Below are 71,472 nucleotides of genomic sequence, written 5' to 3' on the forward strand. Positions count from 1 at the left end.
AAGTATTGAAAATATCAGCATTACACAGATTATATTTCATATACGGAGTTTAAAGTTTCAGAGCATAGTAGAACAGAGAAAACTTCTCTATAGTACAGTTAGCTGGTATGTTTTGTTCCAGTAGTGCATTAAGATTATGCACTACTTTAAATGAAAGAATGTCCTTCAGCGAGTGTCAGCAGAGGAAGGCTAAAGAAAACTGATTTTTTGTGGTGAGAAAGTTCCATCTTAAAATGTGGATAAAAATATATTTCTAGAACTAATTAAGGACTGTGAAGCACTATTGTAATTGTTAGAAACTGAGTAGCATAACTTGTTTCATGATTGTTTATTGGTTTTTGGGTTTTTTGCCTTGTTCAAAAATAGTTTTATTTACATGCAGTCCAATGAGCAAAGCAGTAAATCGCTTTTACTGCTGCTGAAGTCTAGCATTCTGAATCAATTCATGATTGTAATAGTGATTCTTAATATCCCATAAATCTAATGGCTCACACAGAGCTGTCTCTTCTGTTGCTCTGTAGCAAAAAAAAAAAACAACAAAAAACAACAAAAAAAAAAACAACTGTTGCTGTAACTTCCATAGGAGTTGTATTGTACCTTTTCTACCTGATGGTGAAGTTGTACATCTGATAGAAAGCAAGTGAGAAAATGGTTTGTTATTCGTGTTTCATTCATTTCTCTCATGAAATCCTGTTTCCTGTCTTGTCCAAAACTGAATTCCATTCCCAAATTGTTTAAAAGTTTCACCTATTAACTGTTTCAGTTACTTTTTTTTTTTTTTCCAGCGTGGTTTAGAAGACGTTTGTTTTAAATGTGGGATGCCCAGGTGAAAGAGAAAAGCTGTTTGCATTTGAACATTCTGTCTGCTTTACAGCTGTGAAGCAAGGAGGGCTCTGTGCAGCAGCACTGCCACTGGAGGGGAGGAAGCTGTGGTAGTGCTCTGCTCTGTGTATGTTGCATTGGTTCACAGCTGCTTGCAGCTTGCAGGCAGTAACGTAGATCAGATCACTCCCAATTCCAAAACGACTTGCAGACCATCAGGCCAGGGGATGTGAAAATTAAAACTTGGTTGGATTTGGGGTTTAGTTATGGGGAGATTTTTTATTTTTATTTTTATTTTTTTACTGCAGGGAGGCTTCTCCCTGTTCTCATTAATCTGACTTAAGGAAACAGGTCTCTGTATGTATGTGAGTATTATCTCATCTTAAATGAGACCTTCATGTGGAATGTTTGAAGACTGGTAGTGGAACATTGACAAAATTCTAAAAATGAAGGGTTTTTCCTGAGGCTTTTCTGGTTTTCAAAATAACATGTAGCATTATCATCTATGTTATTTAACACATACACATAGTTGACATTTAAGTCTTGCACAGAGGACAGTGGCATGCAACTGAAAGCATTAAACCACTTTATTGAAAGCAATGCAGCTCAAGGTGGTATGCTTTCAAGACAGGAGTAATTGTCATGCCCACTGTTTTGTTTAACCACAAACCCACTGTTACAATTTGGGGCCAAATCTGAACTGTGGGATACTGAAATGAAGTGTTTCAATGGCCTTCAGATTTTTCTGTTAACCTGGCAAAATGCAATGGTCACCACTGGAGGGCAATGTAAGTATATCACTGCCATAAGGGAACTGCAGCTGGACTGAACAGTAAGCTGAAGCATGGCAGCTTTCTCCCAGCATCACCAGCATGCCATATGTTTGTCACCAGCACGATCTGAATCTTCAAGAGCTCAGTTTCTTGAACTGTTTCCATAACAATTCCCTCTTAAATCCAGCATTTCACGTCATCCTAGGACCCTCATTCTGATCGTTCATTGTGCAGCTAAACTCATGGAAAAGCCATTTGGCATCAGAATTCAGACCCATTTCTAAGCCTCTCTTGCTGTGTTCCTGGGCCTAGTTCCTTTCCTTCTTCCATCTCCTCTCTCTGCACTGACAATGCTCATCTTTGCAGGTGCTTAGAGGAGGTTCCCCAAGCACAGTCTGTAGATTCCTCTCCATCCCTTGGTCACACCCAGCTTGTGGCAGCCAGCAGCTGCTGGGTGCAGTCCGTCCAGGGCTAGGATCCTGGCTTTGGGTGCACAGCAGTGACTCAGCTGTGTCAGATCTGGGTGGGTTTTTCCAGGAAGATGATTATGCAGAGCTATGAAACAACATTTTTGTTTCTCTACAAACTGACCCTTTCTGCTACAAATGTGTTTCTCCTATGCTTAGAAAAACTGCTACCTTTCAGATTGATGTTTTCTGACTATGTCCTGCAGGGGGAAGATGCATTGTAGCTTGAGCAGTTCCAGCCTGAGCAATCCAATCTGACAAAAGCACAAGCAATCAAAAGCAAGGTTTCAAATGGATCTGACCAGTCTTGGTAATATGCAGGCTTGCTAGTTTTCTTTGCACTACCAAGGTGCGTGGCCTATACATGCTAAACTGACTGGCTCCAGAGTCAGTCCAGGCAGTATTTGTTTGGGCTAAAGCTGTGAAGAAGAGACTCTGGGCTCCACTGTCTTCTGTTGTATAAGGCACATTTGCTCCCTTTTCATAGATGCCACATGTTGCATAAGCAGCTGCAAATCCCTTACACAGTTCAGATGGACAGGGAACAACCAACCTTGAGCCATTTTACCATTAAAATGGTATTAAAAATTAAAGAACAAGCTGGGAAAACTTCCCTCCTCCATCATAACCATGCCAAGCACCGTTAAAAATTGCTATTATACAGGCTGTGGCTATTGCAACTCCTGAACTTGTACCATCATCCCAGGAGTGATGATTCAGTTGGGAGGAACTAGCCCTGTTTGTCCTCTCTGCATAGAAGTACCTCTCCATTTCACATCTTGGAGAGCTTCCCAGGAGCTCTCTGCCAGGGAACATTTCTCACTGTGTTAAAGAGTCAATTAAATGGACTGACAGCATTTGCTTTGTAAACAAGTCCTCTCTGTGATACAACAGAGACAGTTTGCTAAACTCAGATGATAGGAGGGTAATGTTTTAGTACGTTCTCTGCAAGACACTGAACCTGTTGTACATGTGCTAGAATCTGCATCTTTATGGTGTTTCTCCCTAGGTTATTTAGGACCAGTCTCAGTGCTACAGTGAGGCTCCTGGTGTTTAGTACTGAACAGCAGCAGCACAGGCACTGAAAGGAATCCTGGCATCTGCCTGCTCCCTGAATGTGGGACACCACTTCTGGGGCTCTGACAGCACTCTCCTTGCCTCTTTCCCACAGTTTGAATACTTGTGCAGGAAGCATGGATGTGTCATCTTCAATTAGAATGCCATCAAAAGTGTGGAGTGGGAGATGCCTCTCTTTTTCCCCCAGGAGCTGCATTTAAGCCCAGGCCCAGTCCCTTGCTCCTCTCCTGAGCTACCTTTTATCTGTGTCTGTTCCTTGACCCCAGTGCTGCTTTGATTGAGTGACTTGCACTTGCCTTGTTGTGAAGGGCTTACCTGATGAACTGGGCTCTTGGCTGACCCTGGTCACCATCTCTGGATGCCCTGCTTTTCCTGCTTGTCCCCCTTGCCTATGAGCTGTCCCTGCCTGCCCTGCTGTCACCCTCAGTCCTTGGCCCACCTTTTCCTGTGGAGCAGCCTGCTCCTGCTGCATCTTGACAATGGCCCCACGTCACATCCACAGGGAGCACTCGCTCTTCCTGGTGTCTCTTGGGAGAGAATGAACTTTTAATGCCATACATGAGTGGCAGGGGTTGAAAGGAAACAAAGGCCTGCCTCAAATGACTCAAGGAGAGACAGTGGGGCAGGCAGGCACGTGTACACTCTCATTTTCTGAGGTGGGCAGTTGAGAGACCCAAAGAGAGAAACGGAAGAGGAGACAAGAAATAGAAAAAAACAGGCTGCTCAGGGAGGTGTTGGAGTCATCATCCCTGGGGTGTTCAGGAGCTGTGTGGGTATGGCACTGAGGGACATGGCTAGTTGGTATGATAGGGATGGGCTGATGGTTCGACTGGCTGATCTTACAGGTCTTTTTCAACCTTAATGATTCATGGATGTGAATGGGCAAATGTAATAGAACTCATTAGTGTGATTTCATAGTATAATAAGCCAAAAAATAAATGCACACAAAATATTTAAATGTTTGGTTGGAGCTTAGATTTCATGATCTCTGATACGGCATAGTGTCTTTTTATACCATGAGAAGAAAACTGCTGGTTTCTGTAAAATTCATACGTAACTAAGTTAGATCCTCAAAAAACAACATTTGTCCCTTCCTCCAGTGCAGGAGAGTGGTATCCCTGCTAGCACAGACAGGGCCCATGTACACAGGGACTATCCAGTGTCACCTCAGCTGCTCCAGCCTGAGGGCATCAGGGCCACAGATTGTCTCAGTTTCAAGAAGCTGCCTTGATTTATGTGCCTTATGTCACCTAGTTCTCAGTGCATCGTAAAAAACCCGTCCAGCATGAGAACTGCTGAGTTCCCACTCTCTAACTGGACTGTCTGGTGGTGAGCCTCTCTGCCAGCTGCTCCTATTCATCACTCACTGGCCATTCCCATCACCCAGGCCGCAGGTGCAAAGCCCTCTGCAATCTCCTGACCTTTCTCCCACACATACATCGCCGCTTTCTCTGCTGCTCATTGCCAGGTCTGTCTCTCCAACTGGGGGCAGGAGCTGATGGCCCTCACCCTCAGCTGGGTTTCGCAGTGAACCTAACCCTCCTCTAAGGACCCTTCAAGCAGCAATCTAAGCTGACATTAGCTGGTTTCTTATTTTTCACATTCAGCTACTGTGCTGGCTGGCATTTTGCTAGTGCCTTGACTAGGTGATTAGATATGAGGTCTTCTCATTAACACGTCTCTAGTAAGTGGAAAAAGGCCAAAGGCCAGGAAAGGCAAGTCTCCAGCATTGCTTTTGAATTAAGGGCAGTGCCAAAAGTTAAGTGATTACAAGAGGTAGTGACTGGCAAGGTAGTCCAGAGAGATGGAAGGTGATGTGTGTAGAGGGTTGGCAAAGCAGGCATATCTGAAAAAGATCTTTCCTGCTTAGGAAAGATCCCCTGCTGCATAGATTTGGCACAGGCTTGCACTGGAACATCATCTTAATGCTGGTTGTGCTGCCTTGCTTTTCAGCTATGGTGACTCAGTCTCTAAGAAAAGCTACTGCTACAAATCTCACGGGAGCTCCATTTCTGACTCCTCAGGATCTCTGACAGGATCTTTCTCTTGTTCCCTTCATTTTGGGATCATGCAAGTTTATAGGAGAAGAACAAATCAGAGCTGCCTTGTCCCATCTTCCTTGACAGTGGAAAGTTGCAGCAACTTTTCTGGTAATGCAAAAAGCACATAACTACCTAGCTCCTGGTTGCTTAGGAAGAGCAGAGAACCTAAACAGAGGCATCCACTCTCAAAACTGAGCACTGAGCATTATTTTTGAGTACAAGTGCAGAAGCTAATGGCTAACGCAGTTCAGCAGATACTAGTAGTGCTAGCTTGATTTGAAGTGTTAGCTTCAATTTCCATCTGAAACTGAGCATGGGAGGAACTTGGTCCTAGCGGGAGAAGCTCGCAGCAGTGAAAAGCAGGTTGTGTTACTAAATCCTGAGCCAATGTGGATTGCTGAGATGGGAGCTAGTGGGTATGAGTGTCTGGGTTCTTGGCTCACTCCCAGCACTGGAGGCTTAGCTGCTGAAACACAGCAGTACGAGCATCCAAAGGACTGAGAAATGGTCATGAGAATTCCTGCAGTGAAACACCCCCTAGAGGTACCTGCGAAAAACAGGATACCATTTAGAAACAAAGCAGGGAGGAAGAATTGCTCTGTTGATGAGGCAGGATGGGGACAGACCAGCTCCTTCGAGGTTTCAAGATGGGCTAGCTCCTATACGGATTTAAGTAGGGGTGATAAGATGATAATAGATGCCTTTTCAAGCCCACGCAGAAAGAAATTTAGCAGCTCTGGTGTCTCAGCTGCCCAGATCATAGCCCTGGTCCTGGTAGTTCAGGGTCTGTATGTCAGAATTTCTGTGGAAGGCAGAAGATGAGTGACAGGCAGCGGCACGCACACAGGTTGTGTGTGTGATACATGTGATCTGTCCAAGTCACAAATACAAATAAAGACAGTGAAGCTAACTAAGGCTAATGAGGGAGATCTGCAAGGCAATGGCTCTGTGAATCAGCATGAACATTTCTGCCAGCATCCTGAGAGATCCTGAGATAAAGGGAAAAGCTGGAAAAGGGAGTGGAACACTATCCTTCCTAAAGTGACCCTGTCTCGGAAAAAATGTCTGCTTTTCTGCTTGGTAAGCAAAGGTCCCTGGCCTCCAGCAAAGCATTCCCATTACTCTTTCTTCTTTGCTATCTCTGATTATCTATGTAAGAACAGCAATTTCCCCGTACAATTGTTCCCAGACCTTAAGAACAAGAAGAAAGTTTAGAGGCAGGGCTGTGAAATCCATCCTGAGTGTTCATCCTGACCTGCTGCCCTTCCTTACACAATTCTAACCTGCAAACACTCCTGCTTTAGCCATCCTATCGGCAGCAAGCTGAAAAGAGTCCAAAGAGCCACTAAAGAGAAACAAAACCTGTATCAGAGCTTAGCATAAGTATTCATACCAAATATTTGGAACACAAGAAACAATAGTACATGAAGCCATGCAGAAATTGCTCTTGCTTTCCCTAGCATTAGGAATTCATGGCCTATAGGTTGGTGGTGAGGCATATGCTTAACACAGCTGATATAAGATCCAAACAGTATGACTATAGGCAGCTCTGTTTTAAACAAGGCAAATTAAACAAGTCATTACGCTACCTGGAAAGGAACTACTAGAGCTGGTCAGAGGAAATTTGTTTGACCACGCAGAGAGATACTGCTTTCAGAGCCTTTTGCCAGAACACAACTCCAGCAATTAAAGTCCTCAAACATTTTCCTTCTGTAGGAATTCTTTGTGGGATTGTGTAGAAAGACGTATGTCTGTGCCAATCAGCCCTTTATTCTTCAGCTACAGCAAAATTGTATTGTTTATGAATGATACCATGTCATTATTTCTAGTCATTTGGTGTGTAGCAAGAGCTGTGCAATTTAAGCTACAAGTGTCAAACTCCAGTTCGTCCAAAGGTTAAACCTACTGTGTAGCTGGGTGGCAGGTCTCTGCCTTTATCCACATTTAGCACACACAAGACATTAATTCCCTTGACGGACGAGCAATGACAGGAAGTTCTATGCAAACATGAAGAAAAGCTTATTTACTCTCAGAGTGACTGACAGAGCACACGTTGCCCAGAGAGGCTGTGGAGTCTCCGCTAGAGATATTTAAAACACAGCTGGAAGCTTTCCTGTGCAACCTATTGTAGGAAACCTGCTTTAAGCGGGGAGGTTGGACTAGATGATTTCCAGATGTCTTTTCCAACCCCTAAAATTCTATGATTCTGTAACTGACTGAACTCCTATCCACATTCACAACTGTTTAATTGCAGCAGGAGCATTCAAACGTGTGCTTTGGAATTCTATGGAGATTCCTCCCAGGCAGTTCCTGTTGTGCCCAAACCAATTCTTTTGTTTCAGCATGTAAATTAAATGAGTGGAGAATCTGACCACTTCACAGACTAATGTGGAAACTGAGCACTCACCAAGTTATACGTAAGTAATTAGGGTTAGGGTTTGTTTCTAATTGTTTCTATTTGTTTCAGCAGATGAAGGAATGGGTGAACAGAACAGTCTTTTGTAGATAGTTCAGATAATCAGGAGATGTATTTGTTTAAGAAAAGTAATAGCAATAGACTATGCATATGTTAGCGACGATACATAGGACTGTGGTCCAGCTGGATATAAGAATTTAGCAAAACAACAGTTCATGAAGTCTAGCTTAATTCATTTGGAGACTCCATTGTGAAGATCCTTGGAAGGGCTCCAATCTGCATCATGACAGCAATCAACTGTCCTGTGCAAGCATGTTCAGATCTATGCTATTAAATAAAATTTGTCTTCTTTTCTTGTTTTGTTCAGCAAAGCTTCAAGACCTTGAATAATTCTCACAGTTCTTTTCTAAATATATTTCTACAGACTTCTGTGGGTACGTCTGGTGACCTCCCTATTGAAAAACACATTCCTGTCACTGATCTGTTTAGCCCCAGTCTTAGGCATTCGTACTTCCCTGGCTTAGCTCAATCTTATGCTGTTAATGTGTCAAAGTCTCCTTTCAAAGAATACAGTCCCAAGATGAAGTCCAGTGAGTGGGGGTTAATGGCAATGGAAAGGAAGTGGTGGAAAGGAAAATTGAGACTCAGGGTTAGGACTTCTGGTTCTTTGCCCAGCTCTGGGAATATAGTAACATATCTGCCAGTTAAGGAGTTCTGAAGTCAGAATTACTGAATATTGTTCCCCAGTCCCATCTTCTGGGTGACCTAATTTACATCTCAGTGTCCAAACTTCTAATCAGTGAGATTTCACCAACTGAACCAAACCAATCTTGGTGGTGGGTGGCCAAATATGCAAAGGCTGTAGAATTTGACAATGACATCCATTTACCCTGCTGCAGCAACAATACTTTCCCTTTTGATGTCTCAACATTCCTATGACCACCTGGCAGCCCCTACACACCACGTGCCATAAACCCAGTGATGGAAGGAGAGAAAAGGACAGGGGCATCCTGTTACAGCCCAGTCTCTGCCAGCCCTATCCAATTCCTGACATGCCGTTGTGCAGCCAAAGACTAGTGGGAGGATTGCAGGCTGCTCAGGGGCTGGTCAGAATTGCTGCCTATCACAGCTCGCCTTAATCCCAGATTTCCATTATGAAGCAGTCCAGAAGATGCCAACCAGTTCAGCAGTTCCTGGAGGTAGCCCAGCAACAGTAAACTCAAACAGAGATTGGCAATGGCTACCTTCAAAGCCATGCAGAAAGTTGCCAGGAGCCCCAGCATCCCCTTGCCCTAAACTCTTCCAGTACTGGGAATAGAAGGTACCCATCCTACCCAAACAGCAGCTGCTCCTCTGGCAAGTGTGCTTATATGTTTCCAGCTGAGTGATGGGCAGTCCTAGTGGGATAAAGGTGCTGCAGTCTTCTCTGATGTGCTATGAGCAGTGTGAGTATGAAGGAGGGCAAGCCTGAGGACATAAGTTTCCAGAGTCCAGGGACCAAGCAACATGAGCAGATGTTGAACTTCCATGCCTTTGGACTAGTCAATATGGAATGAATGCAGCAGTTTTGCACTGTACAGCTAATTTATGCAATAGATCCAACCATTGATGACACAAGACTGTCCTAGCCCAAGACTCCTAGCAGCACTGCATTTCTATGCAATGATCCACACAGATCATGGAAACATCGAAGCTGTGCTATACCCAAGGGACCATCTGGGTGGTGAGAATATTTCCATGCATGTGGGGCCTGGATGGCATTGCAATGCTCATGCTGCTATGGACTAACATTCCTTACACTGAAGAAAGACACTTACTAACGACTTCTCTCCTTCATGACCTGAGGAGCTTTCAGAGATCTTCCTTATGTGCTGTTGTTTCTTCTCTTTCCCTTTCTTGGTCTCTGCTCCACATGTCTGTCTCTTCAGCCCTGTCCCCGCATCTCTTGTCCACAACCATGAACCTCAGAGCATTGACCTGTAGCAGCACATCATAACAGTGCAGGCCATTAAGCATATTCCTACCAATAAGGCTGAGCAGCCATGAATTTTTCATTAGATTCTGAGAGGGATGCTAGCAAAGAGGCTCTGCAGAAGGAATTGCCAGGAGTTAAGCCTGCCCAACATGCTCCTGGGAATGCTGATTATGTTAGCCCTGTGTTCAGCAATCTCTTCAAAATTTACTGTCCTTAATAAGATGAAACAATTTCTCAAGAGAAAGTGTCAATAGCAACAACTGTCAACAGAAGGACAAGGGGATGTGAAAGCTGTCACTGTTTCCTACTTGGCTTTGGAAAGCGCAAATTCAGCAGAGCCAAGCAATGTCAGCACATGGCTGTCCTTGCTGTACCTCTGTCTCCCACTCCATCAGTGGAAGACAGTCATCTGAGGCAGGCAAGGATCATGGCTGGGGACAAGGACATGGGGCTGAGAGATGCCTGTTCAAGGGACTGTTTGCAGCCTGTAACCAGTGACCAGTAACCGGTAGCTGCACATCAGCGATAAGCTGAAAAGCAGACTGTATTAATCCCTTACAGTAAATTTTATCAGGAAAGTTCTGGCAGAGGTTGACCTTGGTCAGAGTTAACACTCAAAAGGTACTGCCAGGGCCCCAAGCGAGGGCAGGAAGATTGTGTTGTTCCATCCTGAAGCATCGGGGTCAGCCAGAGACACAACTCCTTGGTGGGGGGCAGCTTGTAAACAGCAAAGACGCGTTACAAGTGCAATTAGTCTGCGTGACAACTGTGACCGCCTTCTGTCACCACCCTAGGCCCAGCCAAATATCCCTTCCTCCCTCTCTTGCACAGACCTGAGCTGAGGGATAGGGCTTACACACATGACCAACTGCCTGTCAGCCTCAGGGAAAAACAGAAACACAGCCACGGCAACGGACAGGCCTGTATATGGGTAGGCCTGTATATGGACAGGCCCAGACTATTGGTTGGCAGAGCTTGGCTGTGAGAGCTATGAGCAGGGAAATCTAGGATTCAGAGAACAGTTATGGGAGTTAGTAGTAGTCAGTTGTCATCTTGTGGTCAACACTGACACTGACAGCCCATCAGAGCACAAGGAGACTTAATGTTATTCTATGGGCAGTGAGGTACAGTGCAACCCAAGGTATGGGATGAGGGAAATATGGAACCTGTTCCTTTGATCTCTGCCTAAGCCATTTTTCTCTTGTTCACATATCTCCACTCAAGGATGTAAGATTCAGTAATAAAAAATTTAATTAAAGATTTATGGCTGGCACTCCATGAACCATCTCATATTTTCCAGTCAAGGAAGGGAAGAGCTCTAGAAATTCTAGAAGAAAGCAACTGGGCTGCAGTTGTGGCCAGACTGCCCACGTCAGTAAGGATGAAAGGTAACAAATCCTCACTGTCTCTATCCTCCAGTTATTGTCTCTTTCCACTCCTGTGCTCAGAAGGATGCTTGTTCAGAGCAGAGTCTTATTTTTTGTTTTGTTTGTTTGATTAATTGTGCTTATCAAAGCTCTGGCCCATTCTGCCTTTGAGGTGAATGTCAAAAGTCAAGAAAAAGCAATGAAGGAGGAGGCAGCAATGGCAGTATGTAGTCTCAGATCTGCCCTGTTACATTCCGTAGCTTGCTATGCTTTCCTGCACCCATTTTTGGGTTGCTCAGTTCTTCGAAACTCTTAACACCTGATATCACAGGAGTGTAAAGCAGGAGCCTTGTTCAGAAGACAGCGCTACAAGGCAAGTCTGAGGAATACAAAGGATTAGTTCTTCTCTAACTTTCCTAATAAACCTAAGGCACAGTCCTGAGAATGATTCAAGCGGGAAGAGATGGAAGTAACTGAGTGCCAGGCTTGAAACTGCAGATGGTAGAAGGAAGGTTATATGTTGCAAGCTTCTAGAAATGAGCACAGAAGCTTAACTATAGAGATCCTGAAAGCTGGACCTGTTTTCTGTCTATTGTTACAGGGTGAGCCAGTCTAACAGTGTGACTTTCCTCTGTCTATCTACAGAAGGGTGAGATGGCACTGCCCACAACATCCAACTGTATAGACCACATGTTCTCCAGAGCCATGGGATGCATGCACTAGGGCATCAGGAGCTGTGTTCACACTTCTTGTTCTGCAGTTGCTGCATCCAAAATTCACACAGTGCAATGAGCTCTGTAATTGACCGATTTACCTCTTCATTCCATCTCAGAGAGGAGTGAAGTACCAGGTCTTTCCCTTCCCTTTGCAGTCACCTGATGCCTCTTTGGGGACGACACCAGATCCACCCCATACCTTGTGCCTACATTAACTGAAGTCTTGCCCTTTTACTGCACCAGGCACTCAGCCAGCCTACTTGCAGAAAGCAGCAGAGCGTGCAAAGGGCCAGCGTGTTTGCACGCAGCTCCGTTCCATTCGGCCTCTCCCAGCAGCTGCTGTGGGGGTGATGGGGACAAGTAGATCTTCTTTCAGACCCCCTGTGGATAGGCTTCAACAGGTCCCTTATTCATTGATTTAAGAAATCCAGCTGCAATTATGGGTGAGCCACTGATAAAAGAGCCCAGGCTGGGCACTTGGATCCAGGCACGTCTTTGGCCACAGTGCTGGCTGCTGCTCTTGCTTCATTGTAACACTGTCTGAACCAACATCAAGAGCTTGGTGCAGTCACAGTGCTGATTTCATCACTAAGTTGTCTAGTGCACAACTTCCTGGCAGCAGAAACACCTTCCACCAAAATTTCAGGACTGGACTGTAACAGTGCCTTCTTACAGCTTCAAGCAATGGGTTCAAGCACTAGGGTTCGTTGTTAAATTGTCTCCTATTTCTACTTTGCATGTAAATGGTACCATCTCCAGAATTTCCTTCCACAGTATCAAAGCCTGATTGTAGGCTCCTACTTCCTGCGCTCCTGTTTAGGCCAGCAGGAATCTTGCTAGCTATCTCTGCTGGAGATTTGACCACCTTGCGTGTCTGCACTCCATTCAGCCCTGCAAGGGATCCATCAGTGTTTTTGGCAGAATACCACAATGAGAACTCACACAATCTTATGTTTCCTCTAGGTATTGCAAAGATTTTTGTGTGCTTTTCAGGAACCCTTGTACAAGCACGATTTTTATTCCTATGTGCTCCTACCTGAAGACATTTCTTCTATCTGCAAGATAATGCATTTTGTTTGAATACACCCATCTAACCAAGTTATACAGAACTCTTTGAGTGGTCTGTTTATCAGTCTATTCAGTTTTGTGTTATCTGTGGATTTTTATTTGAACTGGTTTTGTATGTAACTTCAAATCACTGGTTCAAGTATTGATAGTTTTCATTCTACTACTGCTCCCTGCAGAAACCAACCAAAATAATCAAAGACCATTCCCAATTATTTCTTCTCTAAATTGCAAGTTCTCAATTCTCTTAATATACTTTAATGACTTTGCATAGTGTATTGTTTTAACCAATACAATGTACTATAATTTTATTTATATCAATAAGTCATGCCTTACAAAATTTTGCACCATAAGGCTATGGATTTACTTTATCAATCACAACTTTATCAAACACAATTTTCAGGTAGAACACTGAGGGTTGCAGTCCACAAAATGATGTTTCTGATCTTTAGTTCTCTTTCAATAAGCACCTCTATTAGATTCTGCATTATTTTTTCACTGGATAGGCATTAGCTACCTGGCCTGTAGATCCCTTGGTCTTAGAAAGGATGGGATGCTAGGTAACACATTTTTAAAAGTTATATAATCACTGAAAATGAAAACTGAGCTGAAGACATTTCCAACAGCATTGTGATTTGAGCTGGAAAGGATTACCAAGAGCAGTTGCCTGAGGAAAATGGTAGGAAATTAAGAAGAGCGTCTAATTCCTAATTCTCTCCTTGTTAACTTTTTTCAAGATTAAAATGTATACCTACAGAGATCAGGATTAGGAGAGGGTTGTTGATGGGGATGGGGTGTGGTTGGAGAGATTATAAGAAATGGGAGAAGGAAGGTCTTCTAGAGGGAAAGGCAGGAATCAAAAGATAGGCAATGTTGTCTTAGGACCTGGAAGCTGAACAAGAGAGGTATTCTTGGGCTGCCACTGGAAGTTCTTCCTTGGGTCTGAAGGACTCAGGTCAGGAGGAAGGATGAAGTGGTAGTAGATGCTCGTACAGAAGGGGCCTGGCTTTGTGAGGAGAGAGTGGTCCAAGTGAAGGAGGGTTAGGATTGAAGGCAAGACAACAGTGTAAAACTGTTGGGAGGTATCTTCATAATTGTTTTAATGGATAAATTAATGTGCCCTGCCTGTGACTATAGCTCCTCTGTTATCCTTTCCCAGCAAAACCCAGACAAACCATCCTCACAGCACTACTGTTTTCTCAGCTGAATCACAAATCAAGATGTTCATGGCAGTGAGCTTCCCTTTCAAATTGTGCTTTGGCCACTCATGGAGAGAGAGGGCTGAATTGTGCTTCATCAAGGATGACAGTGTTTGCTAAAGGATCTTTTCCTGAATAAAAGGAACTAGATGAGGAGACTCATGAACTAAAACTGTAACTTCAGCTGTTAATAACCCATTGTCATCTGCTCCTCAACAGAAGGAAATGGGAAGAAATATATAAAGACATCACCTGTGGTTCCTTGTATCTCCTTCCTGTTCACAAGGGAGACCTTTCAGAGGGAAAATCCTACAGAGCAACCTATGTGTTTGGTATTAAGAAACTTTACAAGAAGAAAATAAAGTAGAAAAGAGAATTCCAACCAGTAGCAATCACCGTAGAATTAACAGGACAAATGTCTTCAGAGACAGTGAGAGGAGTAGACAGCAAAGAAACAGATATAAAATGTATGTCTAACTCTGTTGATGGGAAAATCTCTGAAAAGTTAATGCAAGAATACATGATAGAGGCAAGGCACAGATCTGTACTGCTACAGTTCTCACTCACATCTAGCTCCTACCCACCCTTTTCCTCTGCTCATTTCCTTGCAGCATCTTGTGAACATTCTTCTATGTCTACTTCTTACTAACAGTCCTTCCTCCAACACCCCGCCACACTGGCTCCCACCATCTTCTCAGCATCATCATCAGTCCTCAGATAACATCTGCAGTGACATGCTGAGGGTTCCCACCACCTCCACCTCACATACCTGAAGCCACCCCTCAAGGGCCCTGGTGGAGACATATGGCCCCTGCTTCTGGCAGTTTGTCCTTAGATGGCCACTGGCATTGTCATACCTATGCTCTCCCACAGCAAACAGATCCCCTGCAGACATTTTATTACAAGAGAAGAAGAGCCACACGTGGAAACAAAGAAGTAGATATCTGCTCTATTTCAAAGGTAATGCAGGTGCTGCATCCCCAGAAACCACCTCAGAGTGTCCAGTGGCAGGATACAAATTGATGCTTCACACATGAAGCATCATGTGTGAACATTTCTCATCTGTGTGAGAAAGGAGATATTTTCAAGTCCCAAGGAAGGAGGTGGCAATGGACAACGATGAGCTTAGAGTGAGGACCATCTTGGGGAAGGAGCTTGATTCCATGATGGTAGGGATAGTGCTGTGGAGAAGTTGATCTCTGGGTTACCATGGCATCTCACAGCCACACTGCTGGAGGCCCACTATGATGCCCTCAGCCCCACACCTCATTGCAAGGTGACTTCCCTCTCCTGTGGGGAGCAGGCTCTAGGGCTTCACAGCAGCGTCCCCACTGTGCCCCTCATCTTGACGCCAAGGGCAATTGACATAGCGCAGAGCCCCACCAACAGGACAACGCTTGGCAGGATCCAGTGCCAGCAGGCTCCGCAACATGAGAGCAGCCTCAGCTGTCAGGCGCTTCCAGTGGCGAGGCAAGTTCTCTTCCAGGCCTGTTTCCTGCCACAGCATGAAATCCTCAAAGAAAGGGTCTTTGGGCAGGCTTTGCTCCCAAGGGAAATAGCCAGTCAGCAAGCAGAACAGCAGCACACCGAAGGCCCATGCATCCATGCTGGCATCTATGGGCACCCCTTGGGCATCAGTGGTATTGCTTAGTTCAGGGGCGGTGTAGGGGATTACTCCAGCCACCAGTTTGAGCTTGGTACCCTTGGGCCGTGTAAGCCCAAAATCAGTCAGTTTGATGCGCCGGCATTCAGGGTCAAAAAGCAGCACATTCTCAGGCTTGACATCACGATACACAAGCCCCCGGCTGTGGATGAACTCCAGAGCACTCACAAGCTGCTTGGCACAATGCTTGGCAGCTGGTTCAGGGATCCCATCCTGCAGAGGGAGAAAGATAAACAATGTTGCACTTGCTCAGCATCTAGTCAGTCCTATCGAGGTGGGGGGCTTTCATTTTTGCTCTCTGTTAGGGAATGTCTTCAAGTTTCTGTTCTTGCAAGCTCAAATCTTGTTCAAAGCTGTAGATCTCAGAAGTGGAAGACCCATATCCCACTGACTTTCTCCCTCTGCCCCAGCCAGTCTGTGGAGGCCAAACACTGCCATCCCAATTCCCATGCCTTTGTCTCAGCACTCACCCTGGGTTTGATGATTGATATGAGGTCTTTGTGCATTGCTGGTTCATAGAGGAAACCATAATATTGACTGGATTCGATTGCAATTCCAAACATGCCAATGATAGCAGGGTGGGTGGCAAGGGAGAGTGCCACACAGTACTCATACAGGAAGGTGTGCAGCTTGGTACTGGCTTTGGGCAGCAGCTTGAGAGCCATAGGAGTTCCTGGGGATGGGAAGAATGAGTTAGATCTCCCCTGAAAGTCACTCACACCAAAACCAGACAGAGAGAGCACTGAGCAGAAATGGGTCTAGAAACTCATTAGGGGCCACAGGGGTCTCTGGCCAAAAGTTTTATACGGAGGTATGTCATATTGGGACCAGATAAGAAAACAAATACTGCTGCTCATGTGAGTTTTGAGCTATTCAGTTCACGCCATGGGAACACTGGGTAGTGGAAGAGAAATTCAGGCTACATGAGTTCATCAGTTCAACCTGGAGATGAGTACTCTCAATGCTCTGAGGGCATTCATAGGCCTTAATGTCCTTGGCCAGTTCCACCTTAGACCTTCAGCCACACCATGGTGATCCATGGGCCCAGAAGAACAACTTAAGCCCAGTGCTTCACTCCCTGCCTATGCTGTGTTGTTGGGGTGCTGGTTTCTAGCTGTATGATATCCATGCCTATGCATGGCCCTGAGACCTGATGGTCCAGATCGGTGGACTGGCTTCCCAGCTTGACCTTGGACCTACCTCATCATCACAGTCCTGCCTGTTGCTCTGGGCTGTTCCCCCGTCATTACCTTCCCACTAGCTGTGTGCAATGGGAAGGTGCCTGTCTGGAAGGCCCCTGCCCTGTTGGTTCCCTTGGGAATCTCCTGACACTCCTGGCACCAAACACCCAAGACCCCATCAGCCCATGCATGTGGGCAAGTGGAGAGGAGACCGAGCACAACAGCTCACAGGGTGCAGCCAGTTCCTTACCTCTCTGCCTGTGGGTCACTAGCATCACATGGCCGTACTTGCCCCTGCCCAGCTCCCGAATAACCTCATAGTGCTCAGCCACTTCAGTGCGCACCAGGCTCTGAGCCGTGATCTCCAGGAGCTCCTCTAGCATGGTTGGTGCTGCTGTTGGTGCCACTGCCACAGATGAGTTCTCAGCCATTGCTGAGCTCTGCAGAAACACCAAAGCCTGAGTCAGAAACAGAACAACATGCACAGAGCAAAAATGGATCAGATACGCCACAAACTGTACCATGGCAAGGGATATTTCTGCTACATGGATTCTGAGTACTCTCTTGGCTGCCCTAGGGTTGAGTTGGTGTTTTTTTTAGAGTGCATTTCTAGGCAAAGGCTGTCACTATATGGAAGGCCCATGTACTGAAGGAACTTCTAATCCTTTCTGGCCTCCAGTCAAATGCTCATCTCTCTCTAATTGTAGGCCTGAGGCCTCTCATTTCAAATAATTGAACTGTCTTGCTGTATCTGTACTGGATACTGGCTTTCCAGGCCTCTTTTTATTCTACGCTCTGATGTTCATCAATAAGTAAAACATCAACAGCGTTCCAGATTGTGAAGCAAGACCCAACTCTCCTGCCCTCGTCAGCCTACTGCAGACACCTCATCTGTGTCCTTCTACACAGAGCCCCAGCCCTTGTGCTTACTGAAGAAAAAATTTAAGGTAGCAGCACAAATGGACTTGCCTTAGACTGAGGCACAGCTAGCCCATGACAAAAAGGCAATGAGCAGATGTGGTATGCACTGAGTAGGCAAAGGGATATCAGTAACTCATGTGTCTTCTGACATTTCTGACCCAAACTCATCTGTGCAGCCAAGAAACTTAAGCAGGAAGGAAACTTGGAAAATCAGTGCCATTTTGTGCCAGAACCAAATGATTCAGACTCATTTCAGATAAATATTTTTTGTTGCTGCTGTTTTTTGTTTGTTTGTTTGTTTTCAGTGCCCCTAGCATACTACAAGGGAACTTTTTAAAGTATCAACATTCTCCCACAGTCTATATTTTACTCTGAAAATAGAGACTCTGCCATCCTGGTCCTGGGAAACCCTCCAAGTTTCAGTTTCAGGACAAGGTCACAGAACCACAGAAACACAGGATGTCTGAGGTCAGAAGGGACCTCTGGAGATCACTGAGTGCAAACTTCTGCTCAGGGCAAGGTCAATAAGAGCAGGTTCATCAGGGCTGCGATCAAGTGGGTTTTGAATATCTCCGAAGATGGAGATACCCTAACTGCTCTGGGCAGCTTGTTCCAGTGTTTAATCACTTTTATGGTTAAAAAGCTTCTCCTTATGCCTATATAGGAATTCTGAGTTTGTCTGTGCCCACTGCTTCTTGTCCTGTCACACAGTACCACTGATAAGACTCTAGACGTATCTTTTTTATACCCTTCCATCAGGTAAGAAGATCCCTTCAAAGATAAATCATTCCAGCTCCCTGAATGTCTCTTTGTATGAGAGATGCTCCAGTTCCTTAATAATCCTGACAGCCCTCTGACAGACTTTCTCCATTACATCCATGTCCCTTTTTTGCTGGGGAGCCCAGAACCGGACCTAACCTGCTGATGTGGCCTCACCAGTGCTGCACAGAGGGGAATCATAGAATCATAGAATTGCTCAGGTTGGAAAAGACCTTAAAGATCATCAACCACAACCTAACCATACAACTCTAACAACCCTTTGCTAAATCATGTCCCTGAGTACCACATCCAGTTTTTAAACACATCCAGGGATGGTGACTCAACCACCTCCCTGGGGAGCCTACTCCAGTGTTTAACAACCCTTTCAGTAAAGAAGTTTTTCCTGATATCCAACTTAACCTCCCCTGGGAAGGATCACCCCTCTGGAGCTGCTGGTTACTGCCTACTGCAGTCCAGAGTGCAACACAAAGCCTGAAGGTTGAACTTTTACTGTGCAGTGAGACAGAGATGCAGTGTAAAACCATAAACTCAAAATCTCTTTCCATGTAACATTCTGACCTTTAAGGAAGGGAGTAGGATCTCAAGTTGTTATAAAGGCTGATGGCATCCTAGGAATATGAGTGGGAGTAAGAGTGAAAGAAAGAATGCAGCATTTTCTCTTAAGTTTTACATTGCTCTACCTGCAACAAGAGCTTATTGCAGTTCCTTCAATTTCTAGCCCCGGTGTTGCAAAATCTGTAGAGTCCAGTAATGTAGAAACAGAATTATTTAAGAGAAAAGGCTAGATTTCTACAGGAGCATAGGACTGCCTGTGGAACATTCCCCTTCATTTTGCTTCCCTTCTCACCTAGACTGTATTGTTAAATGTGTAACTACCAAGTGATTGGCCCTACATTTCTGAACAAGCTTTGGCTTGGTGAGAGAGCCAACAGCAACCAAAGTTAGCACAGTCCATGGGGTATTCAACATTGAACAAGTGTGTGCAGGGGAGGGGATAAATGAAGGGTGGGGAGGCACAGTAAAGTCATTCTGGAAAGTATTTTAGGGATTTTGTTTTGATGTCCTCCTGTTTGCTGTTCAGCCACCACAGCCTGCGAAACTGCATAGCAGCAAAGGCATTGCAGAACCTGTCCATGCATCCACCTTGATGCTGACGCTTCCAAACTGATTTTGTCATATTTAGACATTAAAAGGAATATCTGAGAAAGCCTTTAAAAGAGTCCTATCTAGGAATATAGAGAAAAAAGATTTAAATGTAATAGACCTTTAAAGCACATAGTCCTCTCTGTGATATTAGATAGGCTAATGTCACACTAACTAGGGAATGGAGTAAAGGAAAGATATCAGCTTGCCTTGTTAGATTTATACTTCTGATAAAGCATAAAAAGATTTCTTCTGATGACAGTATTTCTCCTATATCAAATTCATGGTCTTATACAATTTCTTGTCAGCAAATGGTTCACAATCTTCTCAGATAACTTAATTTCTCAACTTGACTTAGATAAAATTTCTCCCACTGTAGGCTGGCCACCTGTTAGCACTATCTAATCCAAAGACTGGAATCTTATCATTGCATCCACTTAATGAGTCATTCAATAGTGATATAATTTTCAAGCACCTATATATTAATTTATCAGTTTTTATTATCATCAATTATTTAACACATGATTCAACTATTCTGTTAATTATATAATTTTCTCATATTCACTATACCATATCTTGCTCTTGTAAGTGAGAGGATATGCTTCTCTGTATATTCTTGGTTCTCACTCCAGCTCTCAAAGTCAACATATTTCAGTTTGTAAACTCTTCAGACACAAAGCAAAGAATCAGTGAAATAGCCAGCATGGAAAAGCAGATCAGCCACATAAAATGGCTAAAATTGTCTTTAGGGACAATGGCAAACCCATATTTCTGATCAGGATTCCTTAGAAATCAACTGCATTCACTGTACAACATTTTGCAGGATTTGGCCATTGCTATCCTTGAGGTAATGCTGATGTGAGTTTGACATTTCACTAGGAAGTTAAGTGTGGGCTACATTTGGGCCACCAATGAGTACAGTGTGCTTGGGTGCTTTGCATATACCACTGTTACCTTCTAGAGTGCTGTTTGCCCTTTGCTGAGTGACCAGATTTGGACAGGAGGCCTTCAAGGCACTGGCCAAGATACACTCACCATTTGGCTGGGGTATACTGAAGGCAGCAGGCAGATCCCTTTTCAGAACTGTGCTTTCCTCCATATCCTTTCCGTGCTTCAAATCTGTTTTACCTCGTACAAGTGGAATTCCTTGTTTTAATTTGTGTACATCTTCTCTTGTACTGAAAGTGGGATCTCCTGATGAAAAGATCCTGGATCCATCTTCATCACTGCCTCCCATTAGGTATCTGTATAACTCTGAGACTTCTCTTCTCTGACCAGAAGAGTCTCAGCTTTCTCCATTTCTCCTCATAGAAAAAATTCTCCATTATAAATGTCCCTGAGCATCTGGCACATTGGGATCATTTTCTAGTCCAACCTTCTACAGAGCATTAATACAAACCAAATAAACAGCATTTAGGGCATCTCCATCGTGCACGCTTGATCCGAAGGCAAACTGTGATTGAGTGCATTATGTATTTATATGACTTCCTAATTTGAATTTACCTGCCCGATGCTGCTATCTAAAGAAAAGTTTTCTAATGTCCTTCCTTCTGACCACTGCAGGGTTTAGAGACATTGTGCTCAGAGATATGGCTACAGCCTATGAAGACACGTATTTAATCTACTTAGACTGAGTAAAAGCAGCAGGGCACAGCCTGAAGCTCAGCCTGTGTATTTAATCAACACCTTGCATGGGCTTTACAAACCGTCCGGCACATTTTGCTTCTGCAATGTCTACAACAGTTAGTTTAAAAACAGGGAGAATGTTTCCTGAAATTGTACTTTGTACACTTTCACTCACACTGTACTTTGAGTGAGCAGATCAAGACACCTTTAAGTCTCTTTATTCGTTAGCCACTTTCCAACAACTTTCTGTTCAGCTCTCAAAATAAGACCTTTTCTCCAGCTCCCAGATCCATTTCACAGCTCTTTTCTGAAACTGCCAGATTTGCTGCTCCATCTTATAACACAGACTGCTTCTGTGGGAATACTTCCTGTGAAACACTGAGCCAAAATTACCTTCTGCCTTTTCCTGTGACCCCCAGACATCTTTCAGCAAGAACAACGCACTGAGAGTTGCACTACCTTATAAATCCATTATGATTCCAGTGCTTTTCCACGTTACTCTCTTGCAGGGGAGCAGCTCTGCTTCCTCTTCGCATACCTTTCTGAGTATTGCCTCCTTTGTTTCTACCTGAGCACTTTCCCCTGCCCACAGTGAAGCAAATTTTGCTTGACTGGATTCAGTTATCAAGTAATTCATATCACTTGGTGTCTCTCTTATCAAACCATCACATTAATTTCTGTTTCAAGGTTGTGTGAGGAGCTGACCTTCAAGGATTTTTCCATTAACCACTAAATGTTTGGTGGATGTTCTTAACCATTCTCAGCCCTGTGGCTTTTTTTTGTAAGGCACCTGCTGGAAATATCCCACCCAGTGAACATTCTCTAAAAAATATCTGCACAAATTCATTCTGACATTGATCAAAATCAACAAGGCACACAGTTTTCAATGGATTTAAGAACAAGCAAACTTGCAAGACTCGGTAGAGTGGAAACTACCATGTTTTATTGTTGTCCTCATGTTACACATTTCATTAAATTTCGACTCTATCATAATAATGTTACCTTTGACAATGATCTTGAAAAAGCACTGAAATCCTCAGAAAACACAAAAATGGAGCTAGATAAATAATGTGTTGCTTGATAAAACGCATGTGTATGCACATGTCAGAAGTGTTACAAATTACCAAAGAAGACAGGAGTTCAGTCAGGTATTGAGGGACAAAAAAAAGTTAAATTTCATGGTAATCAGATTAATCTAAACTCTCCATGCCACTTTTTCAATAAAGTGAATGCTTTCTAAACTCATAAATGTAGATCTGCTACACCCTCACATCCTTTGTAGGTCTTAATGTGTTGGAAGATTTAGAATTGCTTTAGAAATAGACTGCAGTTGATACAGATTACACCTGAATGATACAGGGGCAAGCATAAGAGAATAATGACTATGAGCTACTGATGTTACAAATTCAATCTTTGCATTCAACTTGCTGAAGAGAATGTCCAGAGAGCATCAGAAGCATGAAACATCAACGAGAGATAATTTGCCAGATAGTAATTTAAAAATTAAGCCTCACTCTAAACAAACAAACAAAAAGCAAATTCAACCAACCAAACAAAATGCAACCAAAACCAGATACAGCCATTCAACTTTACTTGTAGTTCTAATAAAAGAAGATATCTGTTGTGAGATTATATGCCTTTTACGCTGAAATCTTTTTCTGCAAGGTTTCTACATGCATACGCCTTGAGACAGTCTGAAACTTAATCTCTGAAAATCAGCTGAGTTGGGAAAGCTGTATTTCTAAAGAGCTGGCCACCTGCTAGTGACTTCTGCACTGAAACTGAGAATATTATGCACCATCAGACTTGTGTTTTCATTAGAAATGCATTCCTTCAGTTCGCTCTGCTTTGCATTATCATTTATCTCCTTTTTTTATGGTGTTTTTTGGAATATCAAAAATCTACTAATGTGAAAGCCTGGTTTCCCTAGGATAAATTTCCTGACCAGTTCTGGAGGATGGCTGATGTCTGAAGGTCAACAGAATCAGTGAGTGGATGCTATCTTTTTAATGCAATTGATGAGACCACAACTCAGCAAATTAACACTGTTGACCACATTTGACAGAAAAAAAGGATCAGAGAATAATCATGGGAAGAACCATGAAAACGCCGAAAGTACAGACAAAAGGGCAAATTTTCAGGGTGGTAGTTTTTTTTAGCTTATTAAATAGATAGCGAGAAAGTGACTTTATCTTCTGCACATACCTTCACTGGTTCTAGAAATTCACTGGAGACACTCTCCCACTAATTCAAGGCATTACAACAAGAACCAATAACTGAAGCCGAAATGAGTGGTTTTAGACCTCAAGTGTGGTGCACATTTTATGAAGAAGGTCATTTACCCCTAAAAACCTCATCAAACGTTATGCAAGATTATCCCTATGTGTTCGGGACTTCTAACCCAAATTTGCTTTATTTTTTTTTTTTCCCTTAAAAGTTACTCTCAAGTGTGAACTGTGGATACAGGCAAGGTACCAGAACATTTTATCACAGTGTTTTTTTCTGGCCTTTTTACTGATAGTTTTATGAGTTGCTTTCTAAAACAGGCCAGCAAGCTAATCTCACTGAGAGAACTGCTGGCTGCCTCCTTCTCAGCACTGTGCAAAGTTCTCCTTAGGCACAGACCCCCACCAGCCTCCCCACAGACAGCTCTGGGAAGTCCTAAACCACAGCCACCTCAGTCAGAAATCGGCAGTGATTTTGCTGGGACCAAACCACATCACGCTCTCTTCCCAACCAACGTGCCGTTACCGCAGCACTGCCGCACCAGACACAACCGCTGAGCAATCTCCCGTAAGTAGAGAAACATTTTGGGGCACAGCTGCCCAAAGGAGCTCGCCACCAACCAGACCATGCTGAGCACCAAATGTCAGGAATGGGTACGCTACATGTTATGGCAGCACACGAAGCCAGAGACTGGTCCGTGAGGGGTGCCCAGCTGTGCCCCTTACCTGCCTGTCCAGTCTCCTTCACCCTACTATGACCGCAGCCCGTCTTCTCACACACCCTCTCCGTCTCCCCCAGGCCTCTCACCTTCTCCAGCAGTGCAGGGCAGACAGCCGTGGGCAGCCTCGACTCCCCCTCCGCTGCCTCTGGGCTGGAACCAGGCTGTGTCGAACAGCCGGAGGGGCTGCCAGGCATTACAGGGCTGAGCGTGACGCTCCGCCCCTTCTTCAGCCTCTGGTCCAGGGGCACACCGCCCGGGGCTGAAGGTGACCTCTTAGTGGGAGGAGAAGAGGGGCACTGGGGAGGAAAGGGGTTATCCATCCGCTGAGCTCGTGGACAGGGAGGTGTCATAGGGATGGAGGTGGAGCTGTTGTTTCTGCTCAAGTCGGACCGTCAAAGCCCCTGGGATACTTCAGCAGATCCACCCTATGCAGACCTTCCCTCCAGCTTCAGCTGTCCCTACAGTTGAATATGGGGCCATGCCAAGTCGCAGTACAGCCCTCACAGCAGGGCTGAGGGCCACTGTGGATGGCCAGAACTTTCTTTTGGTCACCAGAGGGGGAGAAGGCATTTTGGTCGCAGCTGCCTATGTCAGTGAGCATCAGAGTCTAGGCACAGAGTATAGCTAGTTCAAGGCCACGTCATGGGGCTTCTGACACAGGCTCCTCACACGGACCAGTACTACAGAGAGTTACAGAGAAGGTGAAATTATTAATGGTAACTACAATGGCTTGTAGGAGCTCAGTTCTTCCACCTAGCTGGTATTTGTGGAACAATAGACCATCCTGAGTTGGAAGGGATCCACGGGAACTTGAATCCAACTCCTCGCTCCACAGCAGGACTGCCCAAACCCTGTGTCTGAGAGTGCTACTTAAACGTTTGTTGAACTCCTGCACCTGGGGCCCGTTCCATGCCCACCGCCCTCTGATGCAAACCCTGTCCCTCACCCCTAGCTGCCTCTCCTCTGACGCAGCTCCATGCCGTTCCTGTCGCTGTCACACAGAGCAAAGCTCAGCGCTGCCCCTCCGCTCCTTGTGAGGAGCTGCAGCCGCCATCAGGCCTCCCCTCAGCTCCTTATCTTCTCTGCTCTGGGTTGAACAAACAAGGGACATCTGCCACTCCTCATACATCTTGCTGTCTAAACAATTCAGCTATTCACCATCCTCATAGCCCTCCTTTGGGTGCTCTCTAATAGTTTTAAGTCCTTCCTGTACTGTGGCACCCAACCCACACGCGGTACTGGAGGTGAGGCTGCACAGCACAGAGAGATGTCTCCCCTCACCCACAGGCAGTTCTGAGCCTGGTGCACCGCAGGGTACGGTTGGCATTTTGGTCTGCCAGTGCACACTGCTGCCTCACATTCAGCTTACTGCCATCCAGAAACCCCAGATCCCTGTCCGCAGGGCTCATCTCCAACCTTAAAGTTCTCTTTCTTCTACTTGAGCAAGGACAAGAAAGAAACTCCTGTTGGTATGGACACCATGCAGGTCTTAGATACCGTCTGCAGAGCACTGAGTTTCACACTCTAGGAGATCCATCAGTTTGCGTATCTGCAGCAGTGATGAATGCAGCTGTGGTTGTGGCACAGGAGTGTCACAGTGCTGGCCTCCATGTTCTCTGGAGCTGGGACCATGTAAGGGACCTGAAAGGCTTAAGCTGCCCCAATGAGCCTCCATACCCACTGTGGGGACACAATGTAGTGAGGAAGGCAGAAAGAGGGCAGAGGTGAAAAATGAAGTCTAACAGAGGACAGGGCTGAATCTTATGTCTGCTTTCTGAAGGGAGGGAAGGACTTGTCAGTACAGGCTCTAGTTGGCCTGTGGGCAGCAAGGTAAGATGCACTGGAATGTCATCACGGACTGGTGAAGAGGCAGGCTGCTGTCACCTAGCTCTGATGGTGAAAGAAATCTAAGGGTAAGAGGAGTAGCATAGTCAGACTCCCAGCTGTCATCATGCTTCTGGATAAGAAGTGGGAAATGATGCATGGCCTAAAGGTCTTGTGCCACTCAAGGCTGCCCCTTCTCACTCAGGCTTGGAGGATGGTATAGTCATTGGAAAAGGCCTTCAATATTCCTACAGCCAGGAACATTACTATTGGGCTGGTGGAAATATATAAGAGAAAATTATTCAATGTTTGAGGATTCAGCTCTGGAATAAATATGATAGTGAAACCACAGTTCCACAGGAACAAGGAATCTATCTATATGGGGAACAGAATAAGACCATTGCCTCCAATTGAGATACAAGTCAGAAGTCAAACTAAAAAGTGTCTCTGAGGATTTGATTGAAGACAGAGTTACAAGGAAAAACTGAAAAAGGGACTCATCTGCACAGTCCTCAGAAAAAAAGAAAAAAAAAAACCCAAAAAAACAGTGAAGGTGAATGGAAGAGGAAATATGGAAGAAGGAAGGATTTACAAGTGGGTATTAATGGCTCTGCTGTTCAGATGGTTTAATATTTTCTACTGCAAAAACTCCTTTACAATGTGTTTGTGCTTTGTGACGCACACAAATACTATGGTTGACCAATGTTGTCTGAAAACATCACAAAAATGTCTCCTTCTTTGCCTCTGAATTGTTGTTGGGTTTACCAGCATGGTAAATATTCTTTCCCTTGTATGTGTGGCTCAGAAGGGGCAGCATGCAGAAAAAACAATGGAATATGAACATTCCCAAAAGCCAGATATGGCAGCTAGAGTCACAAAGATGTTGTAGTGACTTCTTCTGACTTCTTCCTTGTTCCTCTTCACTGGCATATACACTGCAGCCCCTTTCACCTTCATCGGAATAGCAGCAGAACTTCAAAGTACACACTGTATGCAACTTCAAAGCCTCAGGATTGAATTCCTATCAGTGAGTGCTCAGACAACATCACTGCCCCTTCACAGATAACTCCACAGGCTTCAGCAAGTATGAAAAGAGCTACTGAGGGAATTGGCTGCTCCAACACATCACCAACAGGATACTCAGTTTCTCTGATATTGGCGCTAGTGTGAATGCTCCCTTTGCATTAGGTAGTGGGGTATGTACTCTCATTTCAGAGTTACCTGACCCCACATGGATCTTCAGTTCCCCTTCTGTACTATCAAAGCCACCAAGAGCACATAATGTGACAAGATTTGGCGAGCATTTGAATCCAAGGCAGCACTCTTTGGCAACACACAAGTATAGAGGCTTATCAGCAGGGCCACATGAGAGAGAACACTGATAAATATGAACATCAAGCTCCTTTTACCAGGACTGCTCTCTTTATTTTGAAGTTTATGGCAATACCCATATTATCTATAGATGTTCAAACTGACAATAAACCTTTTCACAGAACATCACTGATGACAGCTTTCAGAGCAACCAGCATGCAGTTTTCTCACATCTTTTCAGAACCAGCTTAGCACCTGATGCTGGAGTGTGAATAGCTCTTTGATTTTCCCCATTGCCTTCCTACATCTTCTTCTATTAATAAATTTATGAGCTTCCAACTCTTCCACCCCTCCAGCCCCAGTAGGCAGGCAAGGGGGTTACAAGGAGCAGGCTGCCTCGTGAACACAGAGCTGTGGCCCTGAGCTCTCCTCGGCACACGCAGGGTGCTCAAAATCATCCACCAGCTGCACAGACCATTTGTGCTATGAGGTCATTCAGCGCTACCCCATCGCTGAGGAATCTGCTGGCCACCTTCCTGACAGCACAGCATAATGTCCCACCTCGCCTGCCAGCTAGCACAACAGCCTCTCACTGAGCTCGGGCCCCACTCTCCAAAGGTGCTTCTCAATCATGCTCTCCAGCATCCATGGCCTCTGGTTACCCATTGACCACCATGTCCACCTGACAGCACCCTGCCCTGTTCCATTCCAGCCTCCTCTCTTCGAGCTGTTCTTTTCACCACTGCCAGCATGGTGAAGATGCCATCAGAGCAGGATGAGTTGGCTGGGTACAGACATCTTAGAGACATCCTTGAGAGGGAAAGATTATGGGGAGTCTTCACAGGAGAAAAGACTGGACTTGCAGAGGAGTAGGACTTGAATGGTGGTATAGAAATGCTGCGCTTTGATGGGAAATCTTTCTTCTCTCTGAGCATGGAGAGGGAGCCATCTAGTCCTTAAATAACAGGGAGCCAGGAGATGAGAGAGATAACAAGGCTGGTAGTACAGGGGCTTGGCAAACAGGGCCTGTCCAACAACAGTGTCCATGCAAGATGAGCAGGGCAGACGCAGTGATTGGAGCCAGGTTCAGCAGCGAGACCAAGTCATCAGGAAAGATTGTAGTGACAAGCAAGTCCAAGGTCTAGCTGAAAAGTTGATCCATAGGCCAGAGTCAGTCTCCATGCTGCTAACCAGTGTTAGACACAGTTCAGGACTGCCAGGCAGGCAGTCCATGTGTCAGAAGGGAGGGAGATAGTCCTAGTGGAGTGTCAGCAACAAACGCTTACTTTCTGACAGGTCTGGGTAGCTGAGGGGCTGGGAGCACTCATGGCCACACAGATGGCACACGCTGGTCAGCTAGGCTCTGCTGCTGGCTGACAGCAAGCTGTCCAGGGAGGTGGTAAAGTCACCATCCCTGGAAGCGTTCAAGAAACATGTAGATGTCATTCTTAGGGACACGGTTTTAAGGGCAATATTGGTGGTAATAGGACCAGATGATCTTAGAGGTCTTCTCCAACCTTAATGATTCTATGATTCTATGATGATGGTGTGGGGAGGTCCCTTCTGAAGCCAACTGCTGCTTCCCATTGTCCGCTCTAGGCCCACTTTATTTTCCTCCAAATTTCTCTGAAAGGCACCCAGTGACACAGGCTTCCAACTGCCTCTAACAGTGCCTCCTCTGAAGAAGAGATGGCAGGTGAGGGAAGATGTAGTAGATATAATAAATAGGTATTATAAAAACCGAATGGAATAAAAGAGATAAAAATAAATTAATGCTCACTATCTTTTTGAAAGATAAGATATCAGAACAAGAGAAGGTGAAAAAAAAGTACAAAGCTTCTTCACGCAGTATGCCTTCATCCTTTGGATACCTTGCCTCAGGGGAGTGTGAGTAAAAAGCATTTATGTGGTTTCATAAAATAACTGGACAGGGAAACTGCAGAGGAAGAACACAATTAAATGCAAAGATTCGACATCTGTCTCTCAGGCTGCTCGAAGCTAAAAGAATATTTGAAGGGATTGACCTCATACTTCCATGCTCTTGTATCTTCCACAAGGAATTTGCCACTGGAAAGTCTCACAGCCAGGAAATTTAGTTAAGTGGTCTTTTATTCTGATCTGGCTCAGCTGTCCTCATTCATTCTCCTAACGAAATTCTGTGGTGACATTACCATTTCTCCCAGAACAGCCCCACACTTGCTATTTGAATGTCTGGTGAGTGATTCTCTGTCCTAGGCTGGGTTTTCATCTTTGCAATCTCTCCCTGCCAGGGTGACATCTTTCAGAAGGGTCAAGGAGATGGGAGGGAGCTTTCCTGGTGGGTAGATCAGAGCTCTTAGGGAACAGAAGGTCTCCAGAGATGGAGAGAAGACCAACACTAAACTGCAGCATCTTGGATTATTTGTTCTTTCTCTTAAAAGGCCACCTGCGAATGCTTTGTCTTCAATATGGTAACACAGCAGTGGGCAGCAAGAAAATCTTTTAGAAAATAGTTCTTTATTATCTGAGGGAAGCTCAGGAATTTCTCCAACTTTTCTCAGACTTTTGGAGGAAACGCAGTCTGGTAATGGCAGTCTGATAATGGCAGTTTGCTCCACCTTGCTTAATCAGGAGGAAATTATCTCTCAAGAGCTATAGCCACATTGAATCAATCTTCAGCATCCCAGGTCTGAAAGTAATCAGGAGAATAAGAAATGTGCCCTTCAATAAAATGGCCCATTTAGCCCAATGTTTTCCTCCAACAACAGTAGTAACAGATAATGTTCAAAAGCACATGCCTACCCACTTTCTGCAGTCTATTTTCCTAGTAATCTTCCAACACCTAAAAGTCTTGTGTTATGGAAGCTGGAGGGTGAAACCCAGTCCAGTTCTTTAAATATCATAAATTAATTTCATCCCTTTTTTGAACCCACTGATAGCATTGGCCTCTGCAGTCTCTCCTGTGGCATCAAGTTCCACACATTCACTCAGTACTATGTAAAGAAATACTTCCCTTGTTTGTTCTAATTCCTCTGATACTAAATTCACTGTGTATCCTCTAGATTGTCACGTTGCAGAACTTCTTTGTGAAAGACAGATTCATCTTGTCCACCATCTTCATGATTTTATAAATGTCAGTCATATCTTCTCTCAACTTTACCATCTCTCCAAAAGAAGAGTTTTCCAATAATCCCTCATAAAGCAACTACTCCATGACTGATCTCTGCTGCCCTTCTCTGTACCTTCTGTAATTTCATCATGTCTTTCTTGAAATATAGAGACCAGAACAGTCCCCAGAGCTCAACATCAGATTGCACAGAGATTTTATCTAGAGCTAAAATGGCATCCTCTGTCTAATTTTAGTTACTATTATCAATATGCCCAACATTTCTTGTGGCTGTTGCCAGAAGGGTAGTAAATGTGAATTCCAAGATCTCCTTCCTAATTTGAAACTGCAGATCTGAGTTCTGAGATCAGCATCATGTAAGCATGGGTTAGTTTACTTTCTCTAGATGAGAAATATTTTCTCTGAATGAGAATATAACCTTGCTTAGATTTACTAAGTTTTTGATTGCTTAATTTTTTATTACTATTTATAGTGAAGTTCCTCTGAGAGTTTTCTGCTCAGCCTCTTGGTTTCGTGTGACTCTCCTAAAGTCCCTTGCCATCAGAACGGTATTTCTGCACCCAAAGTAAGTCAGTATCAGCCTTAGACTTGATTTCACTGTTTACTTGCTTCTCCAGTTTATCCATGAACACGCTGAATGAAACTAGTCCCAGCAGCAACCCCTGGGATATGCTCATAGTTCACCCTTCTTCATCCTGAAAAGTACCAAATGCGACCTATCCTTTGCTCATCTTTCATTCCACAAAATGATCTTTCCTCTAACTCTGCAGTAATTTAGTTCCTTTACTTACTCTCAGTGAGGAACTTTGTCAAGGGGGCTTTGGAGGTCTGAATGTATTATTTTGCCTAGCCACATGCATATTAACATCATTCCAGAACCCCACCCTTCCAGAACCCAGCATGGCCAAAATTTCCCTTTACAGAAGCCATATTAACTCTTTCTCAACGGATGGTTTTCACATACTTGTCAATCTTACTGTTTATTATAGACACCACTGTCTTGCCACAGAAGGAAATCAGATTCCCCACTTATTTTTCATAGTGGGAGTTACACTGGCAATCCACAAGGGCTCTGGCACAGATACATTAATGACAGGTTATACAGCTTGGCCAGCAGTTCACAGTTTCACATTTAAATTCCTTCATGGCTTTCAGGAAAATGTCATCCAATCACGGTGACTTATAAATATTCAAGGTTTCTGTTTGGTCTTATTTCAAGAATAAACTGTCTTTTCTGATCAGTCTACTGCAAACAAGTCATCAGGAGTTGAAATCTTCGCAACAAACAGGGTACTTCATGCTCACTAACAGAAGAAGGAACTGCATCCCAAGGCTTCTCTCCCAGGCATAGATAAAAGAAAGGAGCTTGAAAGCTTTCTAAACTCCCTGGGAGAAACATTTGAAGTCTGATGTCTTGGCAACAAATCTACTTCTAAAAAGCAGACTTGTTTTGTCACTTTCCTGAAAGCATGATCAGTAGTGTGGCTGCTGCATCTTCAAGGTCATACTATTCAGAGGCAGAGGCAAACCAGGACCAGCGTGGAAAAATACAACGTGTGACACTAGGGGGTGGTATTAAACTAAGTGGAAGTATATAATTTGGTTTCACTTAGCTTCTTTGAAATTCAGTCTCACAAAAGTGATGTGTTGCATCTAAGCTCTTCAAGCATTCATTTATCTGCACACCAGGACCCACCTGACCCACCTTCCCAGGACCCACACGACAGTTTTATTTGTCGTTGTGGTCCCATGATCCATCTCTGGTATGAGATCAGACAAATACCTCTACACATGAATGCCTGAACATGTGCAACAAAAAACACACATTTTTTGTTGCACACAACAAAAGAGACACACAAACAAGCAGAATCAAAACAGGAAGAAAAAATTCCTTGTCCTGGACATGTATGAGGGAGTAGGGAATTCAGCTTCAACAACTTTGCTACCACATCCTTCTTTCTCCACAGAAAAAGAAGGCAAAACAGTCTTGGCTGTTTTAATGAGCCTCTGGCTCTTGCTAGCCTGGGTCTGCCTCCATGTAGGAGCTGTGTATTCTTTCAGTCCTTAGAGATTTATCTGTTTGCACTGTGCATCCAGGGAGCTGCCCTCTGACGGATGATCCGCAGGCATGACATATAGGGCACCCAGTGGTTCTCATCCTTAGGGGAGCTCAGATCCAGTTTAATTCATCCAGAGCAGAGAGTTTGTCAGTCTCTGTGACCACATGAAAACTGAAGCTTCACTCTTGGGAGGCTCAGAGTCCTCCCTCATGAGAAAGTTGGTTCATGACGTTCCAGTTGCTTTTCTCCACAGACACTGAAGCATTCTGGTCAACATGGCCAGCTGTTGGTGAAAAACCAGGACAGTAAATAGATGTTTTCCTCCATTAGGAAAGATGCACATCAAAACCTCTTCCATACTAGACATTAAAACTCTTAAAAGCTATCATCTCGTGGAATCTCTGCAGATCTTCACTGTTTCTTCAGTGGATGAAATGACAACATTTGTGATGATCTGGCTGGAGTACGAATCAGATGCCTGTATGTAATGTTGCCCAGTGGCTTTCTGCCACAGCTTGGAAAGCTAAAAGCTCTCTAGCTAATGCATTATTTTATTTCAGTGATCTCATGTTTAAAGCATCATTTCCTTAGCCTGAGGCTCTCCCGTGGGGTCAGTAAATTCCACTTTCAAAGAAGGTTTTAATTCCTTGGTGAGTGACAAGCTGGAATGGTGATGTGAGTCCTAATCCCTCTTTTGAATGGTGAATGGAGCTTCTCATCATTAGTACATCAGACATGCTACCAAATATATCTTCAGCTTCTCCTCATTAGTACATCAGACATGCTATCAAAGATATCACGGGACTAGCAAGCACCAGTTTGCAACAAGCCAGCTGGACAACAAGAAATGGAAAGGTCTTCTTCCAACTACACCAGCCTGCAGGCCTCTGCTGGACCCTCCCTCCTCCCCTTCTAGTGGTGAAGCATGAGACAGTGCACACAGTTTTCTTTTCTCTCCCATGTCTTTTCTCTCCTTCAAACTATCATTCCTCAATTTGCCTGGAAGAGGAAAATTAATACTTAAAATATGTTCCTCTTTATTCATTCCTGCTCTATTTCCTCCTCCTTTGAATTAATTTCTAGCTCCTTGTCATTCTACTGAAACATCCTAACATGTTCCTTTTCTATCCCCTGCGCTCCTACCACTTGGTATCAGCACAGTGAAACAAATACATTATGAGATAAGCAAGGGAGGGGAATGGGGGAAAATCAAAGAGACGATCATTTTCCTCATTTTCCCCAGGCTGCTTTTTTTTTTTCACTGAGGATTAATTTCCATTATCCCAAAAGCCTTTATGTCTACTTCCCTGCCATTATCCTGCGTTCAGCACTTCCTGGGAATCTAATTTCTCAGTTTGGAAGACAATATAAAAATGACCTGGCAATAGCCATGAAGTAACATGACAAGGCCATTTTTCTCTTGCAGTGCCATTGCAATGGAGGAAGACTTGCTATAGTGAACAGTGTTTGTCTCCTTATCCTTGCCCATTAAGTCAAGGATACCCATGCCTTTTAGGAAGTATCATCACTGTCAGTGAATTTTCATTCTGACAATCCAGTTCTCCTTGTTCTGCCCTACCATCTGCATGCTATGTCTTTCCCTTACTTTTTTGTTGTGTTTCCACCCCTCTGTGCTCACATTCAATAGATTACTGGCAGGCAAAAAGTCTCTCTCTGCACAGGTAAGAGGCACTAGATCTAGTGAAGGTGTCCTTAAAGGTCAGCCCTGGGTCTGCTTGCCCCTTGTCCACAATGGATCTTTTCCTTCCATCTCACGAGCCTTCTACTTTTCCCACAACTTTCTGACTTTCAGCAGCCAGCACTACTTCCTGCTCTCTTCAGTGCCTGACTCCTGACTCCCACTACCTTTCCACTCCATAGACTGACATTTAGGTAGGGATGGGCCTCAGACGTATTTTGGAAAGGCAGAAAAACAGGATTAAGTGAGCTCTAGCCATGTTGCCAGCCATGTAGTACAAGCCTAGTCCTACCTGGAAGCCCTTTGGCTATGAACAACAATTTTGAGATGACATAACCAGCAAAGACTGCTTAAGCAAAGTGCCCTGCTAACTAAGCTACACAGCTTGTAGCCTGGCTCAGACTATATGGGGAACAAGTTATGGCTTCTTGCAACAGCCTTCACAGAGCCAAACACAACAGTTTGCTTTCTGCCTTGGTATTACACAGCGAAGTGGCAACAGCAAGCAATAAATAACATATCTGAAGGGCATTATTACTTTTGGTCTTCTGGCTTTCACTGATTTTAATGATGTGAATTTTGTAGCTGCATTATCTATTTATCATATCTGAAAAGGGTTGCAATGGAATTGTCTGATTTTCCCATAGCTAACTTTACTTAATTTTTAGTTCTTAAACAGGAATCATGATGAGACCTCCAGGTGCTTTACAATGGAGGGAAAAGCCATTTACAGGAAGAGAGAACAAAACATTGCTTGAGCCACACAGCAGAATATTCACACAGACAAAATAAGACAAGAGGTCTCATTTTTCTTGCACTGGTCTTTACACTGGGTCCTGCTGGTAGCCCCAGTAATAGTTACTTCTCTCTTTGCTCAAGTGAGTCAAAGGAAGGCATAATGTTTTGTCTCACTGCTTTTGTTGTTATTTTTAACTGAGAGCAATTGTTTTTTGGTTATCAGGCCACTCATCTGAGGTATTCTGGCAATTTTCTTAATTTTACGTAGCGTCTGGAAAAAAGAATGATTCTTCAAGAAATATTCAACTATTGGCAAGCTCAGCACCTGGTAGAAAAACTGAAGAACAGTTTAATAGTGCAGATAATTTCCGATCCCCTTAGCAAATAATTTTATCATAGCTTTGCCTATGTTTATGGCAAGCTATCAGCCCAGATACAAAACTTCCTCACCAGCTCTGACTATAGCTGAGGCTGGAAGAAAAAGAAATGTATTGCCACAGATGTCACCATCTGCTCCACCATATGAAAGGGGAACTTTGTTTTGGAGCTTTACTAGCCCATTATACTCCCCACTTTCTGAAGTTACGTTTTCTGGTATTTGCTGAGCTTTGATATATTGTAGAGACAAAGAACAGAAACAGGCAAATAAGCAGAATGTGCTGAGGGAGATTTCTAAGGGCATAAAGAGGAGACAGGCACCAAACTCTCATCACTCTTCTCAGGGAGCTCTGCAACAAAGTACTCTCTGTGATGCTACCTTCATTTTTCTTTGTCTTCAGTGAAATTAAGCTAGGTTGTTCTGTGCCCCTGTGACAAGCATACTTCCCTGAAAAACAGTCCCAAAGCTAAGCTACTCCTCATTGCTTGCAGTGAAACACAATGAAATGTCAATAGTTAAAGGAGCAAAGTCCAGTTTGATTACAACCTTTGGTGTGTAGGCAATTACAGTTTGAAATGTATGCCTGTGGATGTGGCCAAAATGAATTACAACAAAGGCATCAGATGGGTTAAATCTGAATCTGCTGGTGTAATCACCTCTTCCCCTCATCCATCAATTTTCCCTGTTGATAGAAAAAAATCACAGGACTGTCTGGATAAGACCTTTGAGGTCACCTAGTCCGACGATCAGCCTAACTTACGAAGTCCCATCACTAAAACATGTCCTTTAGTGCCAAGTCCATATATCTCAGTTACCTCCAGAGATGGGGACTTTGGCACTGCCCTGGGAGCATTCCAATGTAAGAGACATACTGCCTTTGGCTCTTGCTGGTGGCCGAAGTGTTGGGCTGTTGCTTGGCTGCAGGGAGACAACACCACCAACAGCTTCCCTTCTCCTCAGGGTCCCAGGGCACAGTGCTGGTACCTGCATGGGACTGCAGTGAGCAGACTGTGGTTACAGCATGCTGGAATTACAGGAAGACATGGGTTTTATGCTCAGCAGTGGGACCAAGCTGATTCTGCCAACCTGCTCCCCTCTCCTTCCCATGATGCTATATTGGTTCAGCTGGTTGTTCCTCTTAACCCAGGAGCCTCTCTTATCCAGTGCAGTTCTCACTCAGCTTCCTCCCTAGGATCTACTCTGAAGAAGACAAATTTAACCCCCACACCCTGAGACCCAGCATCAGAATTCCCTGGAGCCAGATATTGCTGCTGAGTAATGCAAATTCAGCCTGGGAAGGAGAGCTGCTAATCCTAATTGTACAGTTGGAACTGTGTAGAGAGCATATTGTTAAAGCAAGTGCACAGTCTTCTGTAATCTACCATGAAGTGTAAATACCATCCTGCTCGTAGGCTGGAATATATATATATACACTTATACTATTTGCACATTAATTTATGCGAGTTTTGGCACTGCTATGTCTGAGAAAGGCAAAGTACTTTTCTATCTCCCATCTGACTACAAGCTGCACACTGAATGACCATACCTGTTTGGAACCTGGCAGCCATAAAAGCTGAGAAAAGTTGTCAAAATAAAATACTGACTATCAATTTTAGACACCTTGGTATAAAGAAACAGTAAAGGCTAACAGAGAGGAATGGAGAAAATAGAGCAGACTTAAAAATTCATTAAACATCAATTGTTGCCATGAAGATTACACTGGAAGCCCATAAAAGAGTTCTCACTCAATAAACAAAAAGAGAAGCAAATGGAGAACTAACAGTGACGACTGTGTAATATGAAACTGATTATAAAGATCAGATGTTATCAAAATGTTTGTATCAGAGAACAGAAATGAGGACCCAGAATTTAACTTCTTAGAAAGCAGAGGATCGAGTGATTTAGACCTGAGTTATGTTTTAGTATTTTCTTTAACATGAAGGGCTCAATCTTCTTTGAGAACAGGAGATTATCAGCAGTGGACAGGATATGGCTTCTTGTTCTTCAGGACATTGATCTTCGCCATCTTCACCTAACTTGTCCAGTCCCTGTGGTTTTCCTCAGGAAGTTCACTTTAGTTCATTCCATTTCCTTCCTTGTAACACTTTCTCACTGGCCAAAATCCCATTCAGTCTGTGGAAGGTGGGACTAGGATTATTCTAGGTTCTCTCTTCCTGCTATGTTTAAAAAATAGCTGTAGGTCCCCTGCAGGGAAGGATTCTGCAAGTTTTTCTATATAGCACTGCTTATTCAAGGCTGTTATGAAGTTACTTACACAAAGCCAAAACTTCTGATGTTCCTGCATCAACTCTCATCGAAGGGAAGGGGAAGAGGGACAGCACCAGCTGACAGTGCTGCTGTTCAAATTTCTCTTCATATGCTGCATCTTTAGAAGGTAGAAATGCATATGAGGGGTTTTACTGGAAAAAAAAAATCACAGAAGGTTAACATTTCATATTCCACATGCACAGTGCCAGCAGGAAATCATTCCCAAAATTATTAAATTGGCAAGGCAGACTGTTGGAATTGGTTAGATCTACAAAAATACTGTGTTGGCACAAGGACTTCTGTAATATCTTAACCTATATGCCTATATGTCAGTGCTTTCCAGACATAAAGGACATTCTCAAATGCCAGTTTTGTGAATATGTGAATTTTTCAGTAAAGTAAATGTTAATGTTGTCAAAATTATGAATCTTCCATCTCAAGTCCTGTATTTCTACAGCCTTCAGTGATGACAAATATGAATACATGATGAAACGCAACACCTGTCCTAGAGCAAGCCACTCTGAATTCTCTAAGGATGATTAATTTTGACAAAATTCTACTAACAATGCTGCTCACAGTTTCACTATTGCCGTGTCTCCAACAAAATTCAGCAAAGCTTAGCCCAGTTCTCAGGGACATCTGCTCGTTCACACTAAAAAAAACACAACCCTGCAATCTGACATGGCCAGCTGAAAAACATATTGGGAGGGAATTCTTCCATGAAACATACTGGGAGGGCATTAATAAAGGAAATTGAGAGCTGTTTTATTTAAAATCCATGCTAGGCAGTGGTTGTAGGGTGTTTGATCTCATCATCTCTGTCTGTTCTCATAGCAACCCCAATAAACTGGGCAGGAATCCACAGGTTCCCACTTTATAAGCTTTCTGAGCCAGATGCCCAAGTCACCCTCTGGGAAGGTTCACACATCATTATCTTCAGGTTTCAGCAGAGCTGCATGGGATGTGGCTGCACCAGGGAAAGGAGGCGTCTGCCATCCCTCCCTGCCACCATTTTCTCCTGGGTGTGCTGAGGGAGGTGCCCAAGGGGAAGATAACTGCACGTGGGAGCTGCCAGGCATGTCTGGCAGAGGAACTGGGGGAAAAGGAATACTGGGGGGCAATGGAGATGCACATCTGGGGGAATACTCCATGAAAGCTGAAGAAGCCCCTTGGGATTTCACTGAAGGTAAATTTGGCCGCGCTTGGCACAGCATCTGCATCTATTTCCCCAGCGTCAAGGATGCAGGCAAGGTCTCACTACACAAATACACTGAGAAAGAAAAAGGGAAGAAAAGAGGAGCTGAAATACAGTTACATTCTTCTCACAGCTAGTCTATCACAAAGGCTGTATTGTGGAATCTACGTGTTACCCATCCTGATACCTGATTCAATCACAGTGGAGAGAAATCTGATGGCACTGGAAGGACTTAAGGAGGTGAGGATTTATGTTGAGGTCAATGCTGTGTTAAACTCAACTCTGATTAAGGGAGAAGGAAACGCTGTGTTAAACTCAACTCTGATTAAGGGAGAAGGAGAGCAACGGCCTGAGATCATCTGAGATGACAGAGGATTTGCATCAAGTTGATTATGAAATGATGCAATGTACTTTCCTGGGGGGATGGAACAAGGAAGGATCAGCATCAGAAGCTGAGCTGGCAAGGGGGCTTTTTATGAAGATAATGAAAAGGAGGAAGCAATGGAGGGCAGTGGTGCTTTGTGGAAGAGATTTATTAAATGTCACAGGATCCTGATGTGGAGGACAGGCAGATAGTGTAGCAAGAGATCACTGCAGCTGCATCCATATGTCTGCAAGTGTTTCAGAATCAAGAAGTAGGCATATAGAGGGGGAAATAGTGGCACGCATTTGGGACAGGAGAACAACGAGCCCTGTAGAAAGACTGAGGCTTCAGGATAGCTTACTGCTATCTAGTCTACAGAGAACTAGTAATAAAAGTATCTGTATAGGTCACGAAAATGGGAAAGGCAAAGGGAAAGGGAAAGTGCTGGCTATCATCTGGAAGAACTAATCCCACAAAATCTGGTAAAGACTGAAGTACCCAGAACCCTGTTGAGTTCATTATTTACAAAATAAGTCAATGCTAGCCATATCCTGTAAGAAGATGTAAGAAGGGGAAAGATAAATTAGAACAAGTAGACGTGAGCAGGTTCGTAGCTCACTCGAGGTGCTGAGGCAGCTCTCCAAAACGTTGGTCATTATGTCTTTGCAAGGCATTTCCATAGAAGAAAGGAAGACCCTACCAAATTTTAAAACTGTTCAGGCCAGCTGTAATACCCAGAAATTGTTAAAATAGATTATCCTGAATTCAGTTGATAGACACAGAGTAGGTAATAAGATGCTAAAGCAATTAACAAGGTGGCAGCCAAGATGAAATCCCTGCCCTTGAGCCTTACTCCCACTAGAGCACTGACTGGAAACGCAGGAAGAAAGATTCAAAGTCTTCACTCACTTGCCCATTGTTTTGTTTTTTTTTTCTATGTTCTACATATGGCTGATGACAGTCTTCTGTTCTTACTTTCTTATTTCTCTTCTGTTTCCCATCCTTTCAAAGTCTCTTTGTACCCTACCATCTACACGCTTTTCAGTTCCTTCTTTGCTTGAGCTGCATATTCCTCTCATCTCCTCACATTTCTCTCATGCTTCAGCCATATTTCCCAACCTTCTGTAACCCCTTTTCATTCTGTAGATATTTCCTCCCATCATTCTGTTCCCTTTCTCTCTTTGTAGAGCTTTCTCAGGCTTAATTTTCATGAGTTCTGAACATAACATTTTTTCCAACAAAATGTCCCAGCCTTTTCCAGCAAAAGTCCCTACTCTGCCCTATAAATAGACTCCTACCCTGATATTGGTTCACTGAGTGCGGATGAAAAAAAAAAAACAAAAAAAATGCATCCCCATTTTCAAAGGTATAAAAAAAAAGTATCTGTGGATAATGTGGCTATTTAAACTCAAATAGATCATCTTTGTAGGAGCCTTCCCTCTCTGATGGCACATGTCTCACAGCCCAACAACTTTAAACACAGCTTGAATGAGAGCATTATCTGAGTGGACACAGGGTTTCAATAATTTTTTTATTACACTGATAGGAATATAAGAAAGGGAATCCTTCAGATTCTAGAAAACACCTCACATCATATTAGAATAATTCTAAGGCACATGAAGTTGAATTTAAAAAATTTTTACAGTTACAACTTCCAGCATTTGTAAAAAAAATGTGTATATCCACTTAGAAAATAAGTACATACACGTAACGCTGTTGTAAAAGGTATTTGAAAGTATTCTGATGATTTTAAGAGCATTTTAATCAATATAATCTTTATTTTCTAATTTCATAAGCCAGTGTTTTGTTTTATGGGCGCTTGATTCCTTCTACATGTATTTATTCAGCCAGTTGATCATATCCCTTCTTCCTTCCTCAATATAAGGTTTATCCTGAGGATTGATGTTTTCTTTTTTGCGGTGCACAAAACCATGAGTCTGTCCAGGGTAAATTTTAACTTCATAATCAACCTTAGTGTTTTGTTTAAGCTTCTGTTCCAGCACAGTAACCTGTAACAGAGAACGCACCATCTTGGTTGAACATTGAGTTAGCATGTTAGGTATTTACAGTCTTTTTTTTTTCCCCCTCCTCTATGTTTTTAAGTTCTACCTTTTTTTTTCCTCCAGAACAATAAAAGCATGCAACTGTACAACACTGCATAAGGTGTATAAGTTACTCTAGTAATACCTCTAAAGACAGAAGCACTTACAGCTCATTGTCACAAGAAGGATAACATGAAGTCATTGCTACAAGTAACTTCCGATAGGCTCCAAGAAATAAAACCTGGCAATATTTTTGAATCCATTTGAAATGGAGGGAGAAGAAGAACAGATGCAAAACTGACAGATCAAAGTTACTGGGATTTTTGCCAGGAAAACACCACTCAAAGAAAACACACCCTCCTGTTTGCTCCCCTTTCTAGATCACCTTTTTTCTCCAGACATTCTCCACCCTTGCTCCCCAGGAAGACTTTTGACAAGTGTACCAGAAAGCAGAAGCTTTCCATTTGGACGTGATGCTCAGGGACATGATTTGACAAAAGGTTGTTGGAGTTAGGGTAGTATGATTAGGTTGTGGTTGGACTTTATGATCTTCAAGTCTTTTCCAACCTCAGCAATTCTATGATTCTAAATTAATCTTCTGGTTTCTCTTAAGTAAATGCCAATTTACAAAACAAGAACAAAAAGCATGGAGACAAATATCTTCAATGGGAAACTCACTTGCTCCAGAGGGACGACTTCATCTTTTTCAGCAAAAATGAAGAAGGTTGGGTGAAGCAAACTGCTTTTGTCATCAAAGAATCTGATCACTCCTATGGGAAAGGCATATGAAGTGACTAATGCTAGTTAAAGAGTTTAAACCACTGCTAAAGCTATCCAGTCAAGATAAAAGACATTACAGTAAGTTACAGCTGATCAGATTATAAAGGAATTAAACACGCTTTGCTTGAAAGCCCCTTTTATTTTGAGAAGTTCCCATGTTTTGGGTTGCTGTTAAAGATGGAAAGACCATTCCTGTTTGAGAAGTTCAGGGAAGATCATTACTCAATTAAAGTAGTCAAAGTAATGGTATTTTGTAATCACATCACCTTCTTTAGTAAGATGTCACACTGAGTTTTGTCGCAGGAGCGCTCCTACAGGACAGCTTCCTGCTCTGGTTGTGCCTTCCCACAACACAACAGCCATCTGACACTTACCATAAAGAGACACTCCTGTCTTTAGATGAGGATTTTTCAGCATCAGGTGTTGTACTGCTGCTCCACCCCAGCAGAACCCAATTACACCAATGTTCTTTGCACCACAGTGTTCCTTTAGATACTTCATGACAACATCAACTTCTCTAAGAAACATAAAAGAAAGAGAATTAAGGCTTGAGCTCTGCTCCCCTGGCTTCCCTGATGGCCACTGCTACTGCCCAGAGGCAGCTGGGCATCCACTGCCCATGGGAGGGGCTAGTGACTGCCTTTCTCTTGCTTGTACTTTTTCTCCTTTCCTTCACTTAATAAACTGCCCACGTGCTTCCTCAGATATTTCCCTCCTATTCTGTTTGTTGTACTGCCTAGGAGCAAATGCATGAGTTCTTGTGCTGGCTGAGGTCCCACAACGGTACAATTACTCATTTCTGAATTATAGGACAAACTGTAGGTGAGAAACCCAAGGAGAAAATACCCAAAGGAGAAAACACGCAAATTCACTCTTCCCAGATCACTGTAAGTAGAACCTGAGGGGATTTTACATATAGTATGCCAATTAATTTCACAAGCAGCAATATTTGTCCTATAGCATAACATAAAATATAACACAGTTAAGAGATATCAGATGAAAGTTTAAGAAATATGACTAGAGAATGGCAAAGTAGTATGCTCAATACCCTTTCAGCACGGAGGTGCCCAAAACTGAACACAGTACTTGAGGTGAAGCCTCACCAGTGCTGAGTATAGTGGCAGGATTCCTTCTCTAGTCCTGCTCACCACATCATTCCTGATACAAGCCAGGATGCCGTTAGCCTTCTTGGGCACCTGGGCACACTTCTGGTTCATATTCAGCCAACTGTCCATCAGTACACCAAGTCTGACAGGAAGCAGGACTAATGAATTCAATTTTGTTAGGTGACTACACCTTGCCTGAAGCCCATGGAAGTTGTGCTTGCCTGTAGGAACTGCAACCAAACGGAAGTGGAACAAGCCCCCCAGCTTTGGGTTATTCTTTTGAGTCATTAATCTTCCTTTTACTCTCAGTACAATGAAATAATGGTCACTTTTACTCTTGCTCTCCAAAAAGCACCCCTCAGATAACCGTAAATTCAACACTTGAACTGCATGAAATTTTTGTTTCTGGACATCCAGCTGTATTTGACACAATAATAATTTAAGACCTAATCCTGCATCTTCACTGAGGCAAAAATTCCTATGAAATAAGCACATCCACATGTGGAACAATGAACAACTGTTGTACTTGTCTATTTTGCCGGCATCTCGTGATTTCACCCATTCATAGAAGGTAGCCCAGTCATTCGAAGGTTTCCACGGTTCTTGTCCCACAAAAAAGTCTGGCAGGATGGCTCTGTAGGAAAAATAAAAACATTTTATGCCCATGACATAACACTAAAAAGCGATTAAAAGGAAGTCTGTGTGTGCTACAGCAAGTTTGGTTTCTTGAATACACGTAGAATTTAATCTCCATCAAAACATTACACAAGCAACCTCCATTGTTTTTCTGTCTAAGAAGCACAGACAGCCTGACTTGCCCTGCTAAATAATAATTTTGCCCTGCTAAAATCCATTAACTAATTTGACACATTTTTAATTGAAATTGGAAACCCTTAATGCCCTCCTATCAAAATAGAAGAAAAAAAAGAAGAGCGAGCGCCTACAATTTACAGGGTTCATTCATTAGGGCTAGAAGGAATCATAATGCAATAATACAGATAAGAGGATATCCAGGATGCTTTCACATATCTGAGACCTTGTTTCTTTGTCTGGTACAAGCTTGTACACTTTGTTTCCATAGTGTTACTTTCAGCTTCCCTGAAATTTTTTGCCAAAACAGCAAACAGGCAAGCATGCTATGAAGCAGGCTGTGTCAGGCTCACAGAAGCATTTCAGTCACCCAGTCAAAGATTCAAAATAAGGCTTTTCTTGGTTCTTTTTACCCCTCCCCTCCTCCCCCCCCTTCTTTTCAGTACTTGCATACTGCCTTGATATGGTAGGACTGCTCAACAATGTTCTTACAGTGCTTTAGCAAACAGGAGATTCATTAATTGAAACCTATGAAATTGTTTATATCTGTATGGCTTATAAAGAAAAGGAAATGGAAACGCAACCTGACTTTCTCATTAATAAGACACTTTGCAAAGTGTAGGATTTCTTACACGTATCCGTTGGCTGTTAGCATATCAGCTATGTATCTCGTGTTTGGGAGCTCCCATCCAAATATGTCATGAATCACAATCACAGCTTTGTCTGTGCTTGTGGAGGGTTTGGAGACATAGGCCTTGATGTGCTCCACTTGTACTTCCTGCCCACGGCCGCCATAATCAAATCTGTCTCCAATGTCACATGGACAGGGCCTTAACTCGTTCGCCATCTGGAATGCCACCCAGGAAAAACAGAACACTCAGGGGTGAATATCACAGCACGCTGAAAAAGACCAAATACAGCGGTGTCACAGACTGGTGAACTTTTTAATCCCTTCACTGATATTGTGAACAAACCCACTGCTGTCAGATCAAAAATAATACATGGGTCAATCAGCAAATTGGGTTATTTTTCATAATAATAATATCATCATTAGAGCTGCTTATGTTATCAGTTCTTCCACAGGGATCTGGTACATAGCTTAAACTTGTGCACCCTACAGTAATAAAGGGCAACCATCACAAATAATTAAAATAGGGATAAAGCCAAATCTTTTACCCTTCATCATATGAATGTGTAACACTCTATCATAGACTGTAAAGGCTTAATACAGGGCTTAGGATTAAAAAAAGTAAAAGGAATGAAAACAACTAGCATATTAAAAACAATCAGATTTATATTAAATGCAGTATTTTCCTCTAGAAAAGTCATTTTCTATGGCAGACCTTTTCAGTGTCAAGAAATCCTCTCTGTAAACCAGCTTTAGCCTCAGATGTTGCAGATTTTGAAGAAGGAGACTTAAGGGGTTTGCAAATAAAAATTTACTCAGTGGTAACCAGAGTGCATAAACATATTTAGTCAATATTAAAAGGAATTAGTTTTAACTCCAAGATAGGAAAAAAACCTGAATGTAAGGAAAAATTCATGAAATTGAGTCAAATATTTTACAAACAAAGGAACAATAAGGGTATGGTTAAATATTTACCATTTAATTTTTACTAGCTATTGCTTAAACCAAAACAAACAAGTAATTCACAAAGGTCAAAAAACACCAACAGGAATTAACAGTGTTTGTGCAGCTTCTTTTCACCACAAGTTAATGATTTTATGACACTGATCTTAGCCCAACCATCTGGGTGAACTGACTCCAGATTGCTACAAAATGACTCACATAAGTTGCCTTAATATGTGAAGATCATCTCAAAATTGTTCAAGATTTTTGAGAGAATGTAGATTAAGCTTTGCCTGAACTCTTCCCATACAAACTGCAAAGCCTGTGAGCACTGTGTAAGAAAAAAAAACTGCTTGTTATACAAACAAGAATGGTTCATCCTGACTGTGGCAAATACACTCACAGAGAGAAATGGGAAAAAGCAGGTTACAGACCTCTCCCTGAACTAGAGTGACTTCAATCGTAGTGGCATGGATGGGATGGCTGCCAACAGCCAACCAGCTTTACAGCCAGATCTGCACAGTGGTCCAGAATATTCAGAAATCCAACTATCTCAGATGAGTTAGCACATCTCACGAGATCTCACTAGCTGTATCCTATTTGCAAGGTGCATTAGCCCTCAGCAAACATGCGTGCAAGTCTAAGCCACACCCCCCTAGAGGTTTCTGCTGTTGTTTCCCCCCCCCCCCATGCTGTATTCTCATATGTATATATGAAACCTAATTTAAAGTAAGTTTGCCTGGAAAAAAAAAAAAAAAAGAATTAATAGACAGGTTTATAAACCAAAGTACAGTATAAACATAATAGAAGAAGTGGATAAGTATTTTCCCTTCCACAAACTGTTTCCATTTTATTAAACTGAAATCAGAAAGCAAAACCAGATCAATTGAATAGTAAAGAAGCACATTTTGGAACTTCAAAAAAAATGCAAGTGCTATGCCCTACAGTTACGTGTATCCTGAAAGGCTTTAATCACGTACATTTTTAATGAAGTTGTCTGATAGATTTAATGTAGAATATTAAATGTAAAATACTAAATATTTAAGGGTTCAGATGTGGGTAGAAGAGCTCCTAGCTCAAGGCTGTGCAGTGCCGTGGAGGCTCCTATGGTGCATCAGCCACATAGGCCTGCAAGCTTTGTAACACGGATCCATTTGGATTATGTTTCTACACTTGCTCCAATAGGTGCTATATACAAATATTATCTTCTTGCATTTCTAGGATGCTATTGAAACTTTTCTTAAAAAGAAATCCCCCTGCTTTATATTGAACAGAGGCAGTTTGGGAGGAGCTGTGAGCCCACCGCCATCACTGTGCTCTCATTCCCCCATCTCTACTTCCAAGCACTTGAGCACTTCAAGACCAAACAGCAACTTCAGCTGCCAGCAACCTGAACCTACAACTAGAAAAATATAAAGGCAGTGCTGCACAGCTTTCTTCTGCTTTCAAGAGGCTGTCCTGATTCTGAACAGTCGTCATCACCTTGAAAAGGAAAGCAAAGCCCTTCTGAACCACTGTCTGGAACAGTTAGGGAAGAAGCAGCACCCTGGTGGCTTTTCAGTGAGCATGAACTCTGTACAAAGGCACATGGATAACGTGCAGCTTCCCCAGACACGTTAAGTCTTCCCTCAGCATGCACTTGCTTTATGATTCTCACAAGGAAAAACAGTGAAAATTAAAGAAAACAACAACTAGCCATGCCTACCTGTAGCACAACCGAGGTACGAGGTGGCAGAGCCAAACTGCAGCGCGCAGCAGGGACAGCAGGCACTGGACAGCAGTGTGGCGAAAGTGCTAACTCAGAGTGGAGGGAGTGAGAACCAGGATCAGGTTTCTTCACACAGGAGTTACGTCAGTCACTGCCCTTATCTGCACATAGCACCAACAGTCAAAAGTTCACTTTTTTAAAGGCTTTTCATTTTACTTAAGGACAGGCAGGAGGTGCTACTGGGGCAAGTTATGCTATGTCTGAATATGAAATGTTCCTTGTAGCTTGTACAAAACAGCATTAAGAACACTTAAGAAATGTGCCTGCTTAACTGAGCAATCCATTTAGAGCATTTTTTTTCTTTAAGGGTGTTCCTTTGTTTTCAAAGATAGCTAATATCACTCACAAGTATTATGCTGACACTTTTATTCCCTCAGATTATATATTCATTGATGATAGAGGAATGCTAAGTCATCAGCAGGGTGAGGTCCCTCAAACTGTTTATTCATTGGTGATAGAGAAATGCTAAATCATCAGCAGGGTGAGGCAGTGACACAGAAATCATTTCAAAGCTCTGTACAAGACAGAGTACAGCATAAGGTGAGAACAAGTAAAACGTAAAAGGGTTACACTTTTGTACATTGTTCTACATATTATAATAAAGGCTTAAAATGCTGATGCATTCTTATCATATCATTGGATGTGTTATAATATTTATTTTTCTTTTGAGATAAAATGACTCCCTTTCTCAGCCTTGTATACCTTTGTAAGAAGCTGAAATTTTCTCATCTTTTTATGGATAATTTGGTTTATTCTCTAAAGAGCTTTTAGAATATTCATGATCAAAACTGTTTTCTCAGAAGCACATCTGAAAAATATATCACTAAGTTCACTTCTGTCTTGGAAAAGTGACCCGGCTTACCATTTGGTCCTCATGCGTAAACTGTTTTCCCACATTCTAAATAATTTTATCACTATTATTTGTTTACAGTTCTTAAAATGAAGGGAAAAAAAAAAAACCAGAACAAAGAAATCTACTATGAAGTCATAATATTCAAAAAACAATTATTTGGGAAGTCTTCTTTGAGGGGGGGGGTGTCCCCACATATTGTTACGCAGCACACAGTGTTGAGTTCTCCCCAGCTTCTTCAAAAAACATTAATAAAATAAATGTGAAGTAAATAAGCAGTTGAAATCATCCCTAGGAGCAGTGTTGTACAGATCCTCCTCTCTATCGGAGTTTTTTAGCCCATGAACTGCAACACTGTGCCTATGGAAACTCTATACATAAAACTATTCTCCATTGCCTTAATATTAACACCAAACCTTAGAATTTTAATGGGTTTTATTTTGATTTCCTGCTGGTTCTGAGTTCCTTGCTGGACAATGCATTCTAGTTTTTTTTTTATTATTTATTTACAGCTCATGATCTCTCCATGTACACATTAATTCTGGATCTTAGAATTCCAGTGATCTGCAGTTTTATCATGAAGATTTGGCTGTACTTGTAGTAACTTGCATTTATTCTCTCAAATTCGAGCTAACACTGTGTCTCAAGGTTCCCCCCCCCCCCCCCCCCCCACAGCTTAGTCACAGTATTAGTTTTACTTCACAAGTCAATATTTATGAATCGCTGCAATTCTCTGAAATCCTCTCACACAATAGATAATCTTTTAATGTGAATAGAAGTTGACTGAATTTGGTGTTGGCCAGTTTTCATACTGTGGTAATTAAGACACAACGAACTGCCACTCTACAATCTTGTCCTGGAAGAAAGATGTGTTGTCAATGTATTACATACAGATAGTATCTTATCAAAAGCAACACTAAAGCAATTGCACGCCAAAATTAGTGCTCTCCTTGAAGACTCAAAGCCAACTCTACAGTCTTCCCTTTGGGAAAGATGGACAGCCACCAGAAGCAAGTAAAGGGGGAAAGTGTTCATTGAAGCAAGCAAAAGAAATTAAAAACCCATTGAGAGATGGTCAATTAATATTGTTGATATCATTTTTAAGTGAAACACTACAATGTATATTTCTCTGATTATATGTTTAATGTGAGAGATTACCACGACAAAAGTTAAAGCTTTTTTAAATTATATTCTCTTCCCCTTAAATCACACAACAGTTTACATTAATAGCACTGAGAAGGTGAAGAGACAACATCCGGTGAAGATCCTAGGCAGCTGACTGCAAACTAATGAACACACACGTTCACCCCATAGGGCATAATTAAACTGTGGAAGTCCCCATTGTGGGATGCGCTAGAGGTCAACATTGTAAGCAGATTTAAAACAGGACTGGCAAATTCACAGAGAGTAAGTCACCAGTGGTTTGTTCAACACAACAGCCCAGTGGCAAGATTCAGCTCAGAAAATCCCTACATTGCTGCTTGTTAGGACATGGAGCAAGAGAGAGAATTCCCTGAGCAGGCACTGCTGGAGGCTGAGGGAGATGCAATCTTGAGCTGCTGCAATGCAAGGATTTTTGTTCTATTAAGGGAAAGTTACGTAACAAGATGCATTATGCAAAAAACACTGAGCATTCCTTCTTTAAGCAGCAGTGAGGGTTTGTAAGACACAACAGTGTGATGTTTGGAATTTGTATTATACTTTTTAATTCCTAAACTTGTTAAATACATACCTGACACTGACATACTGGTCAAAGAAGCCTTGAGACTCAACACAATCTCCACCAAAGAATCAATTGGTGTCTCTAAATTTTGGGCCTATGGTTTACATGGCACTTAAATGAACAATGGCCATAACATAAAAACAGATTACCACTGCCATAACTTGTTTTAATTACTAAGCTGAACAACAAAGTACTGGAGAATATTTTAAAGCATATTAAGATACAGCACTGCTAGGTGACATCTAAAACCACTTCAAAATGAATATAACACAATGGGAGTTACAATGTACTGGGAAAAAAAAGGCTAAAGCATGTTTGCTTTTTTCTGTAATTTCTATTTTCTAAATAACAATTTCTAGTTCCCTAAGATGCGCTATTGAAAGTCTCCACACACTATTATATGATTAGGTTATAAATTAGTCACTTGGTATTCTATTAAATATATTTAGTCAGTTAACCATACCCTTTCTGTCTTCCTCAATGTAAGTTCTATTAGTATTGATATCTTCTTTTCTGTAATGAACAAAACCATAAGTTTTACCAGGACAAATTTTAACCAGATAATCAACTCTACAGTTTTGCTTTAGCTCCCGCTCCAGCAGAGAGACCTGTAATATAGGGCATAGTCATGGTTACATTAAAATAGCTATATTCCATGCCGCCAGGCCATAGCTTACTCATCATTCAAGCCTGAAACTAATAACCAGATTCCCTATAGGCATAACAAAAAGTAAAGTTACATTAAAAAAAAAAACCACTTTCACTGATAGTCAAGAAAATCTGCTACAGTATAAAGGCAGATACAACAACCTGCAAAGATATGGCTACAAGAAAAGTACATATGAAACATGTCACTATGCTAAATACACTAAAACTGAATTAAAAGCCTCGCATGGACAACAGTGAATGCAAACTGGCTTATAACGCACATTCTATAAGTGCATGTGCCCAAAAAATTCAAAGAAAAAATTTTATGTACTATTTAGAATATGTAAGTGATAGCAAGATGTCTTTGTTTTTCTTTTTTTAAAGTTTTAGGAATAAGTGTTGAAGATAAGGATTGTGTCACTTCCAAGTTTCATACAGCCATAGAATTACTGGGGGATTCTGGGGACCATCTAGCCTAACCCCTAAGAGTCAATTGCAGCAGGCTGCTCAAGGCCTTGTTCAGGTGGAGTATCTTTAAGAATCAAAGTCTCACCACTTCTCTAATAATAATAAAAAAAAAAAAAGCTTCTCCTCATGAGTACTTGGAATTTCCTGTTTTCTTTTTTGGCCCAGTTACCTTTTCTCCTTTCACTGAATACCACTGAAAATTGTCTGCCTCTGTTTTACCCATTTTTGCATCACCTCTAATTTAAGTAGTGCTGTAAAAACCACGTACAGTTTGACCTCACTGAGATTTCTGAATATTTATTTTGGAACATAGCTAATCAACTATGAACATAAGTCAGTTTACATGAAAATTCTTTCTCTACTTCAGACTGTGCAAGCAAGAGTGGGTACTTCAAGTTACAATTCCTGTAGACCAGCTCTCCAATTATAAACTTGGATTTCTTATATCACCCATAGAAGTCCTTTTATGAACTTGCAGATAAATGTGCACGCAAACAAGTATAACTCTCAAGAAATTCATTCCACATAATGATCATAGCTCACAGGACATGTCGAGACATCTATAAGTAAGGCTTACTATTCATCATTACATGGACAATCATTAAGACTTAACAGAAAATAGCTGCTGGTAATCTTGGCAAATGGAATGATTAAGTGCTCATAAATCCCAGACCAAAAGTTTCCTCAGCAACCCTAATTCTTTCTTCTGTGTTATATTTCATAACACAACTCTCAGGATAACTTCTTTCATCTGTAAGTCCATCACTATTAAGCACACAAACTGTTTGACAAAAGAAAAAAGTTTGCAATGTGAACAGATCTGTGAAAGCTGAATGAGGCAAAGAATCAAAGAAAAAAAAAGCCCACAGTTTTTCATTCTGTAAGTATCATGACAAGAACAGGGTTAGCTGCAATGAAAAAACAAGACTGTTCTCATCTCTTTCTTAACTTTATCCCCTCCACTAACTTCCCACTAGTACAATCAACAAATCTACAGAGCAGCGTGGTTGGGCTGGTACCTACAGATTGATACAGTACAACTAGAAAGATTACCACAGCAGAAAGGAATAATTGAAAATGCTCACCTGTGTCCAAGGATTGCAAAAAAACCAAAAAACTCCAAAGAGAGCAAACTGCAGAAAGAGACCCTTCCTCAGATGCAGTCAGCCCTTAAATAGGGTCTAGGAGAGATGCAGCCAAGCTCCACCCCTTCTGGTCACACAGCTTTATTGCCTTCACCTGTGCTCCCAGGGCTGACCCAGAGTTTGCCTCAAGCGATCAATCGGAGGTTTGGGCCATGATTCAACAGTTCCTATACATCGCTTCTACACATTTTCTTCATTGTGAAGTCTGAAAAAAGAACCATGTCAAGGCCAATAGAAAAAAAGATCATCCAGAGCAGAATTGTTCCCTGAGTGCACAGCAACAGGATTTTCATACAACTTCGGTACTGAGTTACTGGCAATACTCTGGCAAAATAAAAAGACATAAGAAAAGAAACATTCTTATCTTAGGTTACATTAATCCTTTTATGTTTGGTTCCATGTTTCTGCTCTTCTTTTTTTAATATATTTTCAAATATTACTACGAAGCTGAGCATCAACTTATAATTCAGGAGGGAAATTTAAACATGCAAATGAAAGAAGACAGAAGTTGTCAGCATACTTGATGGAGGGGAATGAAGTCATCTTTTTCATCAAAAATGAAAAATATAGGGTTCAGCAGAATGGATCACCGTCAGAATCCTTGATTATTCTTAGAAAATATTTTTTAAAATCTTCAATTGACTTTTAAAGTGAAATTCAAATTCAAGTGCAGCACCCTGTTTATGCAATGAAAAGTTTGCATATCTCATGCAGTATCTAGCCATAAATGTCAGCTTTTTGTCAAGCTACTGTAAATATGGCTTCTAGTAGGACACCGCCCAGGCTTAACATTTTATCTAAGTCAGTTTCTTAAGCTACTGACTGAAATCTGAATGCTGGGTTCTTTTGAATTGATGGGGAAAGTCCCCATCAAGCAGTTCAAAAATTTACATTCTGAGTACAGTAGCAAAGAACAGCTTAAATATCTCAGCTTCTTGGGAAGAGCGTAAAAGGAAAGCTGATGTTAAACAACCACAGTTCAGCTGTACAGAGTAACTGGATCAAAAATAATGCTGTCTGCATGAGGGTGACATCCTAGCTCTGCAGTATGCAGTTGCCAAACGTTAGGAAACAGGAAAATGGAGCAGAGTTGGGAAGATGACCCAATCGCATGTCTGTCTGTCCAAACCTGAAATAAAGACACGGCTCCTATGATTCATTCTGAATCTAGGAAAATTTCCTTATCACCATCTTCTTTGCATAAGAGCTTTCCTACTTTACTGGAAATATCTCTCATCATCAACCGAGAATATAATTAGAAGAAATACTGATGGATCAAGTACATAAGCTACACAACACATGTGTACGTGTGCCTGCTTGTATTGCATCCTTGTATTTACATCAGCCTTCAGTTTGGGGTATGTCATCATCATCACCCCATCAGAAACAACCAACTTCTAATTTCTTTGCACCACACTGTTCCCTTAGGTACTTCAGGACAGCATCAGCTGCTCTGGAACATAAGCAAAGCCAAATTAATCACCCATAGTAAAACCAGTACTGGAAAATATGAGAAGATAAAGATGTATAAGCGTCCCCAGATCATGTTCCTACCATATTTTCTTTCATACACTTTAAATAAATCATTACTTCAGGTAAATATTATGGGTTGTTAACTTGAAATCATCCAATAGAGAGAAAAAAAAAAAGAAAAAAAAAAGAATGGAATTAAATAAAAACACAGCATGGATAACATGCACCAAAAGGAATAGATGGAATGGATGACTGATTGAATACTTTCCTAAGAGGTAAAAAATTGAAATTCTCTGAAGAGCTGAATGAATTTTTGTTTTATTCATCCAGACAGAAAAAGAAATAAATGCCTCTCCAGTGAGCATAACTTACTAGAAAGTCAAAATGTTGACAATAACTGTAAGTTAGCATCAGAGATATTTTTCTGCAGGAAAGTCAACATATAAGATGCTTTTGGAAGATGCTTTGAGAATTCACACTGTCATTTGAAATACACCTTACCCAGGCACTGTACTCAGAACGCATTTACTCCAGAAGTAGGTTTCAACATGCAGGCAGAGTAAAGAGAAAGTACTGGTGGGAGAGGGGTATCAGAGTAGCATTTTATATCACCTCGAGACTATTTTCAGCCCCTTTCCCCTGGGCATGCAATCTGTTTACGATCACGATACATTAGCCTTGCAAATATCAACTTATCTGCCAACACATACATACAAATTAAATGCCAAAAAATTTTGTTCACTGGAGCTGACATTTGAAACATGTGAGCTGCCAGTAAGAAATGCCAGGCAAAGTCCAACCTTTCCTTCCCATTGCAGCAGAGTGGGTACAGATTCCAAACTAAAAAGTTTCCACAACAACTGACTCCTTTGAGACAGGAGCTCTCTGGATTTGATTCAGCTATGTCTCCCATAACCTTCTTACCACATACCTAAACCTAGCAACTTTCAATATAGCTACTTCTAACAGATTAAGAAAGAGATCTGGTCTCCCAGTAAGTCAATCAGCTTGGTATCTAATTAGTTTGGCCCCTTCACAGTGTTGTCTTGGCAATGTCTTGCCCTTCTGTGTTATTAAGGCAGCAGAATATCTGTGCTAGAGACAGAAGGTCTTTGACAGCCAATGTCACTCAAGTCTTCAAAAAGGGCAAGGAGGATCTGGGAAACTAAAGGCCAGTCAGCCTCATCTCCATGCCTGGAAAGGTAGTGGAATGACTTGTCCTGGATACCCTCTCCAAGCAACTGGAAAAGAAAACAGTTATCAGGAGTAGTCAACATGGATTCACCAAGGGGAAATCATGCTTGAGCAACCTGGTAGCCTTCCATCACTGAATAAGTAGATGGGAGAAGAGCAATGGATGTTGTGTACCTTGATTTCAGCAAGGCATTTGACACTGTCTCCCACAGCATCCTTGTTATGAAACTTAGAAAGTGTAGGATAAATAAGTTGACATGAGGTGGACTGAGAACTGTCTGACTGGCAGAGCTCAGTCAATTGTCATCAGTGGTGCAGAGTCTGATTGGAGGCCTGAGTGGCAGGCGACCCACAAACTCTATTGCTGGTGCAGAATGAAGACATTTATTGTAGGTGCTTTTGTATACTTTAGGTGCTTTTTATACCCCATAACAACCACTTGGTCACATGTACCAGCCAGGCGCCTTGTGTGTATTTACAACTGGCGCAAATAGCTACCAAGCTTGTTTACTCATTTGGAAGGCCTTTTGTTCAGAATGTCTTTGTCCCACAGGTCTGTAATAAGTGGAGTTCTACAGAGGTTGGTGCTGGGTCTGGTCCTGTTCAACATCTTCATCAATGACCTGGATGAAGAGACGGAGTCCCTCAACAAGTTTGCTGACAATACAAAGATGGGAGAAGCGGCTGACACACTGGAAGCCTGCACTGACATTCAACAAGACATGGACAGACTGGAGAGTTGGACAGGAAGGAGCCCGATGTGGTTTAACAAGAGCAAGTGTAGAATCTTGCATTTGGGGAGGAATAATTGCATGCATTAGTACAGCTTAGAGGATAACCTGCTGGAGATGAGCTCTGCAGAGAAGGACCTGGGGGTCCTGGTGGACAACAGGCTGATCATGAGCCAGCAGTGTGCCCAAGAAAGCCAGTGGGATCCATGGGGGTGTATTATGAAGAGCATGGCCAGCAGGTTGAGGGAGGTGATCCTCCCCCTCTTCTCTGCCCTCAGGGGGCCACATTTAGATTGCTGTGTCCAGTCCTGGGCTTCGCAGTTCAAAAGAGATAGGGATCTCCTAGAAAGAGTACAGCAGAGGACTGCAAAGATGATTAAGGGCCTGCAGCATCTCCTGTATGAGGAAAGGCTGAGTAACCTGGGTCTGTTCAGCCTAGGGAAAAGAAGACAGAGAAGGAATCTCATAAATATTTATAAATATCTAAAGGGAGGTGAGAGGCAAATGGATGAGGCCAGGCTCTTCTTGGGGATGTGCAGTGATAGGACAAGGAATGATGGCCTAAAACCTGTACATAGGATGTTCTGTAATAACATACGAAAGAACTTCTTCACAGTAAGGGTGACGGAGCACTGGAATAGGTTGCCCAGATTGGTTGCGGAATGCCCTTCTGTGGAGATATTTAAGACCCGTCTGAACACCTGCCTGTGTGACCTGTTGTAGGGTATCTTAGAAGACTCATTATTCTTCTGAGGTCCCTTCCAAACCCTGCAATTCTGTGATTCTACGAAATGTTTGGACAGTGTTGAACGTGTGAGAGGAATAGGTTTGATCTCTTCAGGAGATTGTAACAGGACACTTCACATGCTAACACTAACAAGTCAAAATCAAAGAGCAGGTTAAATCCCAAGCTAATAGGAGCCATGGCAGGTACAGTCAACTGCTTATGCTGTGTTCCTCACTGACTACTTCAAGTGTTATGCACTAGCTTCTATTTTGCAATGGTCTCAATGCAAACTTGTTCACTGAAGACATGACAGTCATCTACCATAGGAACAGCCACATGACTGTGGGGCACAACATCTACACCAGGGTTTAAAGATTTAAAGACTCTTGTTCAAGTTGCAGAGACAAAAACACCTTTGCTTGGGAAAGGAGCTCAGCATCCTATAGCAGCCAGGGTTCAACAGACCATACCTGATATATAAACAGTGTCAAAAGCTTTTCAGTGAAGAGCAGCAGTTTGTACTTGCCTATTATTTTAATGTTCCAGCTGGACTGAACTGGAATTAACAGTGTTTCTTCAGCAGCGGTACCAAGATAACATTTTTAGGAGCTAATGAAAATACAGTCGATCTCACTAACTGCAAGGACAAAAAATCTGCATGTGTGCACAGCCTTGTACCTTTCTTTTGGCCAAAAGTTTGACTCTAAGGCACTAGCAGAGGACTCTTCGGACATACTGTCTGAAATTAACATTTTGTTCAAGTCAATCAATGCACCATGGACTGGAATTACAGCAAATGCAGTCTTAAAAGCTCCTCACAGTGAATAGAAGACTGCATGCCATATCTTCAGTCAGGCACCTGAACACATATCCTTTCTCCCCTGAGGGGCTTCCTGGCAAGTGCTGAGGGCTGACCTGGAGGAATCACAGCTGTGGGCTGCTCCACTCCCTCAGTGACCAAGGGGAAGGCTCCTGGGCAGCACTATGCAGTGACCTCAGACCCTGTCTGCCATGGGATCTTCTTTTCAGCTGAGACTCTGCCACTTGGCCTTGCCTGAGCTACAGCTCTTTCTGTGCTGCAGCCATCCCTGTGCCGGCCATGGCTGCCTCTGGGTAATGAACCCACAGACTGTCCTCCGAGTTTAGTCTCAGCCCTGCCACATCACTATGGAGCTTCTTGGTTGGTCCCTGTAATGGTTAACATCTCTGAATCTGCTCCTGCTTCCAGATTCACATTCCCAGCTTGACTTCAGACCTGCCCAAGTCAGTTCTGAGGGGCCTGCCCTGCCCCTGTGCAGGAGCAAAGTGAGATAAGAGATGCTGAGAACAGATGACCCAGATGTCAGCTGCCTGGGTCCAGGGACACTGTTCAGAGCTGGAATCAACTACCCTTATCTTCTTTCCACACAACATCTTAGAGTACCAGTTACACAGTTACAATCACGCTTTCTCACTTCTTGTGTCACTGGCCATTTTAAACCGTGGTTTTTGAGGCAGAGGAAGCAATTAGTAGTCTATGATATCAACATCATATGATATAAGTCTTCATTGAGCCACTGTTGAGACAGTTGTTCTTGGACCAATCATCAGAAGTCTTCCAAGCATTTTTTCCTGCAAAGACTAGATAGGTGGCTCTGCATGTACAAACATACACAGACAAAATCAAAATTAAATAAAATCTTCAAACTCTATGAATTTTTGGCCTTTTATACAATGAGATACTTCTACTAAGTCATAATATTATTTTGATTTCTTTTCCCTGAGAAAATCACATATAAATACCATGATAATTATTCTACAGAAAGATCTATATGTTTTAGAAAACATTTCTAAGCACCTATATGTGATTTTTTCAATGTTTCCATGTGAATTGATAAAACAAGGTCCTGCTTACAATTTAACATTTTGCACAAAACAATACATTTTGCATCATAGCATTTCACACAAGTCCATCATTAATGGACTCTGTAAAAAGAAAAGCATTTACAGAAAATAATTATTTACTACAGAGCACATCATGAGCCTCACTGACTAAAAAAAATAATGATGGACTGAGTGTTTCACTGCGGACGTCATTCAGTGACTGGTAAAAGAGAAGTACAGTAAGAGTCCACTCAGTACTGCATAGTTCCTGCACCATGAAGAAAGCCAAACTCTGACTCAGGGTGACCTCAGCTAAGATGTGTTGCATGACCAGCAGCAGAATCAGGAAGGTGCAGTCACCAGGGGATTGCACAGTGTTGGCATGCAGAAGGAAGAAAGCTGGCTCTGCCATCACTAGATCACCCTCAGATACTTTTATGTGTTCTGCCAAGCCCAGACCACAGGGTAGCAATGGGATCCTTGGGAAACCACAGTTGTCTTTCACTTACTGTCTTTGGCTCACTTCCCTGCTCAGAAACACAGTATGTACCTCCAGGATCGTGATGAAATGATTGCATCAGCTTTGCCTAAGGCAAACCAAAGTGTGTTGAAAGCATGTTCTTTTGTTTTGCTTTGTTTCTCAGCTCCTTTCTGCTTTACAAAGAGATCTTAGTCACATGGAAACTGTCCGCTGAAATCTGACTTCTGTTATGCTCTAATGGCTGAAACCACTAAAGGCAACATCTTATGAAACTAATGGCTGCACAGTTATGTAGAGCCTTGCTCTTTGGAACTGGAGGCCAGTCCCAACTCTATATTCGTATATTGTACAAAGCAACCAGGGAAGCTTGTAGTATACTCAGTTATCATAAGATACTGCTGCATTTTAGAATTTAACTCCTATAGAGCACCAAAAATGAGCATGAAGATTTGGAAGGCTGAAAAGGACTGTATTTAATAAGGCAGGTGTGCATATGACATTCAATATACATTCAATATCACATTCAACATATATAGAATTATAGAATCAAAGAATCATAGAATCCTTAGAGTTGGAAGGGACCTCTGAACGCCATCTAGTCCAACTCTCCTGCAATGAACAGGGACACCTCCAGCTAGATCAGGTTGCCTAGGGCCCGATCCAGCCTCACCTTGAAAGTCTCTGGGTACAGGACATCCACCACATCTCTGGGTAACCTGTTCCAGTGCCTCACCACACTTAGTGCAAAAGACTTTTTCCTTATATCCTAAATCTACCCTCTTTAAGCTTGAAGATATCCAAATATAACCCGAATCGCAATCACAGCTTTATCTGTGCTGGCTGTGGTTTGCAGACATATGCTCTGATGTTCTGATGCTCAACTTATACTTCTTACCCACAACTCTTTGGGAAGCTGTTTCATAGCTGTTTCGTAGAATTATAGAATCATAGAGTTACAGAATCATAGAATCATAGAATCATACAATGACCTGAATTGGAAGGGACCTCAAAGCCCACCCAGCCCCGACCTCATGCCATGGGTCAGTTCAGCTGCCCAGGGCCTCATCCAACCTGGCCTTGAGCACCTCCAGGGATGGGGCACCCACAAATCTTTTCTGTACAGCTGTGCCAGGGCTTCACCGCCCTCTGTTTATTGTCATTCTGCTACCACTCCTAGCAAATCAAAATGGCACTGGTTGCTTATTAACAAGAGCTAATCTCTCTTCCTGTGTGAATGCATGCACTGTAATAATATTCCTTGGTCTCTGCATGTGCAGGCAATAAAAATGAAATGCACTCTTCAGTGTCTAACTCTTTGCTAGGAAAATATCTCAATCGTGAATCCTATTTTAGATTTTTTAATTAATTCAAACACATCTCAGCTAAGCCCTTTAATATGCCTCCAGTACACCCTCCCCTCTGATATAAATATCTTTAACATTATAAGAATAGTATTAAGACCAAATGAGGAAAGCACAGCGAGCATCAAAACTAATTACCTTAAATCCTGTTCTTTATATCAGTTATGCTCTTTTCACAGGACAAAATTCTTTGTTTCTACCACTGGAAACATGCCAAAATGCTTAACATTCCTTTAAGGAGAGTGAAGTTATGCTACAAAATGTTAATTAAACTGACATGGATGTAGATTTTAAAAGTACAGAAGAACAGTTCACAAAAGGGATTGGTAGATACAGTGATTAGACCACCAAAAAAATAAAAAAATAGAAGTTTCCACCACACCATTCTCAATGTAGAATTTATCTGATACTGCTGAGAAATATGCATTTAAATAAAAATGCAATTTAGGAATGCAAAATTATTGACATTGTTTATTACCTGTATTGTGATTTTCCATGTGTATTTCTACTACCACAAATCTAACGAGAAGGAGGTGGTTGTTCAGGGAAGCTGACTGTAACTGCAGTTTTGGTCAGCTCTTTGTATTTGTAGTTGAGATCTGTTCTTCCTGAAATTGCATAAAAAATAGTTAAAATGTGTCTATGGCCTGATGCATATAGAACAGGCTACCCAGAGAGGCTGTGAAATCTTTCTTTGAAGATATTCAACATTCTCCTGGACATTTTCCTGTGCAACCCACTGTAGAGCACTGTGTGGTCAGCAGGGCTGGACTAGATGGTCCCCAGAGGTCCCTTCCAACCCCTACCACTCTGTGATTCTGTGCTATCAGGTAATGACTTGATCTCCACCAAAGAAATTAGTTGCATTGCCATCTCTCTTCGACTTTTCTTTCCAAGCTTTATGAGCTGTGAATTCTGTCATGACTTTACAATACTGTATGTCTTGCTTTTATTCAAACAATTGCTCTCTATACAATACTGTACAGTCTCACAGTTTGAGAAACTTCATCACACTTTCATCAACACCACATATGATGTATTTACTGCCCAAATCTGGCATTTCCATTGTCTTGATTCACTCTCCCCAGCTACAGGAGTTAAGCTATCAAATTGGCCCCCTCTAAAAACAAAACAATCAAACAATTTTGGTAAGACTCAGTTTAGGCTAACAGACTGATCAGTTTACTTTTAATTCTGAGACCACTGCATAACATCTAGACCCGTGGAGAGCCTGAGGCTACACTACCAACACAGTATCAACACAGAAATGCTCTTAAACAGCCCTCATTTTGTCTCCCAGCAACCTCCTTCATCCCTCCATTTATTTTTCCCGTTGCTGAGAAACACCTTTCTGAAAGCCCTTTTCCTGCTTCCTTCCCTGGAACAGTGTCAAAGTGGCACCTCCCCACCTCCTCACCAGTGAGTTCTTATCCCCACATGCTAAGAACATCAGAGACAAAACTGGGAAGAATGGTTTGCAGAAGAGCTGGTTGAAGCAGATGTTCCTCCTGCCTTTCATAGCGCTGGTGATGCTGGGTGGAAGAGGTTTGGGTTTGCAGGTTGCTGTTCTTTCAAAGCTGCTTCATCAAATAAATGTATCTGGGTTGCATAAGGTCTGTCCTCCCTCAGTTGTGTTCCAGTTTGCTGAGTCATTTTAATGTGATTTTGCACTATTTGGCCAAACAAGTTTATAGGACAGAGAATTGTAAGACAAACTCAGCTACTGGAACTAATGCCGTTTAACATGGTTACAATTTGCTTCAGTAGCTCAGCATACCACTATTTATATTTGCATGAGAAGAAAGCTCACAGTGACGATGAGCAAGCACAAACGGAATGCCCTCAGGGCACAATCAAAAGCATGCTTCCTGCAACTTACTGGCTTATCAAGCTTTAATGATGTCCCAAGACGATTTGATTTTGTTGCATACTGGAGATAAGCTAATCTTCCAGATAACAAACATTCAGCAACGCATAACGAAATACAAGGTGTCATGATGATGTAACACAACCAGGGCTCCTTCTTTCAGAGTCCCGAGGAGGTGAAAATCCACTCTTTACCCAAATCCAGCATCCTACAGCGTCTTGCTGCATTCAGAGACAACACTCAGCAGCTCGGCTGAGCACTGATAAGCCGGGCTGCGTGTGAGAGGCAGCGCACTGTTACTGCAGTGTTTGACACGGGCCCCTCTGAGCGTCGGTTGCCTCAGCCTGAGCTTCCCTCCCCTAGGAGGGAAGCAAACCTCCTCTAGGCCTCATTGATGACGACCACGGAGAGGGGCCCCATCTTGTGGACGTTTCCTGGAGTACGCACGGCGGTAGCAGGCGCCGTGCTCGTAAAGCAGCGCTGTAAAGCCAGCTCCCGTAGCCATCACCGGGACTTAACCAGAGCTAGGGTGCCCCGCTCCGTGTACTAAAAGCACCTCCTTTCTCTTGGGCTACTCCTGCCTGTCCTGCAGGTGTGAGGAGCCCAGCCTAAATTTTTGAAGACCTGGAGAGAAGCTTCTGCGCTGCCTGCAAGCTCCATCCTTGTGCTCAGGGGAGGGGAGGATGAGGGCAGCCGGGAATGAACGGAGACGAGCGGAACGGGTCAGACTGAATCGGCTGCAGGGATCCGGGGCACTGGGGGGAGAGGGGGTAAGTAAGCTGTGAGGGGTCTGGAGCACTGCTCTTATGGGGAGCAGCTGAGAGGACTGGGATTGTTCAGTCTGGAAAAGCAGGAGCTCAGAGAAGATCTTATCACATTCTACAACTGCCAGAAAGGAGCTTGTAGCAAGATGGGGTTGGCTTCTTTTCTCAAGTAACAGGGATAGAATGACAGATAAAGGCCTTCAGTTGCACCAGAGGAGGTTCAGGTTGGTTGTTAGGAAAAATTATTCTCAGAAAGAGTGGTGAGGCATCGGAACAGGCTGCCTAGGAAGGCAGTGGAGTCATCGTCCTTGGAGGTGTTCAAAAAATGTGTAGATGTGGCACTGAGGGATATGGGTTAGTGGGCATGGTGGTTAATGGTTGGACTGGATGATCTTAGCGGTCTTTTCCAATGTTTCCTTCTCTCCTGCAGCTATTGAATGTTCTCCATTGCTTCCCATCTTTGCTTATCATCTCTTTGGCAATACCTCCATTGATACAGCTGCCGAAATTGCAAGATGGACACATTGACAGCAGACAGAAAAGCAAGCATACTTTGGTCAACTCAACCCAAGAGCTGAGCTTCATGCCACTTACAGCATCTCTGACTACACACTTTGCAGCAATATGTTCTAACAAATTCATCTTAAGGTATGCAGACAAATGGCACACAATATAGATAGGTCGAGAGCACAGCAATCTGTGAAACTGCCAGACCTTCTTGCTATCAGAGGGAAAGTAATATCCATGCAGATGGTGGCCTTGATTTATAGACCTTGTTAAGGTAATCATATGAGAAACTAGCAGATGTTGTAGAAAATAAAATAAGAAGAGATGAAGACTTTGAGGATCTCTGAATAAGCACAAACTACCCAGTTATTGCCAAGGCAGTTAAATTCAAAATACCCCAAAAAAAGGTCATCTGGTCAGCAAAACCAGAACCAGTGCAGTAAAAGTTAACAGGAATGTTTATTATTGTTTATATTTTTGTTTGTTTGTTTACCTGGTTTACCTGTTGGTCAGCCCTGTCCCTGATCATTGTATCTTGGAGCAGCACATTGAACTCACTGTTTCCACAGTGTTCATTCCTGACTTACTTTCACAGTTGGGAGGGGCTGTCTATGTTTTCCCTTGATGTCAATGAAGCAATACTGGAAATGCTTTTTTTAACAGAGCTAATGGAATTCCTGGAGGTTGCCAAACAGCATCATTCCCTCCTAAGTCCTTAACACAGCCAACTGTTCATTTCATGAATGCGAATTTTGATCACTACAGCATCACTATCTCTGAGACAAATGCATTATAGGCAATAAAAATATTCTTCATGCAAACTTAGGGTGGTTCTATTCTAATACCTGCAACTAAGAATCCTCATACCAAAATAAAACCTGAAAATACTCAGGTAATGTCAGAATGAAAAGTCATACCCTTTAGGACACATGAATGGCAAAACAGTTTCATTACTGTTGATGTCATAATGTAGAACAATGAAACAAATACAAATCAAGATAAATTCAAACAGTGCTTTAATGCTTAATGGTCCTTCAGTCCAACTTTGAGTTCACAATCTTCTGTAAGCCTTGCAAAAAATAAATTAGTGTAAGTTAAACTGTTTCTGTTCCTTGTTTCTATCCATCTTCCTCTTGACCGTTTTCTTCTCTAAAATTCAATTGAACTCTGATTTTGAAGCCAGTGTTCCTTTATGTTTTTGTCAAATAAATGTCTTGATCCAATCAATCATATCCTTTCTAGCTTCTTCAATATAAGGCTTATCAGCAGGTTTCATATCTTCTGGCTTCAGTTGTGCAAACCCATGAACCTGTCCAGGATAAACTTTAATTTTATATGGAACTTTACAGTACTGTTTCAACTTCTCATCCAATAAGGTAATCTGTAAAATAAAGCATTTTTCTGTTAGGCTGTGTTTTTTTAAGTTTGACAAACTCGCCATTAATCACATCTTTGCTCTTTCTCCATAATCACAATTGAAGTGGATTCTGTTATTCAGTACGTGAGAAAATCCCTCTTTGGAATGTGAGACTGAAATGGTTTTCAAAAATATGGGTGTGCCTGAGTACCCCCAGCAGCTACTGCTAAGGTGGCTTGGTGAATCTTGTTGTAAATGAATAGGTGCACTTCTATTCAGAGGCATAACATGGCTTATAACCTGATTTTAAACTCTGATCTTGAGAGAACATATTCCTCGAGAGAATACATTGCCTAAGTCTTAATAATTCACATCCTAAATATTTTCATAAACTTAGTAATAACACTTAAGAAAGCAGTTGCTTTTTCTCATTTTGCTGTACAACAAAAGCAATTGTCATCGGTCTACATCATTAGAAAGTTCTATCACTGAGCTGACACTATTTTTTTCCATTCAAAGATGGTCCAAATTGAGTCATCTAACTATCTCTTGTCCCATATATGACTGCAGTATCCAAGTTCTTGAGGTGTTTGGTTCATATAAGTAGGATCTTCCTGCCCATTTTCACACTCTGCTTGCATAGCCACTGAGAGACCAATAATAGATTTTTACTGCATTTCTCAACTCAAAGAGAAGCTCCGAATAACGTGAGCAAGATATGGGGGAAGTAAGCTGAAATATAAGCAAAACAATCCAGCCTATGTGATTTTTCATATCTGAAAATGATTTCTGACAGGCTAGGAATTCTCTCTAGGATAGAAGAAAAATGGAAAAATAAAAATCATTTCTAATACAACCTACCTGGTCATAAGAAATAGTGTGGTCTTTCTCTCCAAATATAAAAAACGTGGGATTTAGTAAATTGTATCTTTCTTCAGAGTCCCTTATTATTCCTATTTGAGGAAAAGGATGTTAGTGAGGTTATCATTCCTGCAAGATGAATGAAAAATTCTGTGACAAAATTTCTATTTAGCTTTATTTGTTAGATACTTTTTTTACTTGAGGAGAGTTTCTATTCTGATGGATGAAAAGAGCATTTGGGAAGTAGTACATTCTCCCCAAGCACTGAAAAAATATTAGAAAATGTACATGCACAGGAAACACTTTTTTTTTCCAATTTACAGTATTCTTATAATGTTGATAGCAATATAGCACATGGCTGAAACAGCCATAATTAAAATTTTCAACTCACCTTTAAGTTGAGTACTTACAGAAAACACTACAAAGCAGTAACTAGACTTACAAACTACATATAATGATGTGAGTTCGTGTAAGTTTTCATTTCTACACTACCATAGAGGGACACCCCAGCGGATAATTGAGGATTTTTCAGCATCAAGTGATGTACTGCCATTCCACCCCAGGAAAACCCAACGATACCAATCTTCTTTGCATCGCATTGTTCCTTTAGATACTTCAAGACAACATCAGCTTCCCTAAGACATATAAACAAAAGAGAACTAAGGGATCTATAGCATAATCAATATTTGACTGCTTAAGAAGTAAATTGAAAGAGATACATGAAATTTTCTGCACCTGCACCTCCAATCACTTAAAACAGAGAGTACATTAAAAAGCAATGGCTTCTATTCTTGGATGGGAGTTAACATTTCTGGTCCTAGTTTAGGGAAGTAGCCGTACACAGTTGTAGTGCTTAAATACTTACCTGAATTGTGACCTGCTCCTTTGCTTTCAAAAGAAGCATTTTTTCACTGAATCACTTTGTTTAGGACAGGACAACTAAAGACAAGACATATCTGCAAGCAGAACAACATCTTGCATTATGGAATGTGGGAATAGATGAGCTTGAATGTGTTACCTCTACTGAGTCTACCTATTTAGATAAGAAATTATCTCGAGTGTGTCATTCCTGTTGCATGAGTTAATAATATCCAACCAAGCCACATACAAAATTACTATATTAAATAATAATTACTCAACATTAATATATCACCAGCTACAATGTTTTCAAAAATGAGTACTGCATGAGGTATAATGAATTAAATACAAAAAAATGTATAGATCAGAGCAGGTCACTTTTTAAATTAATTTTTTAAATTAATTTTTTATTACTAACTTCATGGGGGTAATGTTTTTATCTTTTTCATTATCTACAAAATTTTAAGTGAATTTTAAATGCAGACTGCATACACTAATAACCGTATTTTCAAGTATTAGGTATATTAGTATGTCTATCACAAATGTGCATAGTCTGACAAAAAAGCAGTATGAAAGTGCCATGATCAGCAGATCATGTTCAAGGCTATATGAGCAGCATGTTATGAATGAATGAGTTCTTTCAGCTCTGGTTTATTTGAGATAGTATAATGTAAGTCATGAGTATGTGGGATTCCTGGTGCTCTGAGAGATCTTAAAGGGCAGCTACAAGTCAACGCCTAGTAGACAACACAGCTATGTTCTTCAGGTGTTCAATGGTTAAGACAGTTGTCTGGAGTAGGAATTCTTATAGGTATTAGTCGTTTCTCTTTTCCAAAATTTCAGTCACAACTCTGCAACTGTACAGTCAAAAGCTTTGCTGAGAGATGTTGGTTGGGCCACGAGTGCTGCAGGGGCCAAATAAACACTTTGTGGCTTACAAGATGATAGCTGAGTAATAGGCTGTCACTGTATGTTGTTCTCTGAAGTTTCAGGTTGTGGTAACAGATACTGAAGAAGCAGTAATGCCTGCCTTAATTTAAGGAAGCTTTTTTTTTATACTGGCTTTGCTAGGATCTACAGATAGTGGCCACTCCACATATTGAGAAAAACAGCATAGTTGATCAGACGAGTATTTGGGCAAATTCTGCACATTCTGACCTAGTACTGCTCAGGAGATTATCAGCTATCTATCATTTACAAGGGAGAAAGAAAGATGGGCAAGTGACAACTGGTAGATAGCACGTGTACTTGTGGAAGAGTTTTCCTCCGTATCCTAAGGACCTGGAAGCAGTATCCATACTAATAAGTGAGAGTTCTAGGTGTTTCATAGCCTGTGAGACACCAGTTATGGGTCTGTGCAGCCAGTGTGACATAGTTAGAAAAGGGTCTGTGAGGAGGGGACAATAAGCAGCATGATAGATGGAGCAGATGACCATTTCCAAATCCCAGGGTAGTGCTTGGGACCACAGAAGAACCACGCAGAATAAAATAATTGTGTGCATGCAGCCAGCTTGCCCTGCTGTGAGGGTCACTTTAAACATTTCAGATACGTACAGTTTCCCCTTGTTTGCAAAATGCTTTTTAAAATGCAAGCACAGTTATGCATCCTACCTGTCTACTTTCATAGGGTCATGTTCTTTCATCCAGTCAGCAAAGTCATGCCAGTGATTTGTAGTTTTCCAGGGGTCCTTCCCCTTGAAGAAGTCTGGGCAGATGGTTCTGTGTAAGACATGGAAACAAATCAACTTTTATGTCCAGGTGGGGAGAATCTGTGGATATCTAAATGACTTCTAATGTCTTTTCTACTCCAGGGTGTACACCTACACAGTTATCATCTGAATCATATTCTACTTATCCTGTTCTGGCAATCAGCAAAGCTAAAATTATATGTCTTGCTATGGAAAAAAAAAACCACATGCAAATAAACTCTCCTACTTTCCTTAGACACAGTAGAAAAGTAAAGGAATAAAGCAACCCTCCTGATTCCAAATGAATGGTTATTTACCTCTTTGCTAGTAAAATTTAAAGCAACCCCTTGCTGCTGTATGAACTCTGAAAGGCTTGGTTTGAAAAGCTTACACAATTTAAAGTTCATACTAATGTTTGGAGTTTTTTTTTAATCTTTTAATTATCCACATTGCCACATGAGCACAAACACTGCCACTTCATCACCTTCCTTGCAGCTTTTTGCTCAGATAGCCATTCTTGACTGATCAGTTTTAGTACCTTTGGTGGCCACGAAGTGCTATAGGTGTGTGGAAAACATACACAGTGCTCTGGTGACCTATCAGTGCATTGATTAAGAGGAGAATAGGAATGATAAGTGCTTACATGTATCCATCACCTGCAATTAAATCAACTATATATCTATTGTCTGGGAACATCCATCCAAATATATCATGAATCACAATCACAGCTTTGTTTGTGAAATAAGATGGTCTGCAAATGTATGCCTTGATATGCTCAATTTGCACTTCATGTCCAAGACATCCATATCCAGATCTTTCCCCAGTATTGTACAGGAAAGGATCAGCCATCTGGAAACCTGGGAGAAAAAAAAAAAGAAAAAGTGTGAGAAAGTCAAATTTGTTAGTACAAGATTAGGACAAACAAGGGCAAGTGCAGTCAGCAGAAAGGAGTTCAATAGCTTTGATAAATAACATTGACATCCTTGTCTGAAAGGAGAAAGTAGTAAAATGCAAAAGCCATGCACCAATTCAGAATGGATCTTAGTCTATTATATGTTATTAAACTGAGAATGAAGAGAGACAAAAAGTTGCAGTGTGACTACTCTCATATAGGTCTTGTATCATTTTTGTTTGGCTCCCATGACAGCACTGAGCACTGAAACTGAGCAGTGACAACTTCAGATGCCCCTGTCCTCAGACATGTGGAACTGTGACCAGTTACAGCACTCACACGTGTCTTCACCCAGACTCATAGGCTGGTTTCTCTGAATTGTGTGAGGGGTAAGGACCACAGCACTCAGCTGCTACAGGAAGGCATAGCATTCAGAGCTTCTCGCAGTGCTGGCACCTGCCAGCTAACGTGTGTTTTCAGTAGCAGCTATGGATTGTCACAGTAACTCTGGCATCCCGTGTACCAGGAGCGGTTGGCAACAGGCTGCAGTACTGATTTCTAGATTAGATTGAAGGGCATTGGCTTCATATGCCTTGAAAGGGAATTCAATAAAGCAAGCAAATGCCGGAAGCTATTCTGACTCTGTGTCTGGAGCATGGGATGGACTCTGCACAAAGTAGAATGTTAATCTTGTAATTAAAAGTAGAATTATAATCCATCTATACAAGGAACCCAATTAGGTTTGCAGGGGCAGAGTCAATAGTAAAATTTCCTAACCACACGCTGACTTTAAAACTGCCCTTGGGAATTCGTACACACACCTACATATACATCATGTCTGTCTCAGTTTCATCATTTCTACATCAGTCTATTATTTCCATTTGAACTGTAACGTACTCTTCAAAAAAGTGTCCAGTTATAGAAAAACAGCAAGTTATGTTAAAAATGCGTACCTTCTTCAGCTCTCCATTAACCGCAGCAGCAGAAAGCTAGGTATTGCTGAATAACAAGAAATTTTGGGTAGGTAGTAGAGACACATTGGGAACTATGGTGCATCCAGACTGAAGGACAGAGTTGAGCTGCAGTTTCACAGATGTCTTGTACCCATACTGTACTTTCTTACTTGCATGATTACCATAGGCCAAATAACATTCAGTTTTTTGTACACATTTAATCTGCTGTGTACTTAGAATAATTAACCTTCCTGAAGTATGATCTAGAAACATGCTCTTCCATTGATCATCTTCTGAGGATGCTGTCATTGGGTCAGGCAGGGCCAGCACTGAGTTTGTCTAAATATACTTTATTACAATAATGAGTACTGGTTGTTTGAGTGTGATGTAATGATATCTGAACTGGGTGGATGCGGTTTTATTTCGAGAATTGAGATGCTTCAGAAATAGAGATGAGGTAGATGATCATACACAGTGAGATAATTCATTGTGCTGATAACTGAGAGCTGATTACGTTTGCTAATTGTTCTCCCATCTTTTTCAACATCCAAACATCAAGGTTGGTGCTAAAAAGTATGAATTAGTCCAGTCTTCACGGCTAAAACCTCCACTGCTTTGTCACCAAACCTTCACGGCTTTGTAACATGCATGAGAGTATCTCCTAGCTTTCATCCGCCATAACAAGCCTCAAATGCTTGAATGAGTTTTGCTTATGCAAAGTACTTCCTACCTGTTTTTCTTTTAACCCAATATGATTGAGGGTGCTGAAGTGCTAGAGATTGCTTGAAGAATTCACAGGCATTCCCTAAGACAGCTTACACCAGCAGTTCCTGAGACAGCTGCTCAGTCTTACACCCTTAGCAACTTCTGTTCAGAAGGGCACAGCACATAGTGTCCCCTTCAAGGAAACATTTAGGAAGCATTACGCTTTGCAACAGCTGTGAAAGAGCCTACTGCCTGTCTTTTGATTGCTACCCAGAAATTATTTCTTTGGCCTATCTTAATTAATTCCTAGCCAGCTGGTTCTTTTCCAATTACCTGTCTGCGAAGAACTTATATAACTTAAATACTTAACTTAAATAGTCAGCCACACCTGAGCTGCTTAGAAGTCTTTGATGGGATCCTGTTCAGTCAGAAGATTTATTTGTTCCTGCCCGCTTTGTTTCACGCAACGCTGTGCACTGAAGCAACGACCTAGGATATTTCCTACCTGTCCTGTCTCACCTCATTCTCTCTTCCCACCAATTTCATCCATTACACTTTTCCCCTTCCTGCTTTCCCAGTGGCCCAGTTCCAAACGAGGAGAAATATTTAGTATTATCACAAGGTGAAGGTGGTGTCCCTTGAATAGTAGACAGACCCAAACTACTTCACTTGTAGGGAGCAGCAAATAACAGGTGTAAAACCTACCTAGTCTAAACTTTCAATGAAAAAAAAAAATCATACTCCAGAAGTGGGGCTAAGAATCTTTCAAAAACAATCAGGTAGTCCTGAAAAGGTGTTCCTGAGGATAGTCCCCACCTTTTAGAAACTGAGTATGAGCACGTGATCTCAAAGTGCTTTGCTTTTTGCCAAGAACTGATGATGCTAAGATTTCCTGGATCCAGTGATAACAGTTTTAACTCCAGCATTAACTTATTTCAATGCTAAATGCTCCAGTGTACCAAACAAGGGAAAGAACAGAAATTAAGAATCATGAAGGCAAAATTAATTATCATGGTCCTCTGACATGATCTTGCTACTGCTGGACATAAACTGGAGACCAGTAATTCCTATAGAAAGACCCCAGACTGTGGCTGATGTAGGATATCTTCAACAGAGTCAGTCTAGAGTCAAAAGCTTCCAGTGAATGTATTACCTC

General features: G+C 42.2%; 3 protein-coding genes across 6 annotated transcripts; all 3 read right to left on the reverse strand.

The window, feature by feature from the left end:
- Positions 1-12,154: 12,154 nt before the first annotated feature.
- SBK2 (SH3 domain binding kinase family member 2) lies at positions 12,155-24,500 on the reverse strand. 2 transcript variants are annotated; one of them, XM_048939315.1, is made up of 4 exons: positions 24,267-24,500; positions 17,014-17,221; positions 16,053-16,255; positions 12,155-15,795 (listed from the first exon to the last, which is right to left on the reverse strand). In XM_048939315.1, the coding sequence occupies exons 1-4, from the start codon at positions 24,498-24,500 to the stop codon at positions 15,226-15,228; spliced, it is 1,215 nt and encodes a 404-aa protein (XP_048795272.1). In that variant the 3' UTR covers positions 12,155-15,225. The 2 variants fall into 2 exon arrangements, with proteins under 2 accessions (XP_048795272.1, XP_048795274.1); XM_048939317.1 differs by having other exon boundaries at positions 12,158-15,795; positions 17,014-17,203; positions 24,267-24,388.
- A 15,961-nt stretch (positions 24,501-40,461) lies between these two features.
- LOC125691004 (carboxymethylenebutenolidase homolog) lies at positions 40,462-52,090 on the reverse strand. Of its 3 annotated transcripts, none has more exons than XM_048939856.1 (7): positions 51,975-52,090; positions 47,138-47,301; positions 44,495-44,709; positions 43,579-43,686; positions 42,321-42,463; positions 41,845-41,936; positions 40,462-41,133 (listed from the first exon to the last, which is right to left on the reverse strand). In XM_048939856.1, exons 3-7 carry the CDS (start codon positions 44,707-44,709, stop codon positions 40,954-40,956), a joined length of 738 nt encoding a protein of 245 aa, XP_048795813.1. In that variant the 5' UTR covers positions 47,138-47,301; positions 51,975-52,090; the 3' UTR covers positions 40,462-40,953. The 3 variants fall into 3 exon arrangements, with proteins under 3 accessions (XP_048795813.1, XP_048795811.1, XP_048795812.1); XM_048939854.1 differs by having other exon boundaries at positions 44,495-44,762; XM_048939855.1 differs by lacking the exon at positions 47,138-47,301 and having other exon boundaries at positions 44,495-44,762; positions 51,975-52,074.
- Positions 52,091-64,202: 12,112 nt separating this feature from the next.
- On the reverse strand, positions 64,203-68,615 carry LOC125690809 (carboxymethylenebutenolidase homolog). The gene is made up of 5 exons (XM_048939528.1): positions 68,410-68,615; positions 67,690-67,797; positions 65,713-65,855; positions 65,221-65,312; positions 64,203-64,383 (listed from the first exon to the last, which is right to left on the reverse strand). Exons 1-5 carry the CDS (start codon positions 68,613-68,615, stop codon positions 64,204-64,206), a joined length of 729 nt encoding a protein of 242 aa, XP_048795485.1. The 3' UTR covers position 64,203.
- Between the last annotated feature and the right edge of the window lie 2,857 nt (positions 68,616-71,472).

This window comes from Lagopus muta, chromosome 3, assembly GCF_023343835.1.
Source record: "Lagopus muta isolate bLagMut1 chromosome 3, bLagMut1 primary, whole genome shotgun sequence".
Classification (NCBI taxonomy): domain Eukaryota; kingdom Metazoa; phylum Chordata; class Aves; order Galliformes; family Phasianidae; genus Lagopus; species Lagopus muta.

Coding starts and splice junctions, on each gene's coding strand:
- SBK2 (XM_048939315.1), bottom strand. CDS start 24,500: ATGGATAACCCCTTTCCTCCCCAGTGCCCCTCTTCTCCTCCCACTAAG. Junction 16,256..17,013: donor AGTGACCCACAGGCAGAGAG/GTAAGGAACTGG, acceptor TCCCATCCCCAG/GAACTCCTATGGCTCTCAAG. Junction 15,796..16,052: donor TATCAATCATCAAACCCAGG/GTGAGTGCTGAG, acceptor CTCCCTCTGCAG/GATGGGATCCCTGAACCAGC.
- LOC125690809 (XM_048939528.1), bottom strand. CDS start 68,615: ATGGCTGATCCTTTCCTGTACAATACTGGGGAAAGATCTGGATATGGA. Junction 65,856..67,689: donor GACCCTATGAAAGTAGACAG/GTAGGATGCATA, acceptor TATATGTCTTAG/GGAAGCTGATGTTGTCTTGA. Junction 64,384..65,220: donor ACACTATTTCTTATGACCAG/GTAGGTTGTATT, acceptor TTTATTTTACAG/ATTACCTTATTGGATGAGAA.
- LOC125691004 (XM_048939856.1), bottom strand. CDS start 44,709: ATGGCGAACGAGTTAAGGCCCTGTCCATGTGACATTGGAGACAGATTT. Junction 43,687..44,494: donor CTAACAGCCAACGGATACGT/GTAAGAAATCCT, acceptor TTTTTCCTACAG/AGCCATCCTGCCAGACTTTT. Junction 41,937..42,320: donor GACAGGAGTGTCTCTTTATG/GTAAGTGTCAGA, acceptor CCTTTCCCATAG/GAGTGATCAGATTCTTTGAT.